The 70558-nt window shown below is 50.2% G+C and overlaps 2 protein-coding genes across 2 annotated transcripts; one reads left to right on the forward strand and one right to left on the reverse strand.

Annotated features, from left to right (window-relative positions):
* Positions 1 to 6286: 6286 nt before the first annotated feature.
* On the reverse strand, positions 6287 to 40586 carry SCARA3 (scavenger receptor class A member 3). Its single transcript, XM_061132273.1, has 6 exons — positions 40398 to 40586; positions 24677 to 24775; positions 23036 to 23155; positions 18359 to 18457; positions 16280 to 17323; positions 6287 to 8030 (listed from the first exon to the last, which is right to left on the reverse strand). The coding sequence occupies exons 1-6, from the start codon at positions 40402 to 40404 to the stop codon at positions 7579 to 7581; spliced, it is 1821 nt and encodes a 606-aa protein (XP_060988256.1). The 5' UTR covers positions 40405 to 40586; the 3' UTR covers positions 6287 to 7578.
* A 9636-nt stretch (positions 40587 to 50222) lies between these two features.
* Positions 50223 to 66861, forward strand: LOC133048548 (clusterin). The gene is made up of 9 exons (XM_061132255.1): positions 50223 to 50381; positions 54116 to 54232; positions 55484 to 55632; positions 57915 to 58085; positions 59931 to 60339; positions 61963 to 62064; positions 65234 to 65463; positions 66178 to 66347; positions 66607 to 66861. The coding sequence occupies exons 2-9, from the start codon at positions 54154 to 54156 to the stop codon at positions 66614 to 66616; spliced, it is 1320 nt and encodes a 439-aa protein (XP_060988238.1). The 5' UTR covers positions 50223 to 50381; positions 54116 to 54153; the 3' UTR covers positions 66617 to 66861.
* The last annotated feature ends 3697 nt before the right edge of the window (positions 66862 to 70558 follow it).

The following is a 70558-nucleotide window of genomic DNA, read 5'->3' on the forward strand; positions in this document are numbered from 1 at the left end:
TGCAGTCCTTGTATGTGGACAAACATCTTCTAAAGGAAAAGAGTATAAAGAAATTATAAGAGACTAAAAATTACTTCATGCATGTACCTTAGAGCAAATTCTGGACAGAAAGATACAGAAAGATGAAAGCAATCCAACTTGTTTTCCCAGTGGCTCAGCAGAATTTGCCTGCAATGCAAGAGTTGCAGGAGACGTTGGTCCAGTCCCTGGGTTGGGAAGATCCCCTGGAGAAGGAAATGGCCACCCACTCCAGTATTCTTTCCTGGAGAATTTCATGGACAGACGACCCTGGTGGGCTACAGTCTACGGGGTCGTAAAGAATCAGACATGACTGAAGCAACTTAGCATTCGTGCACGCCACTTCTGAAGAGCCAGGAGCAAAAACAGGGTTTTGGGAGCAAAAGCCAGTCATTGCAAATGTCCCCAGCACTCAACACCACCTGAGGGGTGGACAAACCACCTAAGCCACCCTCTGGCCTGACCCCTGGACACATCTCTATCCTTGCTCCATATGAGGAATCAGCTCACCCTCCACCTTGGGGAGTGAGCAAGAAACTGTTGTTTGTGCTTGCTCCGAGCTGCTGCGGCAGCAGGGGCCATAATAAAGTCTTGGCTGAATTTCTTGTCTGGCCTCTTGTCTATTTCTATTGCTTGGGGAAAGCCAAGAACCTTGGTTGATATCAGCTCAGCATAGCTGGCTTCCATTAATCCTGGGTTAGGATTCATATTACATCTCTGTGGCATTGAGCAACTTACATTTTTGAGGCTGGTTTTCTGACCTATTAAATGTAAATACATTTAGTTCCTGAGGATTAAATGAGGTACTGTGGTCAACTCATTGGAAAAGACTCTGATGCTGGGAAAGATTGGGGCAGGAGGAGAAGGAAGCAACAGAGGATGAGATGGTTGGAGAGCATCACCGACTCAATGGACATGAGTTTGAGAAAATTCTGGGAGATGGTAGAAAAAGAAGCAACTGTCAGGTTATAAATCTGGATACAATTATCATGTGCAGATTCTTTCTTCCTTTCATTTAAGGGAGCTCTGCCTTGTCACAAGGAACAACTTCAGAAACAATAGAGTTGACCTAGGACAAAGGACAGGGAAGCCTGGCATGCTGCAGTCCATGGGGTTGCAAAGAGTCGGAGAGTCGGACACGACTTGCTGGCTCAACAGCAACATATGCATAAATAAAAACATTTTTTCCCTTTCTTTATTTCTTACATTCCTGGTTCTCAAACTTTATATGGGGGCATCAGAATGCCCTAGAGACTTCTCCCCCTCATTCCTCCTATCCCACCCCATCTCTGTGGTCTTGAAGCAACGGGTCTGGGGTGCAGACCGCAGTCTGCATTTTCACTGGCTCCCAGGTGGTTGTCCCCACTGAGCGCACGGCATCAGCCTTTGTGTCTCTCCCATGCCATCAGACACAGAGCCTTGCCCTTTGAAGCATTCAAGAGAAAATAAAAGGACTGAACAGGTGCAGGCAAGGAAAATAAATGCCCAGGGAGTCTGCTCAGCACACCACCCACCTATGTGTCCAGGCAGCTCCTTGCTAGCTGGGCCCGCCCTGCTGGAAAACACGGTATGGTCAGATCGTGTTTGTCAGCTTTCCACTCTCCGCTCTCTCTCCTGTGGCTCTGTTTTGACAGGTGTGTCCAGGGCTGGCATGGGAGATGTTGCCAGCTCAGCCCTGGCCGGGGAGAAGGAGCAGGAGGAAGGCCCCAGGGTTCTGCCCAGACCCCTGTGCTTACCCAGCTGGAGGGGCACCTGCCAGGGAGAAAGGTGGGCCAGTCTGGGGTCTTTAGAGGTGCTCAAGGATGTGTCCCAGGCCTGTGGCCTCCAGAAAGGCTCTTGTTCTGCTTAGAAAAAGGCCCAGAGCTCCTCAAGGTTTTGTACATCTGGTGGCGATGAAAACAACTCAATGGTGAAGGCCATGACTCTAGCTCACTGACTGCACCCCACTGCCATCACCTCTAAGTCTGGATTCAGATTTTCCTGCTTTGGCCTTGGACTTGGCTCATCCCAGGAGAGCAACCATGCAGGGCAGGAGGAGGAGCCCTTGGTCAGAGTTGTAGGACAGGAGTTGGGCTACATCTGGTGACTCCCAGATGGAGTCAAGCCCAGGATGCCCTCTTGGTTTCCGGATCAAGAAACTGGAGGTCAGAGAAGGCAGTGCTGGGGAGACAGTCCCCTGATACATGGAGGACCCAGCAGAGAACAACCACAACCCACTTCCATTCCACGTTCACTGAGGGACTCTATCGTGAAACACCACCCCCTCATCACCCCACTGCATGTGGGTAGATCCATTTTCCAAAGTTTACACACAGAGCAACATATTGTTCACAGTGGTTGTAGCAAACCTTTATGATTCTGACTGCTGGCCCCACCAGCCCCTGTGGTCAGCTCTTAGGATTTTTAGCAATATTTACAATGGTCCAGATGCCCTGAGGAGAGTGAAAACATTGGCTTACAACTCAGCATTCAGAAGACTAAGATCATGACATCCGGTCCAATCACTTCATGGCAAATAGATGGGGAAACAATGGAAACAGTGACAGACTTTATTTTGGGGGGCTCCAAAATCACTGCAGATGGTGACTGCAGCCATGAAATTAAAAGACATTTGCTCCTTGAAAGAAACGCTATGATCAACCTAGACAGCACATTAAAAAGCAGAGACATTTCTTTGCCAACAAAGGTCCATTTAATCAAAGCTATGGTTTTTCCAGTAGTCATGTATGGATATGAGAGTTGTACTATAAAGAAAGCTGAGCACCAAAGAATTGATACTTTTGAACTGTGGTGTTGGAGAAGACCCTTGAGAGTCTCTTGGACTGCAAGGAGATCCAACCAGTCCATCCTAAAGGAAATCAGCCGTGCATATTCATTGGAAGGACTGATGTTGAAGCTTAAACTCCACTACTTTGGTCACCTGATGTGAAGAACTGACTCATAGGAAAAGACCCTGATGCTGGGAAAAATTGAAGGCAGCAGAAGGGATGAGATGTTTGGATGGCATCACTGACTTGATGGACATGAGTCTAAGCAAGCTCCAGGAGTTGGTGATGGACAGGGAAGCCTGGCATGCTGCAGTCCATGGAGCAGCAAAGAGTCGGACACAACTGAGTGACTGAACTGACCTGAATGGAGCTGAAATGAGATGCCCTGAAGGGCCGTGTTAGTGGGGCTGGGAGGCGGGCTGCTGTTTGATGAAATGAGACAGAGAGAGGGAGTGTTTGTGTGTGTGTGTATGTGGGGGGGGGGGGGGGCACTTTCTGGGGGATGTACATCATTTGCTGCCTGATGGTTCTAACCAATAGCCAAGTTGCTAAAAAAACCCGAGACATGAGAAATTGCATTGCCCAGGAACCCAGACGCCAGAGTTCTGATCCCTGTTGGGCAACAAGCCCCTCAGGCCCTTCTCAGCCGTTGGTTTCTCACTTGAATAGCAAAGTGTTTGGAGCCAAGTGAGTCACCAGCTCGTTCCTGGCTCTAATCATGCAGGGAAGGTGGGTGGGTGGGTGTGTGCGGGAGCTCATGTTCTGGCCGCTCATCTGCAGAGGGAAGTGGTGAGTAATGCTGTCCTTCAGAAAGCCTGAGTCTGTAGGATAAACACCAGCATGAGTTTGCCTGATGTTTATGGGATGGTAACCATCGCTGAGCACCCGGCACTGAATTGTGTCCCTGCAAAATCCATATATTGAGACCCTGACCCTCGTTGTGACTGTACTTAGGGTGAGGGTCTTAGGATGTAATGAAGGTTCACACGTGCGCATGTGTGCTCAGTCATGTCCGACTCCTTGCAACCCCATCAACTGTAGCCCTCCAGGCTCCTCTGTCCATGGGATTCTCCAGGCAAGAAGACTGGAGTGGGTTCTGGTGTCCTTCTTCAGGACATCTTCCCGACCCAGGGATCGATCCGGGGTCTCCTGCATTGCAGCAGATTCTTTACCGTCTGAGCCACCAGGGAAGCCCCCTGGGAAGCCCAGTGAAGGTTAAATGAGGGAGGCCCTAGTCCGATAGGCCTGCAGCCTTCCAAGACGAGAAAGAGAGCCCTCCCTCTGCCTTTCTATCTCTGAGTGTGTGTCTCTCTCTCCCATCCCCCCAGGCATCTCTCTCCCCGACCCCACATGATGGCACAGCCAGAAGCCAGGAAAAGTGGGCACCTTGATTCTAGACTTCCAGCCTCTAGAGCTCTGAGAAAATAAATTTCTGTTGTTTGAGCCACCCAAACTGTGATATTTTGTTACGGCGGCCTGGGCTGACTAATTTGCTGGGAAACTGGCCAAGAGCATCATTTTATTTAATCCCCTCAGCGGCCTCTTGGGGTAGGTACAATTATAACCCCCACTGTACAGGGGAGGAAACAGAAGTTAAATTACCCAAGACTGAATTTCAATAGAGATACATCTAAAAACTCATTAGCTCTGTGAGTTTGGGAAGCTAATTAATCTCTCCAAGCCTCAGTTTCCCCATCTGTAAAATGGGAATAATAATAATATAGATACAGTAAACATAGAGGGGCTTCCCAGGTGGCACAGTGGTAAAGGGTCTGCCTGCCAGTGCAGGAGATACAAGAGACGCAGGTTTGATCCCTGGGTTGGGAAGATCCCCTGGAGGAGGAAATGGCAACCCACTCCAGTATTCTTGCCTGGAAAGTCCCACCGACAGAAGAGCCTGGTGGGCTGCAGTCCATAAGGTTGCAAAGAACTAGACATGAGTGAGTGACTGAACGCATGCAAATACTCCATCAAAATGCCGGATTTTCTAACATTGCTCATGATGATTTCACACACAGTATACATAGAGACCACAGATATATAGCTACATTACACATTGTAGTGAGGGTTAAATGAGTTAATATGTAAAGTGCTTAAAATGGTATTCTGCTGCACAGTAACTCTTCCATCGGCATTTGCTATTATTGTTACTGTTCAGGTTATTCTATTCCTCTGTTACCAAACACAGATTTTGTGGCCAGTTTTGTTCACGGTAACTCTTGTTCTTGTACCTCTAATTTTTTTTTTTACAGAGTGAGCCCTCTCCCTCTGTAGCCAGACCCCTGAACCCACAGGGTAAGTGATGAGATTTTGCCCTCCTAAGGCTGGGAACTAGAAATTGTCGGGCTGGGCCCTTTGGTGGTGAGCAGTGACCCTGATACACTGGGCCTCATGCAAACAGAAAATGTGGATCAGCAGCAAAGGGAGAAGAGAGGAGAGGAGACTGGTGTGTTCTCCGGAAGTGAAGATGGGGGCTTGAGACGCTGGCAGTTCTCCACATCTAGCCACTGCAGGACCGAGCTCTGCATCAAGTTTCACAGGCTCGATTTTACCTGCTGCATCCTCCTGGTCATAAATTGCTGTTGTTTAGTCTCTAAGTCGTGTCTGACTTGGCAGCCCCGTGGACTACCGCACGCCAGGCTCCTCTGTCTTCCACTGCCTCCCGCAGTTTGCTCAAATTCATGTGCATTGTCATGCATGCCCCCTGCCTGTTTCCTTGCTAGAGCTCGAGGGGACTCCTGTGATGGGGTGGCGGCGTGAACTGGCTCCGTGGGGGTGGCCTCAGGGATGGGCTCCAGGTGCCCGCTTCCACCCTGTGCTGCTGAACCAAGCTGATCCCCCCAAACCGCACAGCCAGGGACGTGTTGGTGGCAATCGTCCAGGACCCAGGAGTTTTCCTTCTGTATTTCTGTTTCTGTTCTGAGAGCACCTCAGTGTTTGATCCCTGCGGGCTAGAATCTCATTCCAGCCCCTGGCTCATCCCTTGGAACTGATCCCAGATCGCACTTCCTGGATCAGGCCCGCTGACTCACAAGGACCCAGGTGTCCTTTGTTTCCTGTGGACGCCAGGCCCTCTGCGGCAGGTCTGGTCTGCTTTCCTCCTCCTTCTCTGCTTCATCTCCTCATCTTAGGAACAAGAGGAGGAGGAAGCAGGTAACTCTCGGGTGTCAGGTCTTCTTTTCCAATCTTGTTTTAGCACAAGCGCTGCAGGACTCTGCTGCGAGATTAGTAAATTCATGTGGCTTCCACTAGGTTCCTGCTCGCTATGGGTAATCCCTCAGCCATCCCGGCCCCCTGGCCCCTTCAGGACCACTGGGAAGTCCCAGCGGGGCTCAGTGTTTCTGGAGTGAGGGGCTGAGGGTTCAGACCCGGACTCCACAGTGGGACTGAATATTTAAGGGACTTTTCACCCCCTGGTTCCCCTTCAAAGGCCAAGTAAGGTGAAGACTCTGAAGGCATCATGGCCCCCATCAGGCAGAAAGGACCAGAAGACACCTCCCTCCTGGAAACAGGTCTTTACTGAGCCGGTGATACTAGGTGGCATGATATCATATGTAGACAGGAGAACTACACGCAGTTGGGGTGGCAGGAGTGCAAGCCAGTTGCACACCTGTTACAAGAAGGTTGGGGGGTGGTCATTGATAAGGCTTCTGGATGCGGGAGAGGCCGGTCTCTGGGTGAGGTCGGGAGGGGGGACAGCTGCAAGCACCCAGCCTGGAGGAGGGGTCATTATCTGTTAGGACACAAAGGAAGGGCAGCTTCACTGGGAGCTCACCATGCTGGGGACGGCCCGGTGCTCCTCGCTGCCGGCTATGCAGGAGGACGGAGGTGGGTGAGGGGTGACGTCAGAGGGATGTGACCCCTCCCCCTTGTCTGGGGTTGCTGTCCCTGCAGAGAGGCCTTGGGCCAGTCTGGGTCACACTGGGGTGAGGTCAGGGGGGCAGAAGGAGAGCCAGTCAGGGGGCAGCCCTCCCCCAGTCACCACAAAGAGGTCACCCCAGGATTGCAGTGGGGCCTCCTCCTTTGACAGAAAATTCCAGAGCTAGGAGAGAGCCCTGGTGCAGATGGGATTCCCGCTTGGTTTCTTCCTGGGATGCTCCTGGAGGCAGACACAAGGATGAAGCCAGGAAATTTTCTGGAGGTGCAGAAAAAAAAGCTGAGCTCCTGGGGATGTAGTCCTTAGGGCCCAGGTGGACCAGGTCCTGTGCAGGGCAGGGGTGGGCCAGGGACCCTGTTCCCATGGTTACGGGGGAGGGTCTTGTGGTTGCCAAGCCCACCCTGTCCCTAGAGTTTGAACCATAATTCCCCCCGCCCTCCCCCACCCTTCACCCCACCACAAATGTTCTCCTGGGTCTTTTCAACCCCTGGGAGCCTCAGGGAACTGCCAGCCAGCTAGGATGGGGTGAAGATGCTAGAAAGACTGGCGTTGGCCATCCATTCAGAGCCGGAGTGCAGACTGTCCCCCCGAGGTAGCCACCTCCCTGGCAGGCTCGTCACGGGAGAGGGCGCTTCTCTTAACCTCTCCTCCCGCCCAGCCAGGGAAACCCAGTCAGCTGCCCTGGCCAGCAGGGAGATGCACGTGTGTGTGTGTGTGTGTGTGTGTGTGTGTGTAAGGGGCTGCTTTCTATGGTAAGTCACTACTGGGGAGCCCCGAGGTGCAGGGACAGGCCTGGGGGAACCCCCTTTGGGGTCAAAGGACCACATGTCTGTAGGTGTGGCTTTATAGGGGCCTCTCTCTGCCAAAGCCCACTCCCTGCCTTTTGTGTGGCGGTTTCTGGGATTGGACTTCTCCTCAGTAGCTGCTCTGGCTTCCTGGTGGGCCTGGGGGCCCGGGGAAGCCAGGGGGACCCGGGATCCCTGGTTCACCCTTCGGCCCCATGGGCCCCCGCTGGCCTGGTGACCCTGTCTTCCCAGCGATCCCTGGTTTTCCCTGAGGCCCCTCTGGCCCTGGAGATCCTGGGGGGCCCTCTGGCCCTGGGGGCCCCACATCCCCTTTGGGGCCCGGTTGTCCTCTTGGGCCCCCAGTTCCGAAGCTGCCCTTTGACCCTTTGATGCCTGGGAAACCCCTTGGGCCAACTGGCCCCCTTTCCCCCGCAGGCCCAGGCTCCCCAGGCTGCCCCTGAGGACCCTGGGGTCCTGGGGGCCCCCAGCTGCCGGGGTCTCCTTTAGGTCCTTTGCCACCAGCAGGTCCTTTCACGCCCACATCTCCCTTGAGTCCTCTGGGTCCTGGAGGGCCGGGGGCACCTAGGGTCAGAGAGAAGAGGGCAGAAGTCAGTGTACGAGGACAGGTCTCCTGAGGCTGTCCCATGAAGTGGGCGCCAGGCACTCTGACACCCAAGGGTCTGAAGTCCCAGGTCTGCCAACTACTGGCTGTGGGGGTTCAGGCCACTGACATGACCCCTGTAAGTCGGCTTGGCCAGCTGTGAAGGGGGGCTGAGAATCTTGAGTGAGGCTGGGAGCCCATCCCGAGCTCACATGCAGAGGTGTTTGGCACAATGCCTGCACCAGGCGGGCACTCATATTTCTAACTTCAGGACTGGGCTCAAGTTCCATGTGGGCACTCAGGTAGGAGGCTGAGCCAGCTGGGTGGCTCCGGGCAAAGGCCATGGCCATCCAGGATCATCTGTTTTGCTCTGGAGACCAGCTTGGATGCTAATACTCATTATGGACTTCGACTGCTGTGGTCCTGACCTCCTGCCCCAACCCCATCCCAACCCCAGGCTTCACCTTTGAGCACCTGGGACCAGAAGTGGAGTCAGGTGACATGGAGGAGAAAGCCAAGCAAGTGATGTGTGAAGTGAGGTGTGAGAAGTAGATGCCTCCCAGTGTGCGTGAGTGGGAATAACAACAAACCAGAGAAAGGGCAGCTCCTCCAGGAAGTCCTCCCTGACCATTCCAGCCTCTTCTCTGAACTCTTGGGGCTGCTACTTTCTGAATTTTTTATTTGACATGTAGGAAGAGAAGTCACAGTATAGTGAAAGCAAATCCTTGGCTTCTCTCTGGTAGACCCCGCTGAACTGTGGGGCCCCAAGAAGATAGTGAGGACCACGCGTCCCATCACCCACCCCTGGGCATGGCGCTTAGGCACACAGCAGGGAAAGCTCAGTATATGCTTGAAAAGGGGGAGGCACCAAACAGTTCTGGACCCCTAGCTCCCACCCAGCTCTGGCGTAGGGCCTGGGGGAGATGCCAGGATGAATCCCTTCTCTTTTAATTGATTTTTATTTGGAGTATAGTTGTTTTACAAAGTTGTGTTAGTTTCTGTTGTACAGCAAAGTGAATCAGCTATAGGGCTAGTGCTAAGTCGCTTCAGTCATGTCTGACTCTTTGCGACCCTATGGATTGTAACTCACCAGGCTCCTCTGTCCAAGGGATTCTCCAGGCAAGAATACTGGAGTCGGTTGCCATTTCTGCCTGGGATCTCCCTGACCCAGGGATCAAACCCAGGTCTCCTGAATTGCAGGCAGATTCTTTACCGTCTGAGCTACCAGGGAACATACACACATCTCCCTTCTTTTTTGGACTTCCTTCCTATTCAGGTCACCTGCCACAGTGTATTGAGTAGAGTTCCCTGAGCTGTGCACTGGATTCTCATTAGTTATATATTTTATGCATAGTATCAATACTGTGTATGTGTCAATCCCGGTCTCCCAATTCCTCCCACCTCCCCCTATATGCCCTTCCTTAAACAGCCCAGCCTAGCGCGCAAAGCAGGGGTCAGATGACCTTAACTGCCTATCTGCCTGCTGGGTAGATCAGAGTCACCACCTCTCAGAACTATACCCACCCACCCTCAGAACACAGGTTAGAGTGTGGCCGTCAATCTGGCCTAAGCAGGTAGGATGCCCCAGGACTAGAGGAGACAGCACCCTCTGGCCTGGTGAGGACATGAATTGCAGAGAATGGCTTTAGCCCCCTTGGGGTTAAGGCGCAGCAAAGCCCTGGCTTTCAGTGATCTGGGTACCAGCTCGTGGGGTGGGGGGTAGGGACAATGACCCTGGGGCTGGGAGGTGAATTCTCATGCCCACGCTCCGCTCTCCCTGAGAACTCAACTGTTACATCATCGCCTTTGCAAGAGAATCCTGGAGTTTTTGAGCTTGGTGGGGGCTAGTCCAACTCCTACATTTCACAGAGGAGGCAACCAGAGAAGTGACGTGGTAGCCCAGGGGTCCCCAAGCAGAAACCAGAAGCCCTTGAAGAGAAAGGATCTTCTCTGCAGGAGCTGGGAGCCCTTCCAGCGGGCTCGACCCAGTTCTGCAGCCCTGGGCCCCTCTCCCCGCTAATGCAGACACTGCCTCTGTCTGTCCTGGCCTCCCCCCACACTTCCACTCCTGCTCATCTCTCTCGGAGGGTTTGTAAGTGGAGCAGAGAGTCACTGAACACCATCCTCCAATTACGATCTAAACTGGAAACCAGAGCCCAGACATACTCAGCCCCACTGAGGCCAATAAAAACCTGTTCCGGGCCACCTCCTGCCCATGCCCACCTCCCACACACACAGCGGGGCTGTGGTCAGTGCGGGCTCGGCTCACATGGCCTGCCAGCAGTACCGGCTGGCATGCCGTCATCGGCTGGCTGGAGTGGGCGTGGGGCAGGCTGGCGGTGGTGGCAGCGACCAGGGAACAGCTTGACCTGCCCTTCTGTCTGCAACGATCGTCCGCAGCACAGCGGCCAGAGCAACAGGCACAACAAGGGCACGGGGAGACGGCCGGCAGGGACCTCCGCCCCCAGTCTGGCAGCGATGGCTGGGAACCAGCCTGTCCTCACTCCCAGCTCTGCCCTGGGCACCTGGGGCAGCCAGGGCGGGGGTGGGGGCTGGAACAGCACAGCCGTTCGGAGGTGGAGAGGCCCCTGCAGGCTGTTCATGTGGAAGGGAGTCTGAGGGCACGAAGCGACTCTGGGCAAGGCGCTCACATCACTTATCTCTCTGAGATCACACTTGACAGTCCCCCAGGGCACGGCGGCTCCACCAGCAGCCCTCCTTCCACCTCTGTCCCTCCTGCTCTAGGAACACGCTGCCCAGGGCTTGCCCCAGCTCCCTGGTCCCTCTCTCTCATCCTAGGATCTCTCCTGTGACTTCCACTCTTGTTCCCTGGGTGGATGGTTCCCAACCCTTGCCTGGACTCAGGAAACACCTGTGAAGTCTTATCTGGACAAGGATGCTCACAGACCCACCAGGAGCCCCCTGCCCCTCCCTGGGACACCCCTGCCCTCCTGCACCACCATTTCCAGCACACACCCTCTGCTCCCTGGCCCCTGAGGGCGCAGCAGCCCGCAGAAGGATTTCTCAGGGTTTCTGTGCCAACAGCGGGGGAGAAAGAGCGGAGAACAAAGGCTTCTGTTTGCTCCTCCCCTCCAGCCTCCTCAGGCGCCTCTTTCTGGGGAAGCTCTTGGGTGTCTTTCCCCTGGTGGGAAAGCCTGTGGGCCTGTGCCGAGGGTGAAGGTTTGAGCAGAAGCCTGAGTCTCATTGTCCCCTCACCAGCGCCTCAGGACTGCAGTCCCCAGCGCCTGTGGAAGGAGGCCTGCCAGGAATGGGTCACCTCCCTCTCCACAGTCTCTCCACGCCTGCTGCTGCTGACCCGTCTCTGAGAACCCATGGAGGGCTCCTAGGTGGTGGCCTGATGAGGACATCCGTCGGGGAGGCTCCACTGGGAGCAGGGCCTGTGTTACAGGCATTGGTCTCTCCCCACCACGTCTGGTGTCAGCGTGCCCACATTGGCCCCCACTCATCCTAACTTCTCTGAGATCTATTTTCTTGGGGAAGGGAAGAGCAAGGGAAACTGAGTCTCTCCTATGTCCGTGGCAACATACATTGAGATCATCACCCCATTTTACAGATGAGAAACTGAGGTGCAGAGAGTGACAACTTGCAAGCCATCACTAACCAGGGAGGATGGAGACAGGATGCAAACCCAGGTCCGAGAGGCTTGGGGCCTGTTCCCCAGACCTGTTCCCACAGCCAGGACCTCCCACTCTGCCGCTGCCAGAGGAGGGGGCCCAGTGAGCCAGGAAGGGGTCACCTTAAGGACTGTCTCCCTCGGGTGAGCCAAGCCTCCGCCTGTCCCTCCAGGGCCAGCCATGAGTCATGCGGTCAGAGAGGGAGAGCTGGCGGGGAGGAAATCAACAAGCAGAGTTCAGCAGTGAGCATGGCGGGGACGGATGCAGAAATGGGCTGACCAGGGGCTCTCTGCAACAGGGGCCCCTCACCCAGCCTGTAATAAGATCTGGGTGTCTCAGGGATGAAGGGCGGGGAGCAGCTAAGAGCTGCTCTGAGCAGCGGGGGCACATTTAGGACAAAAGAGAAAATGAGGGCAGCAGTGGCCGAGATGCAGAGATGGGAGAGGAACCGGGCATCCTGGAGACCGGAGGAGAGGCCCATAATTACTCAGGAAGCCCTGGGCTGTAATTAGGCCATCCCGGCACATTAGGGCAGAGCCACACTGACTGCATGTCTGAGACAAGTAGGTGGTCTGCTCGGGGTCTGCACTGGAAGTGGGGAGGGCTGGGCGGCTGAGCAGATGCACCAAGGCGTCAGCGTACCAGCACTGCCCACCCACGGGTAGGGGGGTGCATTGGCGGGGGGGGCACAGCCCATCCCCCAGTCCAAAACAGGTGGATGGAGACAGAAACAGAAGCGGGGGGCCTCTCGGGAGATTGGCCTGGTGCCATGGAAAGCACAGTTCTCATACTAACAAATTGGGTGACTGGGTACATCATTTGGTCCTCATTGGACTGAATTCTGTCTGCAGGCTCCCTTTTGTTCAATGAGAATATTAGCCTGGGTCGGGGACACTCAATCCTGGTTCTTGTTACCTGAGGAGCATTGAAAAAATGCCAGTGGATTTCCACGTCAGCTTATGATGGATTAATTTGTACCAACTAGACCTCCCACTGAGAACAATTAGAACCATTAGGCACCATGCCAAGACATCCTTCTGAAAGTTTTGGAGAGAGATCAAATGCCAGACTCCCCAGGAAAGGGGAACTTGTTGAAGGAAGCCTGACTTTCTTTGCCCCTTTTCCTCTCAAGCCATTTGTTGACTAGTAAGTGGTTTGGGCAGAGAGGCTGAGAAGGGTTTCTAGCAGTTTCACTGGGGCTGGGGCTCAGGGCTGCCAAGGCCCAGGGCTGGGATTCAGGAGGAAAGGAAACTGTGGTAAGGACCAAGGGATGGAAACACTGAGCGGCGAATTAGGCTTCAACTCTTCAGTCCTCTGGGGCAGGGGAGACGAAAACTAGAGGCCAAGGCCCATAGGTGGGAAGCCTCAAGGATGGTGCCCGGGAAGTAAGAATGTGCCAGAAATAGGCCAGGCGTTAAGGTAAGCTCCCGTGCAGGCACCAGCAGAAGATGGCATCGTTCTCCTTTTCACTGACTGCCCTTGTTGCTCCATAACAACGAAACCTGCTAATCCTCCAAGCAAGCATTTCCCTCCCTACCCAGGGGGCCCAGTGGTAAAGAATCTGCCTGCCAATGAAGAGACAAGGGTTTGATCCCCAGTTTGGGAAGATCCTCTGGAGGAGGAAATGGAGGAAATGTAGAATGAGAGGAAACATTCTATGAGAGGTACCAAAGGCTTTCTGGTTGGCAAATGGAGACTCAGACTTCATCACAGAGCTGGAAGAGATCTCAGAGAACAACTGGTCTTATCCACTGATTTACATACGAAACAAAACAAAACAAAAGACCCCCAAAAACCAGAGGCCCGGAAAGATTAAGTGATTCTGCCTAAAGACCGAGAGCAAATTAGAATCCAGGCTCCTTTCCTGCATAGTTTATGAGCCCCAGCCCTTCAGTCAGCACTTGGCCATGAATGCCCCTCCTCCTTCATTCTAGATAGCAGCTTGGCTCCAGACAGAGGGAGACCTCACTGCCAGCCCAGCGTGAGAGCCTGTCAGCCCCTGTCTATAGGTGAACGAGTGAATAAATGGTACTTCCTATAGGAAGTGATGCACGTTTTGTCCCTGAAATCTTCTTTCAGATGTGAGAGGCTTTATATGTGGTGATTTAACAACCAAGAAGAATGTTGGTCAAAAGATAGCATTTAAACAACTATACAGAGGTTGAACTGAGAGTCAAACGCGGCTCAAAGTGATGTCCCACCTTGGTCTCCAGTTAAGATGAAGTCCTTTGGTGAGAACCCTGCCATCATTAGGACAGGCGCAAATATAAATTTTCATGACTATTGTTGGGTTATACTTGGAATGAGGGTCTCAAATTGTTCACTTCTGACACTTTCGGTACCATTTCCTTCTTTTCCAGTCTGTCCCACACATGACGCGTAAGCAGGACCTCAGTGGAAGTGCATTTTTTGGTATCTGTGAGCTCACACTCTCAGTGTCTCCTGGCTGATCACCAGACATTTGCACCTCAGAGCCATGGCAAGGGGTCAGGCTCTTAATCACAGTGTGACCTTGAACTATCCCTTCACTTTTCCTAGTCTCAGGTCACCTTTCTGTAAAATAAAGACACTCACATCTGACACCTGCAACACATGTCCACAAAGTTTGTGAGGCTAGTGGGGAAGAGTGGAGGGGAGGGCTAGTTAGGGAGTTTGGGATGGACATGTACACATTGCTATATTTAAAATGAATAACCGACAAAGACCTATTGTATAACAGGGAACACTGCTCAACATCCTGTAATAACCTTAACTGGAAAATAATTTAAAAAGGAATATATACAAGTATGTGTACGACTGAATCACTGTGCTATAAACCTGAAACTAACACAACATTGTCAACTCTACTCCAATTTAAAATAAAAGTTCAAAAGAAAAGAGATTGTGAGGCCAAACGAGTAGGCTTTGTCATGAGGAAAGCTTTACATTTCAGTTGTTCTTAGATTGAAGGAAACCTAAGAAAACACGATTACTAGAGGATGAATCATGAGAACTATCTGCTAACGCCTTCACTGGAACACTGCATTCTAGAGGTCACACAGATACATATTTTACATGAAACACTGGGAGACTGTCTCAGTTACTAAGGAAATACTCTGGAAGTACCTGGCTTCCTTGCAAAAATATGACACTGGGCAAACAAGATCTTACCTCGCCCCCAGCCCCTGCAACACCACTAATCTAGAGTAAAGAAAATATTAGCAAAAATGCTCACTGATATAAAATTGAAGGCAACACAGATTTGAAACTAAATGGTTCAAGAGAACCAGAGATCAGAGAGCTTGACTCCAGTCCGAGCTCCATGGAGACAACAGTGCTGTCTGGGATAGTGGGTACTCCCCTCCTGTCTCCTAGAGCTCCCTGAATGATCCCTGCCTCCTTGCCAAATGTGACCAGGCTTCCCAGGTGGCTCAGTGGTGAAGAGTCCACCTGCCAATGGAGATGCAGGTTCTATCCCTGGTCCGGGAAGATCCCCTTGAGAAGGAAATGGCAACCCATTCCAGTATTCTTGCCTGGAGAGGAGCCTGACAGGCTACAATCCACGGAGTCGCAAAGAGTCAGACACGACTTATCGACTGAACAACAACAACAAAGGAGATAGGCATGGGTGCCAAGATGATGAGGGATGAACTTGTGATAGTTCCTCTTAGGTGGCAAGCTACCTGGGCCATGGGATACCCAGATATTTAGCCAAACATTATTCTGGGTGTGTGCACAGGGTGTTTGTGGATGAAATTAACATTTAAATCAGTACCAAGTAAGGTGAATTGTCCTCCCCAATGTGGGTGGGCCTCACTGAATCAGTTGAAGCCTGAACAGACCCAAAGGCCAACCCTCCCCTGAGTAACAGAGCATTTCCTGCCCGACAAACCTCCAGGGGACACACTCTCTCTCCCTGGTTCTACAGCAGCTTTCAGCCTTTGAACTTGAACTAGGACATCAGCTGTGCAGGTTTTGGGTTTGCCAGTCTCCACAATCTCATGAGCCAATTCCTTTTAGTCTCTCTCTCTCTTTCATATTTCTCTGCAGAACTCTGCCTAAATGCAAGGGTGAGATGGGAGGAGCAGAGGGCATCAGAGTGACGGGCCTCTGAGGGGGCAGATGGTGGAGAGCACCAGTGAGGGGGAGGGAAGGGGAAAACAAGAGAAGACAGAGTTTCCAAAGGATGAGCTCTGCCTATATCTCTCTGTGGACTCATACATAGATCCACATGTAAAAATCCAAATCTGTATATCAGGCACGTGAGGAGCCTTGTGTGTGTGCTCAATCGCTCAATTGTGTCCTACTCTTTGGGACCCCATGGACTGTAACCCGCCAGGCTCCTCTGTCCAAGGAATTTTCCAGGCAAGAATACTGGAGCAGGTTGCCATTTCCTTCTCCAGGGGATCTTCCCAGACCAGGGATGTAACCCACGTCTCCTGCATTGGCAGGAGGATTCTTCATCACTGCCATACACTCTTCCAAAAGGATGTGAAAGCTGCCCGTCTCCCCAGGCATTTACTGCAGGGCTGTATCAGCCCACCAGGATACCGGGCCCCAAACTTCTGTGTTCCCCTCTGGAAGCTCCCTGGCAGCCCCGCCCACCTGCCTCTCACCTCGTAGGATGGTGACGTTCCGCAGGATCTCCCCGTGCCGTGTGTCCACGGCCCTCATCTCCTCCACGATCATGGACAGGTTGCGGACGTTGAGGTCCAGGCGGGCGCTGAGCAGGCCGAAGCGCTCCCGGAGCAGGTCGGTGGCGGCCAGCATGAGGGAGACGGTCTTATTCAGGTAGTAGAGCTCCTCGGCCTGGGTGTGGAAGCCCAGGGTGCAGGAGAGCCGGACGTCGTCCAGGTACTTGAGCATGCTATACACGTGGCTGTCCGTGGCGTTGATGTTGGTGAAGATGGTGCCGATCTCGATCTCGTGCGAGGCCATGCGTCCCTCCAGCGTCTCGAACCTCTCCACCGTGCGGTTCTGGGCGTAGCGCGTGTGGTACTGCAGGTCGTGCATGTTCTCCTCGTGGTCATCCAGGAAGGACGAGATGTTATCCAGCTGCAGCTGCAAGCCCATGACCTGCAGCACCAGATCATGCAGGCTCTCGGAATTCTGGCTGATGCGCTGGGACGAGGCCCCCAGGGTGGCCTGGAGGCTCCTCACCGCGTCTCCGGTCTTGGCAGAGGTGGTGCGCAGGCTGCCGAAGAGCCGCGTGTAGTTCTGCCAGTCGGTGACCATCTTCTGGAGGGTCAGGGTCTCCTCTTCCGTCTTCCGCCGGATCCCATGGATCCACTCGGAGGTCTGCCCCACGGTGAAGTTGATCTGGTGTACCGCCGCCTTGACGTCGTAGCACTCCTGGGTGAGATCCTTCAGAGACAGGTCCAGGCCAGCAGTGGTGGCCTGCCAGCCTCTCACCTGGGCCAAGAAGAGCCCCAGAGACTGGTTGATCTGGTGGACGGAGAAGGAACAACTGCCCATCTCCTGGGAGATTTGACCGCTGGTGGTGGAGAGCAGGTCGTGGGTCTGGGAGGTCTGGTGTAGCTGGACCTCCTGAGCTAGAAGCATCTTCTGAATTCCCTCCAGCTCCGCCTGCAGTTTTCTGATCTCTTGCCCCAGCAGCCCAGCCTCGTGGCAGAAAGAGCAGTTGTTCGGGGCTTTCAGATCTTCAGGAGAAAGGGGCAATATTTTGAGTTGCTGAAGGCTCACAGGGCAAAGGTTGCTTCTTTCAATTTAATATTTCAGAGCATCATGTGGCTGTCCTGTCCCTCTTTCTTCCCTAAGACCTGCTATGACATCTTTTTGGAAAAACCTTGCTAGCCTCTGTGCCATCTTATTTCTACCCCAAGTCTTTGTTCTGACGGGACATCTAGGCTTTAGGACACTTTCTCCATCTCCTCACCAAAGTCTCAAAAAAATATATGTTTGTAACTTTTCTGAGGTTGCCAAGAATCTCCCGTTTTATTTTTAAAACTTCTCCCCATATTTTAATATTTGGTTAAAAAAAATTCTTTTTTAGTATTTGTTTTTATTTGAACCTCTCATAAGCTAGTGGAGAAAAGGGTGCAGGAATGTTTTTCCCCTGAGACTTCTGAGAAATGAAGCTCAGAGAAGTGACTTGCCAAATATGACTCAGCTAATTAGTTGTAAAATAAAACTTTCTCTTTTCACCTAGCAGCCTCCCTCTAAACCCTTCCATTATGGCTCTTTCTGTCTCATTCTCAGAACAAGATTGTCTTGCGAAAGCCAGAGATAAACAGACTGTAAACCGTGCAAACTTTAAGGCAGTGATGAAGAAAGGGCCGACTTGTCAAAAGTGTTTCAAGTCGTAAAAATATTGGGCTGGCCAAAAAGTTCGCTCGTGTCAATGAACTTTTTGGCCACCCCAATAACTTCGGATACATGAGGGCAAGTGGTCTGTCTTCAGCTTTCTTCTCTACCTGGAGGCTCTGGGCAGATCTGTGCCACATACAGAACTCTCAGCCCCACTCCTGGGCATATTCCAGGGTAGCAGCCCTCGTTGGGTGGGTTCTCCATTTGGACAGGGAGGCAGGGACCATGACTGTCCTTCCCTTGTGCCTAGAAGCTTGGTGAAGGCTGCCCTTTCCAGGGCACCATGGCCTGGGGGATCCCTGGTCCCACTCTAAGTAATACTGGCCTTCATTCCTGCTCATTAGCACATCTAAACCCTGGACACTTACCCAGCCCTTGGAGATTTTTCTGCATAGACATGAGTTTCTTGTCATACATGGCCTGGGCCAGGGAGAGGTCTTCTGAGAGAGAGTCCACTTTCCTGAAGACTTCAGGGGAAACAGGGATGAGAAAAGGGGCTTAGCTCAGAGAAACACCAGTCGTTTGTTGAGAAGGCGTTTTTATCCACCCCTCATCAGCCAAAACCATCTACTCTTCTTCTAAGGGGCTTCCCAATGGCTGTAAGGGAAGATGTTTCAATGGCCAGAGTCTATCACACTTCTCTCAAAAACGTATCTGTGTATCTATATATCTATATCCAGGAGTCCCCTCCATAAGAACCTTCAGGTTTCAAACTGTCAAAGATGCGAACGTGCGTTTGCGTGTCCAATCACGTAAGCTAGTTCACGTGTCTGGCGCACACTGTCACACTCGTGCATCTTCTACCAGTCGGTGTGCTTTTGTGTAACTTACTGAAGAGTGCTGTATAGAGTACGGTAGTATAATAGCTTTATTTCAAACCCAGGATGTCTGGAAGCAAGAGGGTAGATAGAATTGAATCCAGCAAGGAGCAAGAGAGCCTGTGCCGTCAGCACCAGGCGTGAGTGAAATCACAGCTTGCCTTCTGTCTCCTCTTGTTGATGACCCTCCATCTCTACCATCTCCCACCTCCTCTCCCTCCTCCAGTCACTAACTCTTCTTGCCCGTTCACTCGATGCCAGCCCTTGTATGCCAGCTTTTGTGCGGGATGACTGTACTTTTCAAGTTACCGTAGTGTAAGGTTAAAAATGTTGTATTTATTTTTTGTGTTTGCTTGTTTTTTATGTATTATTTTTGTGAAAAGTATGATAAACCTATGACAATACTATACTATATAGCCAATTGTGTTAGTTGGGTACTTAGGCCAACTTTGTTGGACTTATGAACAAACCAGACTTATGAACGTGCTCTTGAAATGGAACTCATTTGTATGTAGGGGACTTGGTGTGTATCTATAGACACAGATATATATAGTCTCTTTACATATCTCCCTTAAATGTATATGTACATATGGGGGTATATATGTATGCATTAGAATATATAATACATAAATCATGCATATACATATATAATTTCCATCCACTCAGATTTTAGAACTATAACCTGACCATAGGCTAGAATAGGGACAAATAAGAAAGAAATATAAAAAGAAAATAAAAATTATTCCTAATCCTACCACCGAGATACAGCTCCCATCAACATTGTTGTGTATCTCTTAAACCTTATTTATCTCAGTCATTTTATAGCTACATTGCTATTGTTGTTTATTTGCTAAGTTGTTTCTGACTCTTTGTAACCCCATGGACTACAGCATGCCAGGCTCCTCTGTCCATGGGATTTCCCAGGCAAGAATGGGAGTGGGTTGCTGTTTCCTTCCCTAGGGAATCTTCCTGACCTAGGGATCGAGCATGTGTCTCCTGTGTTGGCAGGCTGGTCTTCTACCACTGAGACACCAGGCAAGCCCCTATAGCTACACAGATACACGGTTTTTTAGAAGACAACAGTACAAAATTGGGATGTTCTGCACATCTCTATTTTTTTTGCTTTATTGGTATCGTGTCATGGACATTTTCTTATTGAGCCTTAAGTCACTTTAAAATCATTACTTTAATGTCTGTTTCATACTCTATATAAACAATTCAGCAATTATATAAAAATTCCCTACTGTTGGGAACACTGCAATGGCAGAGTTTGGTTTCGACCAAGTCAATACATGGTCTGAATTTACTTCCTAGCCCTTGACAAAGAAAGGTTGCCAACTGTACTCTAGATTACAAACCCAATGAACAAGGCCAGCACCATCCTAAGGAGTGGGGACAACCAGGCTGGAGGTGAAAATAAAAAGGAAAGTCTAAAGTTCTCCTTTGATCTCCCAGACACACTGCTTCCCAGACACACCCCAGTTCTTATAATCCTCAGCCCATTCACCCTGGATCTTGGAGGAAATCATTTCACCTCCCACTCTGCCCTCTCATATGTGGAGTGGAGCCAGCCTCCCATTTCGGGGCCGTGTTCAGAGGACTCATGACCATCATGTATGGGAGAGTGCCTGGCATCCAGGGGGCATCCGTGGGCACTCAGTGACCGTCCGTCCCTTCTGAAGGGCTCTGGTGCCTATAAAGGCTCTTCTCTATGTGCTATTGGAGTTGTCTTAGTGGTCCCACGGGTGCTGGGAGCCGAGGCTCTCTGAGGGCTGACCAGGAACTGCTAAGGGTCCAGTGGCCAGGTTGCTGCTTCTAAATGGCAGGGCTATAGCTCCTCACCCTTCTCTGACCAGGGATCTCAGCCACTTTCTGGGTGTCCAGACTCTGTGAAGTGATTTAGCAGGGAGAGAGGTAGAGCTGAGTGGGGGTGAGGGGCTTGGGAAGTTCTTTTCTTTAGAAGAAATTTATTTTTTAAATATTTATTTATTTATTTGGCTGTGCTGAGTCTTTGTTGCAGCGTGCAAGATCTTTAGTTGTGGCTCTCTAACTCTTAGCTAAAACGATGTGGGATCTATTTCCCTGACCAGGGATTGAATCCAGGCCCCCTGCATTGGGACTGCAAAGTCTTAGCTAGTGGACCACTAGGTAAATCCCATAAGCATATTAATATATTATTTATTATTTATCAATAACATCTTATTATACAATTAGTAAGTTACTATTAATAAGTTATAATTAATACTATAACAAGCTAATAATTAAAATAATAGTAAATATATATTAACAATTATGTTATAATTAATAAAAAATAAGATTAATATCTTATTAGGCAGTTATAATAATTTAATATAAACTAACAGGGAGAGTGAACTTTTAAATTGTTAACTATTATAATTATTTTAATAATTATTATTACTATATAACCATTATAATAGTTATTATAATATTTTAAGGATTAATTAGTGGTTCCCAACATTCCCACTTCATTGGGATCGCTTGGAAGCTTTCCTCTATGATTAAAGCCTGGGTCTTACCCAGAGACTATGATTTCATTCACATGGCGAGGAGGGCTCCAGCACATGCATTTTTAAATGCTCTCAAAAGAATTCTAACCTGCAGACAAGACTGAGAACCACTCCTTCTGAGGGTGAAATGCAATGGACTCATCTCAGTGTTCTCAGTACCTGACACGTAGGAGGTGCTGGCTTGTGCTGAATTTCATTAACACCCTCAGGAGTATTGGAAGATGATTCCAACAAGGATTTGTTTGTTCAAATCATTAACGTGCTGGACTCTCGCCTTCAAGCTGGGAAAGCCAGTTACTGCATATCTCTAAGAGGGGTCAGGACGAAGCACCCCACCCCAGGGGTCAACAAGCACAGGGTCGGCACCCACAGGGACCATCCTCCATGTCTCCCTTGCCTCACCCGAGGCCCAGCCCTGCTGTCTCGTGTCTAGTCCACTGGAGCAAGCAAACCTCCTGGCTTCCCTTTGTACAGAAGAGTTTTAAAGAAGGAGGCTAGGAATGGAATGGGATTGCAGTAAGAAGCTTTCAAATTTGTTTTTACTTTTAAACATAAATGGTTAGCATCCAGAAGGCAGTTGTTGTTGTTTACTTGCTAAGTCGTGTCTGACTCTTTGCGACCTGACGGACTGCAGCCTGCCAGGCTTCTCTGTCTATGGGATTTCCCAGGCAAGAATACTGAAGTAGGTTGCCATTTCCTCCTCCTCCAGGGGATCTTCCTGACCCAGGGATCGAACTGTCAACTCCTGCATTGGCAGGTGGGTTCTTTACCGCTGAGCTACCAGGGAAGCCCACAGAAGGCAGAGGTTACTTGAATCTGGCAGCATGCAGACTGTCACGCAAGCTGTTGAGTGTATGAGAACCACCAAGCTTCAGATCCCCAGGCCCCACTGGCAGGACTCTGATTCACTAGGTCTGGGTGAGACCTAGGAATTTGTGTCTTAACAGATCCTGGGGGTGACCTTGATGCAGATAGGCATCCAACCTCACTTTGAGAAACATAAGGACCACGGAAAGGGCTTAGAAGTCATCTGATCCGGTGACCTTAAGTCTGGAAGTAAACCAGAATCATCTGAAGAGCTTAGATACTGAATCAATTCCATTATCCAGGGTGGGGCCCGGGTATCATATTTTTTACAGCTCCCAGACGATTCTAACACGGAGCTGAAACTGAGAACTGCTGTCTAGTCCTATCCTGTCATTTGTGCGTGTGCGTGCTCAGTCGCTTAGCTGTATCTGACTCTGTGACCTCATGGACTATAGTTCATCAGGCTCCTCTGTCCCTGGGATTTCCCAGGCAAGAATACTGGAGTGGGTTGCCATTCCCTTCTCCAGGGGATCTTCCTGACCCAGGGATCGAAACTACATCTCCTGCATCTCCTGCATTAGCAGGAGAATGCTTAAACAAATGAGCCACTTGGGAAGCCCATCTGGTCATCTACCAGGAGGAAAACAGAGGTCCTGAGAGGGACCAAAGCCACACAGCTCATTATTGGCCAGAAATTAGGAGCCAGTCTTCCCAGCTTGGAGCAGGCATTCAGAGCCCCTAGCCAGGAAGATGCTGTTGTGGGTCCTGAGCTGCAGAGATCTGTGCTTGTCTTTGGGGTTCTGGTGCCCGACAGACCCCTGATGAGAAATTCCCCAACAGCCCAGGGTAGAGAGCCCTGAACTAGCCAATCCTGCTGGCAGCCTGCACTCACCCAGAGAGGCCAGCACGGCCACGGCCACCAGGAGCAGGGCCAGGAAGAGGTAAAGAATCCTCACGGACGTGTGCAAAGACAGGTTCTTCTGGCAGCGGCTGCAGCGGGGTCCCGGCCGGCCTGTGGGGTGTGGGGAGGGATGGCGACAAAAAAAGCCCAGTGGTGGAGGCTGCGGCTAAAAGGGTCAGTTCTCCTGTTCTGGCCTGTCTTGGCACATTCTGAACCATCCTCAGAAAGGGGGCTGTCGCTGGTCTCCATCTCCACCCACATCACTGCCTTTTCTGGAGGTCCTGGAGCTTTCAGGAATGGGCATGCATGCTAAGTCGCTTCAGTTGTGTCTGACTCTGAGCGACCCCAAGGACTGTAGCCCACCAGGCTCCTCTGTCCATCGGAGTCTCCAGGCAAGAATACTGGAGTGGGTTGCTGTGCCCTCCCACGGGATCTTCCTGACCTAGGGATTAAACCTGCGTTTCTTATGTCTCCTGCATTGGTAGGTGGGTTCTTTACCACTGGCACCACCCGGGAAGCCCACAGCTTTTAGGAATAGGTGAGACCAGAGTCAGGGCCTTGGAAGAACACTGGTATCACGTTATCCTTTGTCTCCGTGGCGTCGTCATTCAGCCCACATGGTAGGGAGTCGCCCCTGTCCAAGGCATCAGCCTTAGTCGTGATCCGTACTACGGGGCAGCCAGCCTTGCCTCACCAGTGGGTGACCACCTCCTCCCAGTTTGCCTAGGATGTTCCTGGATTTTAGCACTGAAAGTCTCTTGTTAAGGGAACTCCTCGGAGTCAGGCAAACCAGGATGACTCGCCAAGACTGTCTCAGTTTTAAAAACTCTAAGTCACACCTCCTGAGAAACCCCTCAGTCCTAGGTCAACCAGAAGGTCGGTCACTAGTCCCCAAACTGTGGAGGTCACTTGAAGTTCTCCTGGAATCCAAACGGATGGTTCCCGTGTGTCAGCTGGTCCCTCGTACAGAAGCAGGAGGGAAGCCAGTGTTCCTGGAGACCCTGGGAGGTGGTCACTGCCCAGTGAGAAAGCTGTGATGATCCCGGTGGTGCAATTTCTAAGACAGATCCAACTTCAGCTGCGCATTATGAGTAACAAGAATGTTTAAAAACCCTGATGCCCATCCACGCTCCAGACCACTAGATCAGAATTTCTGAGGGTCGGTCTCAGACATCCTGGGTGATGACAATGCACAGCCAAGGCTGATAATCTAGACTGAAACCCGCCAAGAAGCCCTACGCCAAATAACAGTTCACAAGGCCTTGGTTTCTCATGCCACGCTGGGTCCTGTGGACTTGAGAAGGACTGGCCACTTGAGTGGCATGATGAAGGGGACAGTTCTGGGCCAACTGGAAGGTGGGCCCTGGGGGAGATGGCAGAGGTCCCCAGTAGGTCTCAGGAGTAGCCCTGGAGACAGGTGTCACATGTGACAAACTTTGACTTCGTCTGTACTGCATAACCCAGGCCTGTGCAACTCCGCCCTTTAAGCCTCCAGGGAGCAGTGGGGAATGAACAGCCTGGACAGTGAAGCCATGTGGATAGGCAAGTCTCTCCTCAGCCTGGGGCTGCGGGCAGGGGCGGGGTGGTTCTCAGCCCAGAGAGGGGATCAGAGGGGTGCTCCAGAGCCCTTACCCTCCTGTGTGCACGGGAAGGACGGCATGTCCTCGTCGTCAGCAGCCAGCTCCTCTTCTGTGACACACAGCGCATCTCCGTCACCAGCGGCTGACCTCACTGTGACGAAGCCAGCACCGTCAGACCCCAGGCAGGGGTGTGCCGCACCCACCCCTCTCCAGATGCCCCGCTCATTTATAGTCTCCCTCCCCTGTGCTCACCCTCACCTCTGGGTCCAAGTCAGCCCACCTGAGCTCCAGGTGACCTGATGGTAATCAGAGCAAAGGGGGATGGAGGGCAGGATCGAATGGCTAAGGGACCAGGACATCCCAACATCTGGGAGAGGAGAGTTCATGATCTCTGGCAGACTTATAAAAATACACAGGCCAGCCTAGCTGCCCACTCTATCTACACCTTGCTCAGATCCCTGGCATGAAATAAGAAGAAATGTTGGTGTTTAGTCGCTAAGTCGTGTCTGAATCTTTGCGACCCCATGGACTGCAGCCCCCCAGGCTCCTCTGTCCATGGGATTTCCCAGGCAAGAATACTGGAGTGGTTTGCCATTTCCTTCTCCAGGGGATCTTCCCAACGCAGGGATGGAACCCACGTCTCCTGCATTGGCAGGTGGATTCTTTACCACTGAGCCACCAGGGAAGCCCAAGAAGAAATATAGCTTGCTTGATGTGGCTCAGCACATATCCATCCCTGGCACGTGGTACCCAAAGCAGGATTCTGCTTCTGCAGGGACAAGGATGAATCTGGCTCCAGTACAGCCCCCATCGAGACTCTGCGTCCAGCCCAGGTGGGGTGGGGGGAGGGGAGGCACTGCAGAGAGGAGGAGGGGGGGTGTGAGGATACAGGATGGGCACAGCCTCTGCCTCACACGCTGCCTCATGCAGGACCTGCCAGGGTGGACGGGACTGAGGCAGGAACAGGTCTCATGTCGGAAGGCTGATCTAGTGCTTGTTCCCTGGGAACTTGTACTCCCTAAATAAAACCCAAGTGATGCATTCCTCCATTCAGAAGATTATTCCCCTTCCCCTAGACACTACATACCCCTTCCTCCTTCTAAGATCTGGTCTTTTTATGAATGACCAGAAGAAAGATGCCCAAAATAGGGAGAATAAACACAAACATCCCAGTGAATGTTTGAGAAATGAGGTGGTCTGCACGGAGCTGACCAGGGCTTTTGTGCTGGGATGTGGGGGTGCAAGCTGATGACGACAACTAAACTGCTTGGGAGATATCTGGTGGGGGGTTTTATAAACCATGCCTGAACATCCAGAGGCAATAGAAGAAAAGATGAATACTTGTGACTACATTAAAGTAAAACAGTAAAACAACACTTCTGCATGGCCAAAAAAGCAAATGACAAACAAGGAGAAAATATTCGCAACATACATCACAGATGAAGAATTAATATACCAAATTTATAATGAGCTTTTAAAAATAAAGGAAATAAAGGAGACAAAATCCTATAGAAAAAGGAACAAAAGACCAGAACAATTAAGAAAAGAGACATAAAAGTGGTACCCAAGTGAATAAAAAGGTGTTTAACTTTACTTATAAGATAAAAGCAGTTTAAAACTATACTGTGATAACATTTCTCACCCATCAGATTGACAAAAATGCAGAGGCTTGGCAATACACTCTATTGGCCTAGGTGGTGGAGATTTGGGGTCTGAAAGCAAAAATGGCCCAAGGCTTGTAGAGGTGGGTTTAATATATGCATTTACCCTTTGACCCAGCAATCACACTTTTATGAATTTGTCTAGGATAAACACCTTCAACAATCTGAAAATATATGTGGCAAGGTTATTCATTACAGGATTATTTGTAATGTCAACAACTGGGAACTATCTAAGCATGCAACTACAGGAGACTGACTAACATCCAATGATATACATACCCCCAGTGGGGCTCAGCGCAGCTAAACAAATGAATAAGGGCATCTCTATTAACTGATATGGAGTCACTTCCAGGAGGTATTACAAGAAAACAACAAAGTGCAAAGTAGCACATATGGTGTGCCACCTTTCTTATAAGAAAGAAGGGAAAATAAGGCATCCATATATATGCTTATCACTAAAAGAAGAAACACAGGAAGAGTCAATGAAAAAACAACAAAGCTGTTTTCTACAAGGGATGGAGTGGGGGGAAAGACTACAGAAAAGATTCACTGTCCTCTCACTCTAATTTTGTGTATAGTTTGGATTTCTAAAAGTATGCTAAGTTTTTACATATTGAAAAATTAAATTTTATTAATAAAAATACTTGAAACCTGATAAGCCTTGCTTGCTGGAATGAATACAATAAATATACTAAATGCAGAAACAAGGAAAAAACTAACCTACTATGACATAGTTTGGACTGTGTAACCTCAGTCTAGGGTGTGATAGGGTAGGATTGGGGAAGAAGTGCAAACAAATCTTGAACCTTCAAAGAAACTTATTCTGTTGTTGTAGCATGGGTAAAGCAATTTGGAAGTTATTTTAGATTAATTCAAGGCTGAGCAGATAGAGTTAATGCATTGATTGGTTTGGACCCAGGGATCTCACTATGGAAAAGGGGATCAGAAATATAGAATGGAAGAGACAAGAAAGAACCCTCTGGGGATGGACTGAAGTTGAAGGCATCAGTGGGAATTCATAATTTCAAAAATGTGTTTATGTATGCAGATATTTGTTTACACCCACATATATGTATAGAGGTATCTATATGTGTAGCTGTGTGTAGACATATAACTTTGTTGAAATTTCCAGGAAGCAAAGACATCAAAATAGCATTGAGCATGCCTAGCAACCCAGATCTTGGGCTCTCATACCATTTCGCACTAAAAAGAGCCAGGGCACCTTGAAGAAATGATTAATTCTACAGTTGGGGCAAAAGGTAGGCAGAAGATGAATCTGGAACATTTTGCTATTTCAGAAATTAAGGAACTGCTCAAAAAAAATGATAGGGGCATGTCACAAGTATATGGAAACCAGCCTAAACAACTTGAGTACTGAAATATTTAAGTAGAATAATGCAATTATGAGTCATTGAAAAAATAGGAATCCATACCACAGACAAACTGACAGGAGAAGGGAGGGGTCTTATTACTTCCGGAGCCGGGGGATCAGCGATCATCATGGTCAGGACCAGATCAGGCAAGAACCATCAATGGGTGCCAGCTCTTGGGAAAATTTTGATGAAGAACAGCATGTATGTTTGTTTATGTATAAGCCTTTACACACCACGTTAAAGTGTCTCCTTACAGACTGCTTATTACTGCAGAGTAGGAAAAAAGCCTCAGTAGTTATACATTGAGGAAATCAGGCAACACTGACCAGGAGGGGGACAGATGGACATGGTATATCTTTAGATGTGACAGCTGAGCAGGACACACCATCATCTACGAAATTTATTGGCCGAGAATGCAGAACCCCGATTGAATCATGAGGAAATATGAGAAAAACACAGCATGAAAATTGTATTTAAAAAGTTGGTGGGGGACTGTACTTTAAAAAATATTAGAGTCTAAAAAGACATCACAATGTGAACGCGACATGACAACCAAATACAGTCCTTTACGTCAGAATGGATCCTGTGCGGGAGGGAAAAGGAAATCTATCAATGAACATCAGAATACATATGGTAAATTAGATACAGAATTGAAGCAAATTCAATAGTTCATGACTACCCTGATCATCTTCCTGTTCCTAGCAAATCCACTCTGAAGTGCTCAGAAGTAAAGAACCACGATGTATGTAAATTACCCTCAAGAGCTTCAGAAAAAGTAAACAGGAAGGAAATCCAAAAAAGAGGAGATACAGCTATACATGTAGCTGATTCACTTTGCTATACAGCAGAAAGTAAAACAACATTGTAAAAGCAACTGCACTCCAATACAAGGACCCTGATCAGTAACAGTATCATAACATCCTGAATTTCCTGTTTGAGTTTCCTCTCCATAGTAACAGACTCCGGGAACCCTCTATATGATGGAGTTAGTGTTTTCAGCTGTGTGCATGAATGTGTGTGTGTGTGTGTGTGTGTGTGTGTGTGTGTGCATGCTTTGGAGGAGGGTGGGCACAGCAGCAGAAGGAAGGCTGACAAGGATGGGAACCCTTTCTACGTATCCTGAGAAATCAACCCCTTCAGCCCTGTTTTGTGTCTTGGGCTGCTACCCCATCATCAATCTGCCAAGAGCTTAGGAGGATAACTCTGTCTGGGAGGTTACCAGCACTGCCATCAGTTTTCCATAAGCAGCACCCCAGGCGAGGTGGTGCCTTCTGTGCTGTGACCACCGAAACCTCACCCTAACTAGTGGGGCCCTCTCACCCCCAACATCTCAGCCAGAGTGACGCTGTTGGATATACCGCAGCCTTCAGGGTCCCTTGGGGAGGTATTCCTTCCATTCTTAGAGCGGGGACGCCTTCCAGGCCTTCCTGCCCGTTTCTCATTTCTCTCCTCCCCTGGTGGGGCTTCTCTGCCCACCCCCGTGATGAGGTCTCCTCCCTATTCTGTTTCCAGGGTCAATTTCATTACTTTGCTATTTATAGCCTTTGGAGGGAATCTGGGAAGGCTTAAATCAAGCAAGATTAACACTAACCTTCAGGGAACACTCCCTAGGAAAGCACACAGCTCTGTCATAACTCTGCTCTCCTGTCGAGAGCCCCAAGATGGGCATTCGTGAGCAAGTGGGAATCCACAGAGACCCATCTGATGCCTCGTGGGGTAGCCCATGTGAAGGGAACTGCTGGTGGGCACGATCTCAGCTCTCTTTAGACGAGAGACTTCACAAGTGTTTGGTCGCATTCCCTTTGCTGACATCTCGGCTCCATAACTCACTGCACTGCTCCCCAGCGTCCCCAAAGAGATCTTCCCTTTCTAATCCTTCAAACTTCCTGTTTACTAGTGCTGAACCATGGACCCCAGGGACCCCTCATTTACCTATGTCTGGAAGGCTGTAGCAACTGTCCCAGCCCTGTTCCTCTGAATGAGAACATAATCCAAAGCATTTGTGAGGGTTTTAGAAGCCAAACTGTTCGCAAGCATGGACCCATTATACTCGCATTACACCACGACTGAGCCAGTGAGAGGATGGGAGAGGAGACAGACATGAAGAATGGAGAAGAGCTTGGCTGGAGGACACAAAGGCGATGATGGGCGAGATGACGGTGGATGAGGCAGGATCTGTACCCGGTCCTTGCACCAGACCAAGTGGAGTCGGTGGAGGCAGGAAAAGAATCTCCTCCCCAGTCCATCTTCCGTGCTGCCCGTTCCCACGCCTTCTGGGGCACGTCATTTAGTGTCGGATGCCCTGGCTTTCCTGTGTTTTCAGAGAGAAGGGGACTGGGAAGGGAACTTGTAAGTCACAGAGCCCACTTGTCATGTTACAAAGGCTCAGAGAGGTTAAGTGATCTGTTAGCTAGTCAGTGGTTCCTAACTGCCCAGCAATCTGAAAAGTCAAAGTGTTAGTCGCTCAGTCGTGTCCAGTTCTTCGCGACTCCATGAACTGTAGCCTGCCAGCCTTCTCTGTCTATGGGATTCTCTCGGTAGTGGGTTGCTGTTCCCTTCTCCAAGGGATCTTCCCAACCCAGGGATCGCACCCGGGTTTCCTGTTTTGCAGGGAGACTCTTTACCATCTAAGCCACCAGGGAAGTGATCTGAAGCAAGATGCAAATACACTTATGGAGTTCTTGCACAGCTACACACACACACATACACACACACACACACAAAGCCACAGAGCTCAGAAAGCCCTCTGAGCCCGGCATCTGTTTGCACGTCTGGCCTGCCAGCAGTTTGTCACCTCCTTGAGGTCAGGAAGTCTTTCCTGGGCCTCTTTCAACACAGGGCTGACCTCATGCAGATATTCAAAAAAGATGGGTTTACTGACCCTTTGAGAAGGCCTGCATCCTTAGATTATTGCTAACTTCTGCCCTTTTTGATTAAGAGCTCAGTTTTACACACACAAAAAAGTTTAATGACTTAAAATATGGTTTAAACATGATCTATTTTTAGAGTTCTCCATGGCGAGGGAGTGCTGGGGAGTTCTGATGAATTCAGGATGCAAAGGCTTAAAGGAGCAGAAACTTTGAAAGAATATACAGGGAGGGGCCTAATGTTTGGACTGAAAAGGAATGAAAGAGGGGTTTGGGGGTGGTGCAGCAAAATCTGGGATCTGCTTCTCCTCCCTTTCCCCAGAGCTACAGCAAGGGTTATGATTTTTCGCTCCTAAAGGCTAAAAATACTCCCTTTTTGTGGGAGAGGGGTTTAATTTTCTCCATCTGTGTCCAGTGACCACTTTAGACCCACCAGCATTTTTATGGCCCTCTCAACTCAGGCTGCAGTTCTGCTACTGATAAGTCACTTCAGTCGTGTCTGACTCTATGCGACCCCATCCCTGGGATTCTCCAGGCAAGAACACCGGAGTGGGTTGCCATTTCCTTCTCCAATGCATAAAGGTGAAAAATGAAAGTGAAGTTGCTCAGTCATGTCTGACTCTTCCCGACCCCACGGACTGCAGCCTACCAGGCTCCTCTGTCCATGGGATTTTCCAGGCAAGAGTACTGGAGTGGGGTGCCATTGCCTTCTCCAGCTGCAGTTCTCTCCTGCATCAAATGTAAACCATCCATGAAATCAAGGGCTTCTTGACATGATGAAAACTAAGGAGCCCCATCATGTCAAATATTATGGGCTGCCGGGTCCTGGGATGGTTGGAGAGGTCTCCATAGGTGTCTAAGTGAGGTCACCTTTCCAGGAAGGCAGAAATAGGCTCTAGTTGTATTTTGTCTCTCTTTTTCATCCTTCTTTCATTTTGCTGACTCCAGGATAGAGGCTACTGGGATGGCAGCAAGTGGGGCTTTGGAAAGGAGTATACCCTTGGGATAGGGTAATGCCTGAACTCACGAGTATTTGGGTAAACCTCTCTTTTGGGACAAACTGGGGACAGCTTGCTGTCCGGGGTACCAAACCTCAAAGACTTTGTATGTCCGTTTCAGCCTCGCCTGTTCTAGAGGGGGCTGTCACGAGGGAGCATCCCACATGACCTACCCAAGGCATAACCGGCCCCACACTTCAGCTAGCGATCTCTACCCAGATTCCAAGTAGTGAACTTTACAAACAAATTAGCCTTCGAAGACAGCACGGCAAGCTCAGTCTCATGCAGCAGTGGCAACCACTGGAGAGTTGAAAGCGCCTTTGTTTCTTCCATACCTACGGTCATGTCATCCAACTCAAATATCAGAGGGACAGCCACAAGGGAACGCCCTTGTTTTTTCAAGCCTTGACTCCCACAGAGCCACGTCTAGAGAGTTCGATTTGAAGGTTCCCGAATGGGCACGTGGCTGGGCGTGACTCCTGGCTCCGTTGAGGTTAAACCAGGTTCACCTCTCCCCTGTGGAGGCGGAAAATAGCCCCAACCTGCTAACACAACTGTGGTCGTCGACTCAGGTTCGCTTTTGGCTGACCAAAAATGTGGAGTTAATTCACTCTTTGGCCTTTCTGGGACTGCAGTCTTCCATCAGAGTCAGCGAGGGGGAGAGATTCGAGGAACTGAATAAAAGGGCTTTCTTCAGGAACTTCAAGGAACATATTTTGATGATTATTTTCTATGGAGTTCACAGAGTGGGTTTTCAAAACAGCCAATTGGGTCAGTAAAAATAAAGATTTCAAACTCTTCTCAGGAACCAAGGCTATATTTAAAGTCACAGAGAAATTGTAGTTTACGGTCGGAGAATGCTGTAATTAAGGTTGAAAAATTGTTTTCCTTGGAAGCCTTCTGCCATGACCCCCTCCCCACAGTCTTCCGCTGCAGATGCGTCTATATTCGGGTGGGAATCCGTCTGTCCCTCTCTGCTCTGATGAACTGGTCCTTCCCTTTCAGATTCTCCTGCTCAGGGGGTATCATGCTCTGCTTCCCTGTGACAGTTGCCGCCTCTCGGCATCTTGATCCCTAAAATCCATATTTGATGCTCTGGGACAGGCATTACCTCTCCCCCTCTTCCCTCCCCGCCACTTCTGCCTGAATCCTCAGAGCCAGCCCACAGCTCCCAGCATCGGCTGCCTTTCACGGTTCCCGTAACCACAGAGGTTGTGGGCAGACTCCCTCTCTATCCTAAATGACCTTCCTCCCCTTTCTTGTCCTCCGTGTTCTCACTGGGGCACTCTTGGCATTCGGGTGGCACAGATCTCTACTACACAAGGTTCACCCACACTGGGCAGACATCTGGCATGGTGACCCACACAGTGTCAGGAGCAATCCCTGGTTATTTTGATAAACTCAAAATGCCAACTGGGGGACTTCCCTAAGTGGTCCAGTGGCTAAGACTCTGCACTTACAATGATGCAGAGGGCCAGGGTTCCATCCCTGGTCCGGGAACTAGATCTCACATGCCACAACTAAGAAAAGACCAGATGTGCTGCAATTAAGAGTTCACATGCCACAATGAACAAAGATGGAAGATTCTAAGTGCCTCAACTAAGACCCGGCACTGTCAAATAAATAGAATTTATTATACATACACATAGGGCTTCCCTCATAGCTCAGTCGGCAAAGAATCTGCCTGCAGTGCAGGAGACACGGGTTCGGTCCCTGGATCAGGAAGATCCCCTGGAGAAGGAAATGGCAACCCACTCCAGTATTCTTGCCTGGAAAATCCCATGGACGGAGGAGCCTGGTAGGCTGCAGTCTACAGGGCTGCAGAGTCAGGCACGACTGACTCACTCACACTGTCACTGTCGTACATGTGTGTGTGTGTCTGTGTGTGTAAAACGAACGCCAGTCCATATTCATGGGTTCCACATCTACAGGCTCAACCAACCTCAGAAGAAAATATTAAAACTTTCCAGAAAGTTTCAAAAAAGCACAACGTGAACTTGCTGAGTGACCAGTGACTACTTAGAAAGCATTTACACTGTATTTACAACTATTTACATTTAAACTAGCATTTATAGTGTATTAGATATCATAAGTAATCTAGAGATAATTTAAAGTATATGGGAAGGGAAATCCAAAGAAGAGGAAATATATGTACGTGTGTGGCTGATTCACTCTGTACTGCGGAAACTAACATCGCATTGCGAAGCAACCATGAGTCCTGAGTCGCTCAGTCGTGTCCGACTCTTTGACACCCCATGGATTATAGCCAGGCTTCTCTGTTCATGGTATTCTCCATGAAGGAATATTGGAATGGGTTGCCATGCTCTCCTCCAGGGGATCTTCCCAATCCAGAGATAGAACCCAGGTCTTCTGCATTGCAGGCGGATTCTTTACCATCTGAGCCACCAGGGAAGCCCCCCAAAGAAATTATACTCCAATAAAAATTAATAAAAAACAAAACTAAACTGGAGGCTGTGGGTAGGTTAAAGGCTAATACTATGCCATTTTATATAAAGGATTTGACCATCCTTGGATTTTGGTATTCCGTGGGGATTTTGGAATAAAACCCCACCGATATGGGGGGAGGTATCTGAGAAGAGCATCTGGGCTATTCACTCAGCACAGCAGACCTCAACCCTCTCCCATCACATACACACTGGTCTCCTCTGGGGAGATAGCATCTCCTCCACTGCCCTTGAACTCCACAAATCCAGTGGATGGGAGGGGTGGGAATCACTAGTTTCTTGATCTTGACCATCACGTCTGGGCCTTCAAACCCCTCACTCTGCCTGTCACCACTTCCGGTCATGCTTTCTCTCACATGGGGATTCCCCTTCTGTCTCTGGGCTCTGCGTGCAAAATAGTGAGAAAACCATCAACTTCATGAGCTGCTGTAAAAATGAGACAACATGTGAAAAGTACCAGATACTTGATAAACGGGAGCATCGGCCATTTTTTATTACAATTATTTTTCTGTCCTGCCTGAAATCTGCTGTCATTTATTCCCCTTCCCTAAGGTCTGTCACACTCAGGACTGGTTTTCAACCTTCAAAAAATCCAATGTTTCCTTTTCACTCAGCAATCCGCTTCCTAGGAATTACTTTCTAAAGGGATAAATATACCACTAGGCAAAGATGGACTTGTAAAGATTATCACTGCATGCTGTGATAAATGTAAGGAAAAGTGTATGTACCTAAAGTGCCCATTGATAAAGGATTGGGCTTTCCTGATGGCTCAGACAGTAAAGAATCCATCTGCAATGTGGGAGACCTGGGTTCAATCCCTGGGTTGGAAGATCCCTTGGAGGAGGGCATGGCAACCCACTTCAGTAATCTTGCCTGGAGAATTCCCATGGACAGGCTACAGTCCATGGGGTTGCAAAGAGTCAGACATGACTGAGCAAATAAGCACAGCAGTAAGGATTGATTAAATAAACTTTTATAAAGCCAGACTGTGGAATATTATGCAGCTCTTAAAAAAGAATGCAGCTCTATACTTATTGCCCAAGGAATATGTCTAGGTTCTATTGTTGAAATTTGAAAATACATATAAAAATACATATATAGTATAATCTTACCTATGTGAAAAAAAAAATCTGTGCAAATAAACACAGAAGAATTTCTGGAAGAATTCTCACCCAAATCTTATCAATTTTCTCTGAGGGGTAGGAGTTCATGTGAGGGCTATTTTTTTCCCTTTTCTGCATTTTTCAAAATTTTTATACTGGGGGTGTATGGTAAAAAGATTCAGTGCAACTAGTGATGCAAAAAGCCTATGTCTACATCCTGGGGTACCATGAAGGCACCCTTTCTTCTTTCTACAAGCTAAGCTCAGCCGCTCATGCCTCCATCATCCCCAGGCCCCCCTCTCCTCTTTTCTTCTCTCCCCTGACCTTCCAATGAGCCGGCCAGTCCCACCTTGAAAATCTCTTCACGCCTGGCCTGCTTCTTGCTTTAACCTCTTAGCTCTCTTTTTCTCAAACTTCTCTAACACAAGGCCTCTCTGGGTTTTTGTTTCAAACCCACCCACTCTTCTCTCAGTCTATGCCACCTGTTTTTTTCAGGATCGAATAACCCTGAGCAAAGCCTGTCCATCAGCAGTCAATGCTGTTGACCATTTCCTCCTTCTTGGAACTTTCTCCTCTCAGTTTCCATGATATTACATCCTCCTTCGTCCCCTGTGTCCCTGACCGCTCCTCTGGGTTCCTTCACAGGCTCATTTTCTTCTTCCCTCATGGCTTTCTCTAAAGGTAGAGATTTCCCAACGTGGGTGAATGTCATTAGAGAACTGGCAAGCAGGCCATCTTCTGACAAACCTGCCCAGGGCCTCTCCAAAGTCAACAGGACACAGTTGGAGTCCTTGGCATGGTGCTCAAGGCCTCCTGGTCCTGTGGCTCCCTGCGTTTCTCTGCCAAACCCTCAACCTCCAAGCCAACCTCTCTGCCCATCACCCTTGAATACACTTGCCCAACGACAGCACCCAGCTTTGACCAACACGCTTCCCACCCCTCCTGCCTGTCTCCTGCACGACCCCATCCAGACCTTGCTCACCTTCTACTACATCCTAAAGCCTTCCCCACCTGCCCCAACGTGAAAGGTTCTTTCTCTCCTCAGATTTCTATGGAATCTACTGTCTGTACCATTCACTGGTGTCTTCATGACATCCCCCTGGATTACTTGGTTCTCTTCTGTTTTTCCTAATTTTTATTGGAATATAGTTGCTTTAGTGTTCACTGTAAGACAAAGTGAATCAGCTAAATGTATACATATGTCCCCTCCACGTTTGGATTTCCTTCCCACTTAGGTCACCATTGAGTAGAATTCCCTGTGCTATATAGGAGGTTTTCATTAGTTATCTATTTTATACATAGTAGTGTATTTCTGTTATGCAGCTGGGGCCCTGGGATGTCAAGGGAGATTGTGGAAGGTTTCCCGAAACTGGGGGAAAGATACACAGGAACTGCCTCCACAGGCCTTTACAAAACCTGCCAAGCCGTTCACCAACATCTACTGAGAAGCAGAATTCTTTATCTTCTCTTCCAAATAAGCTCGAGAGGGGAGTCTTCAGTTATTAAAATCACCCCAGCTGGAAGGCAAGGTGGCCAGCATGCACCACTCCCACCCCCCATCCCTGCAAAAGGCCATTTTTATTGACTCTGTGCACCTTTGCCATGTCAGACCCCCCTCCAGTGCCCTGCAGTCTGGGGATGAAGGTCAGGCTTCCAAAAGGGACCCAGTCTGCATGTCCATGAATGGATACATCCCCCCTGCCAAGCAGCGGGAGGTAGATTTTCCGGGATCTCACTGCTGTTTTCTGAGTCCCCCTGCCCTCGTGCCTGACCTTTGCCTTCAGCGTGTGGGCATGGCTCCCTGATTCCATGTGGAAGGGCTTTCCCCCCAGGCTTGGGGGACAGCAGGATGTGGGTCTGCACAACTATGGAAGCTGAGGCCAAGTCTCTCTGGGCACAGTGACCCATGCGGCAGGCCTGCCTCTAACCATCTCTTTACCAAGTCACTTCTGCTTGGCCCTCGGCCCAAAGCTCCTGGGCTGAGTCCCAGGGCACCAGGGCAAGATGGGCCTCAGGACCACCAGCAGGAGGAAGGCAGGCTGGAGAAGGGAGCACTGACCAGAGCCTCACCTGTGGCCAGGATCAGAGCCTGTGTCCTTGACTCTCAAATCAGTCACCTCTGCAGTGAACCCAACTGCTCTGCAGGGACCTCATGTGGCTGGAAGGGGCTCTTGCCACGGGACCCTCTCACTGGAGATGTGGGAGCAATTCCACAGGTGGCTGTTAAAGGCTCAGACAAGCCAGTGGGCAGTTCCCAGCTGGGCCCATCACCAGGGGCGGTGGCAGCTGTGTGCCCTCAGGTGTGAGAGGGGCTGGACTGGGGGCCTGGGGCTGGCTTGCATCAAAAGATGCGGCTGCCTGGGAGGCCCGGCTGCCGGCCAGTGGGCATGCTGGTGGGAGGTGCCTCAGGGTGGAAAGAGTTTGGCTGGCAGAGCGGGCCTGGCGCCTGGCCGCTGGCGGGGGCACTCCTTCGCAGACCTGTTTTCTTGTCTAAGTACCATCCCCACCAACCCCCACAAAGCATAACATCACCGTGTTTAGCTTTGAGCGGGGCTGGTGAACCTTTGCCAGCACATGTAATCCTCAGATCCGTGGCAGATTGGTGGGAGAGTTCGAAGCTAGCTTCCCCCAGGGAAGGGCCATCCTGGAAGGGGCTGGGCCCGTTTTTCTGGCACTTTCCTTTTTCCATGTGGGGAAAATAAAAAGTTCAGATTCTTCACAGTCCACAGATTCCCCAGGGCCAAATATTGACTGCTTGGCCTGGCTTTTCCATCTCAGGTAGAGGTGGCAGCTCTTCCTGGCTCCCGGGGAAGACGAGGGAGACAAAGAGGGAGACTCTACAGGGAGGCGTAATGGGAACACACCCGGCCTTCTCCGCAGCTCTGAGGCCTGGGCCCAGGGATGTCATGGGAGATCGTGGAAGGTTTCCCAAAACTGGGGGAAAAATATACAAGAGCTGCCCTGAAGCCTCAGCAAACAGGAATTCAGTCCCCTATGGTGGTGAGGCTGCTCCTTGAGAGAAAAGGGCAGGCCTCAGGCTTCTTACTTGGAGCCCACAGCCTCCCAGCCAACAAGCCAGTCCTCCTCAGAGACCTCCTCTAAACACCCATTCATACCAGGCCTTTCCTTTCCCTCCTCCACTCAGAGGAGTGTTGTTGCCTCACTGACTTTCAGAAAGGAGGGTCCTGTGTTCCCAACTCCCTCCCTGGGAGTTGGGTGTGTGTGTGTTAGTCTTTCAGTCTGACTTTTGCGACCCCATGGACTGTAGCCTGCCAGGCTCCTCTGTCCATGGGGATTCTCCAGGCAAGAATACTGGAGTGGGTTGTCATGCCCTCCTCCAGGGGATCTTCCTGACCCAGGGGTCAAGCCCAGGTTTCCCAACATTGCAGGCAGATTCTCTACCATTTGAGCCACCAGGGAAGCCTCCCACCCCCACAAGAACTGGGCGTCTCTTCCATGTCAGAGGCGTTCAGCCCTGCCTGTCTTTCCCTCACCATCTTTCCTCCCCAAGTGTTCTTCTGCAATGTTGGTGGAGCCAGACCTCTCTGAGAACGTGCGGCGTCTTACCATCATTACCCAGGTTCAGAGCAGCGTGGGCCCCGAGCCTGTGGTGAGAGGTGGTCTCAGACCTTTCTGGAAGCTTCTGGTAATGACCTCCCCGGGGTCACTGACCAGGCACAGGACTGCATCACAGATGTGGGAGCCGATAACAGGAGCTCAGTGAGGGAGGCCCCTCTCTACTGCTAAGGGAACTCCCTGGAGTTGGTGATAACCTGCTCGCCTCATCCCAGGAAGCTCAAGACACGGTGAGGCCACCAGGGAGCACAGACAGAGGGACCAGAGACCAGAGGGAAGGGAGAGGGATGCATGTATGAGCGAGAACATGGGCCTGGAGGTCAGGAGCCCTGGGCTGGCCCCCCGACTGGTTGTGACTCTTACAAAAGTCCCTTCTCTCATCCACATGCCCAGCAGTGTAATTTGCAGGTTCCAGTGCAAAATAAAACTGCTGAGCTCCGTTGCTTAAAAAATTATTAATAATTTCAAGACAGGTGACTTCCCTGGTGCTCCAGTGGTTAAGACTCCATGCTGCCAATGCAGGGGGCATGGGTTCGATCCCTGGTCAGGGAAGTAAGATCCCACATGCCAAAAAAATATTAAAATAATAATAATTTTAAGACAGCAACAGCAGACCATTGAACCTCATGAACGGCCCTGGGACCTTGGGGGACTGCACAGGTGATCCAACCATGAGGCCAGTCCTACCTGCTTGGGCCTCAGTTTCCCCAACCACATAGCATGGAGGCTGTCATCAATCACAGGTTTACCCATGAAGCCTTTTCCTCACAGGAACCCTAAACCCTTCTATGGCAGACAAGGCTGCTTTGCCAACACCCCATGAGAACACAGTGGAAAGCCCTGTGGATGACCCACAAGCCCTTGGTCATTCTAACATTCAGTTAGTGGAAGAGGTGCTAGGAGCAAAAGCATCTGCCCTGCTCCTATGGAAGGATTAGCATGAAGTAGGTGAGACAGGCTCAAACCTCAAAGTTTCCAGACTCACAGTATGATTCCAGAGCAGGCTTCTCCCTTAGCCTGAGAATGAGCATGAAGCCCAGATGTCCACTCTCCCTGGCCTCCAGAAAGCCAGGGTCCAGGGATGAACATCTGGGACAAGGTTTGCTGCTTGTTTCCATCCCAGGAACTGGCTGCAAGGACCACTGTGGTGATGCTCACTGGCCCAGGGAGAGCTCAGGCCTGGACCACTGATCTCCGGCCACTGCTCTGTCCCCAGGAGGTCAGAGGTAGGTCAGGCAGGGTTCAGAGGTTGGGGAGGGCAGGGCCTGGGCTAAGAAACAGTCACAGCAGGTCTCTGCTGGGATTGAAATTCCCAGAGGAGGATCCCATGGGGTAACTGGCTAGACGGGGCTGCAGCAGACTGTGAGATGGGTGTGCTACATGAAGGCGACTCTGCTAGAAGGTTTGGGCTGTAGCATCATCCCGTGCTGACTGGTTAAAGGGATCAAAAACTTCTCTGGAAATTACAATGGCTTTTCAGGCAAGAGCAATGACAGATGAGAACATTCTCCATTCTCCCTTTCCTCTCCCCCTCCTCTGGGCTTCAGGGCTCCATCCTGTCCTCCTAAGACTTCTCTCTAGACGATACGAAAGGCGTAGGGAAGCTCTTGCCATCCTCCCCAGAGGAGTCCTCCGGTCCTCAGCCCGCCCGCCGAGAGATGCCCGCCGCGCCCGGTCAGGGTGGAGGGCCCCAAGGGGGCTCGCCTCGGAGCTCCCGCGCGCGGGCTTACCTTTCATGGTCCCCGCTCCGAGGCCTCAGGCGGGCCCGGCCGGAGGCGGCTCGGCGGCCGTGCGACCCCGAGCTGAAGCCTGCGGGTTCCCGGAGGGCAGCGATCGATCGCCTCCCTACGCGCCGCCCGCGGGAGTGGGACTCGGTGCCGGAGTCGCGCCGGAGCCCCGGCTGCGGAGGCGGCGTGCCGAGGGGAGGGTCTGCGGGGTCGCCGGCTGGGGGCGCAGCGCCCCACCGCCCATCCCGCCGCGCGCTTCCCGTGGAGGCCGGCGAGACGAGGACTGCGGCCGCCCCCGGCCCCGCGCGCCCGCCCTCCCGCCGCCCGCCCGCCCTCGCGCCCTCCCTCCTCGTCACCGCTTGGGCCCCGGCCCAGATCAACTTCCTTGCTCTTTTCAAAACTGCCGCGGCCCGGCCTCTTTGTGCGGCCCAGGGTCCCCGCTCTCCGCCCGGCCCCCCGGAGACCCCGCGCGGTGCGCAAGCCCCCGAGCCCGGCCCGGCCGCCGCTGCACCGGGGAGGGGGAGAGGGGAGACCCAGGGAAGGCCGCCTGGTGGGTGGGGGCTCTGGATTTCCCCCCTGGACCTTTTTTTCCTCACCCATCTGAGGGGTAGACGGACTTAGGATCCCCGGGTGCCAGCCCTAACACCCCACATTGTCTGGGACTGTCCCCCTTTAGGCACTGAAAGTCCCGCATCCCGGAGAGCCCCTCAGCCCCAGCGGGGGCAGACCAGGACGGCTGGTCACCCCAGCTCTGCCACTCTGGGCGAGTGGCTTTGGGTGGCCAGTCCATGCGGTTTTCTGCCAGAGAATACTGGGCCCCGAGCCCTCCCAACTTGTGTGATTTTGTCCCTAGAGGGGCCTCGGGTGTAAACAGTGACGATGTCTGAGGGAAATGGGCCTCAGGCAAGGAGTGGTGATCTCCCCAGAGTCCCTCCACCGGGAGCCTCACAAGTCATCCTCTCTGATGGGACACTTACTGAGTACCAGCCATGGGCCAGGTCCTGCCCCAAACTCTGGGAGTGTGGGGAACATTCCACACTGTCCAGGTCTCCCTGTGGTTGTATGGTGTGAGGAAAGACAGCAATTCAACAAGTAAACGTGCTGAGATGTGAGAATGCGGTGGTGGGACAAGCGTGGGTCAAGGGTGCGACCACTTGACCTGCCCTCTTTCCATTGTCTCCATCTTCACACCTCCACGCCCACCCCCATTTGGCCCTTGGAGTAAAGTGCCAGTGTGTGCTCAGTCGTGTTGACTCTTTGCGACCCCGTGGACTGTAGCTTCCCAGGCTCCTCTGTCCATGGGATTCTCCAGGCAAGAATACTGGAGTGGGTTGCCATTTCCTCCTCCAGAGGTTGGAGTAAAGTAGGTCAGGCCAAAGGGTCAGGGAAGCTTTCTCCTAAGCCTAGGAACTGAGAAGGGGCCAAGAACAGTCCATTCCCCCACACCCCCACTCCCAACCCTGCCCCCCCCATTCACAAATCTGAGCCAATCAGAAAGGGGGATGCTCAGCTCTAATTTCGTCTACTTCCCAATGGCAAGTTTCAGATCAGACAGTGCATCCTTTCCATGATTTCAGGTGAACCTCACCATGACCTTGAGAAAGGGAGCCAAGAACCTGCTGCCCATTTTACAGGTGAAGAGACCGAGGTTCAGATAGGGTTTTGCCTACCTAGTAGTAGTCATGATGTACTCCTGGAGCTTTGAATCTGGATTCCAAGTCTGCCACACGAACCGCAGTCTCCTACACTATGGCATGGATCAGGACAGCGCTTTGTAAACACTAGGGAGATAGCCACCCCAAAGGGTCCTTTAGGTGGTTTACCTGTGTATTAATGGGTTTAATCCTCATAGCAGTCCTAGGAGATAAGTACTATGATGGTCTTCATTTCTCAGAGGATAGATATTGCATTTAGCATCATGTTGCTCTAAGTGGAGATGTCGGGATCTGAACCCAGGGAGGCTGCTGAATCCAGCATCTTTGTCCTTCACCCCAGGGTACACCATCCTGCCCCTCACAGAAGCTACCCAAATATTTGTTAAAAGAAAGAACAGACAAATGACCCTTGGCTTTCTCCATGCTTTCTTTAGTTGGCTAGATCCAAGATATTTGGTGAGAAAAGGTCCTAACTCTGTACGCAAGAGTGCCCTCTCCCACACTTTCTTGCCCCCTTGGGATCAGAGGGTGTATGTATCCTGTGGCGTTGCTATGGTAATTCAGATGCAGCCTCAGAGAAATGAAACATGCCGGTGTGTGACTACAGATGGGGCCTGGCTGAGCAGAGCTGGACCCAGGCCTGAAGAGGTTCAGAGGATGAACTCCTGCTCCAAAAGGACACTGGAAAGAGGAGCCCAGCACTGCGGAGTGGTAGGAAAGAGCTGGGGACCCACTGGCCAAAGTACCAGAGTAGCTCAGAGAGGGAAGGAGGGAGAAAGAGGGGGTAAAGGATGATCATAGATCACGATCATAGATCACAGATGAAGAAGGGAGATCGACTCCTTAGAAATTACACCAGCCTTTGGGTGAGAGCTTTCAGCTGCAGCTTCAGGCAATTTCTATCAACAACCAGAGTGCTGAACCCAGGGCCAACTGGGATGACTTCCCCTGAGGGACCAGATTTTGGAACTGTTAGGATGTGGCTCAGCTGGGACTTGAATGCAGAGGCACCAGACAGGGTGGGCGGGGTGGGATGGGCTAGGGAGACTGCTTAAAGCTGTTTTTAACTTGAGTTGGGTTGGGGAAAGTGTGGGGACAGTTGCTTGTGGCACATATACTGTACTTATGTTGAAAGTCAAAGGCAATCACTAAAGAGCAGAGGTCATTTGGAGGAAAAAAACGTAATCACTACTGGTGGAAACTTCCATGTATTAATGAAGGTAGGAAGTCCCACCCCAGTCCTTTTTTTATACTGAAGTATAGTTGGTTTATAATACTGTGTTAGTTTCAGGCGTACAGCAAAGCGATTCAGTTATATATGCAGGAGACCTGGGTTTGCTCCCTGGGAAGATCCCCTGGAGGAGGGCATAGCAACCTACTCTAGTATTCTTGCCTGGAGAATCCCCATGGATAGATGAGCCTCGGGAGTCAGACATGCCTGAGCAGCAGCAGCATACATGATATCATATGTTTGTCTTTCTCTGTCTGACTTACTTAAGTAGGGATAATACTCTCTATGTCCTATGTCCATTCACTGGTGGTGTTCTTTCTTTCTTTTTTTTTTTTTGTTCTTTCATTTTTTATGTCTAAGTTATAAGATCAGCTTAACATCTCCTTCAATCATAGAGGCGATCAGTCCTGAATGTTCATTGGAAGGACTGAAGCTGAAACTGAAGCTCCAATACTTTGGCCACCTGATTTGAAAAACTGACTCATTAGAAAAGACCCTGATGCTGGGAAAGATTGAAGGCAGGAGGAGAAGGGGATGACAGTGACTGAGATGGTTGGATAGCATCACCGACTTGATGGACATGAGTTTGAGCAAGCTCCAGGGGTTGGTGATGGACAGGAAGCCTGGCATGCTGCAGTCCAAGGGCTGACAGAGTCAGACACAATTGAGTGACTGAACTGAACATCTCCTTAAGTCAGTCATCTGTTGATGGGAACTTGGGTTCTTTCACATCAGTTCTTGAGCAATGTTGTGATTTGCTTGGAATAAAACCTTCCAGGGAGCTCCCCAAACACTTTTCTATTTACTGCTTCAGGAAAAAAAAAAAAAAAACAACAACAATTCTTTCTCCTAAAACTCAATTCCTCCACTAATGCCTTTGACTCCCTCCTCCCCCACCCATGCTCCTCTCAGCATTAGGATTTTGTTTCCATTTCTCCTTCTTAAAATAGAGCTTCAGCCCTCAGTGCTTACTGAAATTGCTCTCCTCCTCCTGGTTGCCAAATAGAAGAGCATTTTCAAAATCTTTTTCTTCTTAGCCATTTTGTGGAATAACACTGTAGTAGTCAGGGTGCTTCAGGGACATAGGACCAACAGCTGGAATGCCGGAGATCCAGGGAAGAGTCGATGTTGCAGCTCAAGTCCAAAGGCAGTCTGCTGGCAGAATTCCCTCTTTTCCTCTTGAGGCCTTCAACTGATTAGACAAGGCCCACCATGCAATGGATGGTATTCTGCTTGACTAATTGAAATGTTAATCCCATTTGAAATACGTTTTCACATCTAGAAGCATCTAGAATAATGACTGACCAAATATCTTGTATCATAGCCTGGCCAAGTTGACACAGAAAACTAACCATCACAAACCATTACAAAGCAGCTCTTTCTTGAAATGCTCTTCTTTTCTACCTAGAAAACTATACCTTACTTCCAGTTCTCCTTCTAAACGTCTTTGACTCCTTTTTCCATATACCAAATAGGAAAGCCTGTTTTCTGAATGTAGACATTCCCTCCCCTTATAGTAGTTGGTGTGACAACCTACTGTCTTAACAGGACAAAAATTTTATTTCTCACATCACAATCTAGTGTGGGCTGAACACTTCCCTAGTGGTCCAGTGGCTGAGATTCCATGCTCCTGTTTGTTTGCCAAGAAAGTCCCTTACCACGGTACCACCTGCACTGCACATAGCAAAATATTCTTGAAAAGAAGAGAGGGTTAGTCCAGTGTATTTCAGAACAGGGTTCAAGCCACATTGGTCATAAAGGAAAATCTAAAACCCATTTCCCTATTGGCCTCCATTTAAAGTAATAAACAATTCCTGGAGGGGGGTGGGTGGGAATCTGTCAACATTCTTGAGTGAAGACTTGTCCAGAGAAGCATTACGTTACTCTATCACATTACCATTCCATTGAGGATAAGGCCTTATCTATCTATTTCTGTTTATCATCTATCTATCATCTGAAAGTTGCTCAGTCCTGTCTGACTCTTTTCGACCCCATGACTATACAGTCCACGGAGTTCTCCAGGCCAGAATACTGGAGTGGGTAGATTTTCCCTTCTCCAGGGAATCTTCCCAGCCCAGGGATCGAACCCAGCTCTCCTGCATTACAGGAGGATTCTTTACCAGCTGAGCTACCAGGGAAGTCCTACTGTCTATTATATCTATCATCTATTATCTCTCTATGCTACATGTGCTGTGCTAATTCACTAAGTCTTGTCTGACTCTTTTGTGATACCATGGACTGTAGCCCACCAGGATCCTTTGTCCGTGGGATTCTCCAGGCAAGAATACTGGAGTGAGTTGCCATTTCCTTCTCCAGGGGATTTCTCAACCTAAGGATCGAACCCCTGTCTCTTATGTCTCCTGCATTGGCAGGCAGGTGCTTTACCTCTAGCGCCACCTAGAAGTCCATCATCTCTCTATGTCTATTTATCTATCTTCTGTTTATCACCAATTGTATCTATCATCTATATTACTTGTCTTCAATTCTATATCTATTTATTAATATCTATCTGATATTCATCTATCTATATCTAAGTATACCCAATCTACACCATGCAATATTTGGGCATGTAATACATAATAGACATCTACCTAATGATTTTTATTTTTTATTGAAGTATAGTTGACTTTATATTTAAGTCAATAATATTAGCTTCAGGTGTATAACATAGTGATACAGTATTTTTAACTGTCTATATTTTAGTAAGAGGAAGACATTCTTAAGCGAGACAGGAGACCTAGAAACTATAAAGGAAAAGATAAGGAAATTTCACTACAAAAAAATTTTTAAGAACCTCCATAATGAAAGGTAAAAGACATGAGAGCTTGGTAAAAACATCTGCAATACACAGAGGATTATGTCATTTATTTAAAGAGCTCCTATACATTGTTAGAAAAAGGGGTGCACTGCAAGTCAATATACTTCAACGTTAAAAAGGATGACTAACCCAACAGAACAAACAAATAATATGAATAAGCAAGTCGTAGAAAACGAAACTTTATTTTAAAATAGCTAGCTGAAAACAATAAACACACAAAGACAGTAAGAGAGCAAAATGTCAGTTTCACCCACCAGTGGCAAACATTCAAAAGGACGACTGCATCCAGAATGATGGTCACATGGAAAGTGGGTTTTCTCAGAGACAGTGAGAGTTGCTGCTACCATCAGCCTGTATATATTAACATTAAGATGACACATTCTCTTTTACCCTACAATCCCAATTTCAGAATCTCTTATACCAATAAAGGATTAACAGTGAAGATAGTTTAAGTAATATTTGTCTACTTGTAGGTCCATGATAAGCAACTCAAGAGAGACTAGCATCAGATCTTTTCCCAAAGAGATCCTATTTGGGAAAACAAGGGAAACACAGTGGATGGAGCCGATGTTCCTGGACTTAGGGAAGGACTGAAAAGGCAGTAGGATGCCTCTGCATCAGCTCTAAGCTGATTTTATCACTTATGATTTTATTATCCATTATTTTTTTATGACCGAATACACCCAAATTATAATTAGAGCCTGGAGGGTGAATCTTAATTATAGGCCATGGAGTATTTACTGCTTTCATCCATTTCTAGCTTGTTCCACTTCCATCAGTGGTAGTTAAGCTGCTGGCACAGAGCTGGACCATGATGGTGGTGGTGATGTGGGTGCATAACAAAGATACCACCGAACAGGGGAGAAATGGTGGGTAAAGCAGAAAGGGATGCACAGCTAAATGTAAAGTTCCTTACTTTCTCCCTGCCCCCTCCCCAATGGTTCCCCCACTCCAAGAAAAAAAATCAAGCCCCAAACCCCAAAACCCGACCGCCTAATTCTGTAATGGGAGAAAAATGACTCAACAGCAGCATCTGCCAAAAAAAGATCAATTCTATGTGAATCAGCCAAGTGACTCAGCAGCTGAATAAAAGCTTATCTTGAGTGTTTGTGCAAGGGAGCAGGTGGTCCTGCTCTGGCGTGTGGTCTGCCCTCACCTGTATTGGCAAGCCCAGGGCTCAAGAGAGGTGAGGTGCAGAAGGCCAAAGGGTTGGGGAAGAATTTGCAAACAGTGACAGAGCAGGCAGTGACAAGCCTGGGAAATGCTGGAGAAATGACTAGCAGGCTTCAATTAGCTGGAGGGCTGCTGGCAGTGGGGAGATGGATTGGGTTTTCTCTGTGTGGCTCCAGATGACAGAGCTGGGTCTGAGATTGTCCCTTGCAGGAGCCAGACTCTAACTTCAACAAGCTCCACAGACAACTAACTCTGTAGACAGTTTTCTAGATGATTTCGTGCCTGGAGGTAGTGAGCGCTCAGTTATTGGGGGCATCCAAACAGAAGCCAGGGTGACCACCTGATGGGAATGTGGCAGTGGTGGTGGTATCAGGGGCAATTGAGAATCAAGTAGTGGAATCTTTAAAAAAAAAAAAAAGGTATAAGGGGACTTCCCTGGAGGTCTGGTGGTTAAGACTTTGCCTTCCAAGGCAGGGGCTAGAGGTTCAATCCCTGGTTGGGGATCTAAGATCCCATATGACTTGTGGCCAAAACTCAAAACATGAAACAAAAGCAATATGGTAACACATTCAATTAAAAAAAAAAACTTTAAAATAAATATATAAAGAGTATCAACGAATGTATCTACAAAACAGAAACTGAAATACAGATGTAGAAAAAAAACTTATTGTTGCCAAGAGATAAGGGGAGGGGAGGGATCAAAACTGGGAGATTGGGATTGACCTATACACAGTACTATATACAAACTAGGTAACTAATAAGGACCTACTGCATAGCACAAGGAACTCTCTTCACTAGTCTGTAATGACCCATATGGGTAAATAATGTAAAAGAGTGGGTACATGAATATGTATAGCTGATTCACTTTGCCGTACACCTGAAAATGACACGACATTGTAAATCAGCTATGTGCCAGTAAAAGTTAGAAATAATCAACTATGGGGTGAGGGCTGTACCAATTGGTCTCCATGATGTATTTAGAGTACTTAAAATCTAGTTTATGCATTTATGGTGCACTTTTCCCCTTTAAGTTTCATCTTCTGAGCCTTGCGGGCTTAGTGGCCAGCTGGAGTCATCAAGTAATTACTCCCAGAGGACCACAGTTGAGGCTCTGAATCATGTTATTTTCTCCCAGTCCCTTCTTCTCCTCCCGTCCCCTGCTTCAGCTGACTAAGGTAGATCCCCTTGTCTTGTCCTCCAAAGTCTGATTTTTTTAAGAAATATAATTATTACAGATTTGTGTCTACTGTACCCCATGCTGGGGAGTCACAGAACGGAAAAGTTACAAGGAGCTAGCTCAAAGAGAATCCATCTGGCCTGGCATTGATAGGATGCTAAAGAGGTGGCAGTTTCCATAGAAAATGTAGCTGTTACTGATAATTAGACTTTTTCAGGAAGATAAAGTGAAGCCTCAGGGGAGAAATACTGTTGCAAATTCTGGTTGGATTTTTTTTTCCCCCTTCCTCCTGGGCTGATGATCTTTTCACACTTGGCATTGCTTCTGGTGAGGTTGAAGGGGACCTCAGAGATGATACATTCCAGATTCCTCATTGTCCAGAAGGAAGAAACTGAGAACTGAGGAGCTGGGAAGGGGCATGGGGGTTAAAATCTTCCGGCTGGCCAAGGTCACCCAGATCCTCAGGATGGAGCTGAGAGCTCAGTCAGAATTCTATGCAACAACCACTCCCACCCTCCGCCCCCACACACACTTTCTCCCTGTTTTTCACTTGCCTAGAAGCTCCCTCTGTGCTCCTTCCTGAAGAGGGTGGGGTCCTAGTTGTCCCGACCTTGGGCAACCAGGGACTGGGTCTGAAGCTGCATGTTGAAAGCTGTGGGCAGGAAAACTCAGACCTTTGCCATACGACTCTCCTCCGACTCCGTCATCTTGCTGGTTTTCAGTTGGCAAGTGAAGCAAACTGTCCACACCTGCCCTGCACACCCATCTTCCCCCAGCCAGGGCGAGAACCACCCTGAAGTCCCTAGACCTTTCTCGTAGGGCTCAAACACCGTGGATCAGAGTGCCTGATTGTTTCTTCCCCAGGAAGTATTCGTCGCTATGCCTGTGGGGCTTCTGGGTTGGTCCCCTCCCTGCCAGCGGATGGCATAAGGGCCCACCCTTCAGCCCCTTCAAAGCCCCCTGCCACAGGGAGTTTGTCGGCAAGCTTCCTCCTGCCAGCAGAGGGAACTTGGGGCTGGTGGAGATCAGTGAGGGCCTTTGCAAATAGGATCAGCAGCATAATATGTGAGGCCCGGTGCACAAGGAAAACGCAGGGCCCCTTGTTCAAAAACGATTGAGAATTTCAAGACTTGGACGGTAGCTCATCAAATAATTCACGGGGCAGCAGGGTCCCATGTTCATGAAGCCCACCCAATTTGGCTGGGTCTCAAGTGGGGACAACATTTAGTTAAGGTCCTGGAATCAAAGAGTCAGGGAGTCCTTAAGATTTCCCAAGCGGATGCTCTGTTCATTCCTAACAGCCTGTTTCTGTTCCCTGCAGCCTAGCAGGTCTGCCACTGTAGTGGTTTCGGAAGCGGTCATTTCATACTTTCTGAGTTCCTTCTCTATCACAACATCCCTCTCCGTTACACCCCCGTTATTTCTGATGCTGTTAAATGCAGCCGGAGGAGTGGCGCCCGTGAAAAACTAACGCTCAATCGGGCAGCGGAATTGTGAGTTTTGGTTTGGGAGTAGACACCAGCCGGAAGCGCGGAGCATCCCTCCACTGGGCGCTCGCCGTGCGGGTTAATTCAGCCTCTTCCCTCCTGGGGGCGCCGTACCCCAGCTCTGAGCCCCAAGGGTGCGATCCCGCACCCCGGCGTCTGTCTACGCCGGAGCCTTTCGCGGTGCCGAAGCGCCCCCCTGCGCCCCCCGCCGAGTGCTGCACCCGACACCCGCCCCCAACTGCCCGCCCCCCGCATCTCCGCACCCCCTCCCGCGCCGGCTTCCAGAAAGCTCCCGGTGCTTTCTACGGCATTCTTTGGGCGTGAGTCATGCAGGTTTGCAGCCAGCCCCAAAGTGGGTGTAGACGCAGCGGAGGGCTATAAATACGGGCGCCTCGCGGTGCCGTGCGCGCGGCGTGGCCAGGAGGAGCGCGGGGCAGCGGTGACCGGTGAGACGTCCCCACTCTTCCAGTTCCCTGCGCAGAGCCCCGCCGCCGGCACGATGAGCGCGGGGCGGGGGTGGCGGTGGCCGCCAGGCTAGGAGAGGATGATCGCTGATAGTTACAGCGCTGTCAGAGGGGCGCTTTGGGTGGAGCCGGGAGATCAGGGAAGGCAGGTGACCCGAGCCCCATCGCCTGCGAGCCTGGCGGGGTCCGAAAATTGCTGGGGTCGGTGCACAGGCAAGGACTCGGGAGCCCTTTTGTTCATGAGCTCCAATCACAGTTCTGTGGGGTAAACAGGATAGGTGTTGGGAACATCCTTTTGTAAAGATGGGGAAATTGACATTTGGAGGACTGCCGCAGACGCTGGAGGCCAGGCTAGTGAGTGGCAGCGCTGACCCGCGCTGAGAGCCTTCCTGCAGTATTTTCCTTGGAAAGGCGCTGATATCTCCAGGGGGTGGCAGTCAGCTCGAGCGCGTGACTCATCTTGTTTGCTCCCGAATTCTCTAGTTCCCTGGCTAGTATGTTTATAAGTTTGATGTTTTGATTTAAGTATATGTTGTGTGCGTGCTTAGTCGCTCCCAAGTGTCCGACTCTCTGCTACCCCATGGACTATAGCTGCCAGGCTCCTCTGTCCATGGAATTCTCCAGGCAAGAATACTGGAGTGGGTTGCCATTTCCTCTTTCAGGGGGTCTTCCCAACTCAGGGATGGAACCCACATCTCTGGAGTCTCCTGCATTGGCAGGCAGATTCTTCACCACTGAGACGCCTGGAAAACTCTTTCTGCTTCCTAATGCACCAGAGTACATCAGAGTAATGTCACACAACCTCCATCAGATTGCAGACATCTGATTCAAAACTGTCACATTTTATAGATGAAAATCTGGAAGGATAAACAGAAAGAAAAACCTCCAAAGATAAACAGAAAATAGGTATCAGAATTGGGATTAGAACCCAAGTCTTGACCTTCTGACTTACTGAAAAAAAGAAGCTGGTTATGACTATTTAAGAGTGAGTATAAGAATTTAAAAGTATAAATTCTATAAAAGGGTGCTCTTGAGAGTATTCGTTGTAACAGTCAGAAATTAAAGACAATTTAAGTGCTCAACCATGTGGGATGGCAAAATAAGGTATACCAGAAAAAGGATTATTACACAGCCATGAAAGTATACTTTTAGAGTGTATTTGAAGATAGTGGATGTAAAGGACCCAATTGTATGCAAATGCATAGAAAAGAGGAAAGATACCACAGTGCTAATGTGTGAATTGCAGGTGAATTGTTTTGTTTTTCGTTTCGGTTGAGTTTACTTCTTTGGGGAGGGAGTGGGAGAGGAACTTGGGCTTTGAACCGTGCAGCTTACTCTGCCTGACCGTGTCCTCCCCATGGCTTCTTCTGGGGAAAGGAGGGCCTTTGAGTGGCTTGTTTAATCAGAGCAGTTGGCAACCAGGTGCCCCGGTCTGAAGCTGGGAGGGGAGGGGAGTTAGTGCAAAGGGAGGGTAATTTGGCTGCACAGCCGCTGTTCTCATACTGTCCTTGGGCTAGTATCCGTATCACCTGCAAGCTTTTTAGCACGGCAGTCTCGGAATCAGAATCTGGTGTGATAACAAGACTCCTGGCTAATTCCCACGTACTTTTAAGGAGCCGATTGCTTCATTAAGGCAAAGTCCACAGCAGGGAAGGACTGCAGGTGGCCTCTGTGTGCCTGCTTCAGGTCCTGTGTCCTGTCTCTACATGCCACCTCTTCCCACTTCCTTGAAAGATATCATGCTAGTGCCCACAATTGGTCCTACGTCTATTTGTGAAGGAGTCAGAATTTTCTGTGATGACATAAGACCCTTGTGTTTACAGAACAAATTCAAATCTCTGAGGTCTGTATTAGGTCCATTTTACAGATGGAAAAACTGAGGCTTAGATTTCAGTGACTTGGTGTCAAGGAAAGAACACTGGACTGGGGGATTGGGAGGGCTGGGTTCTCATCCTGGGGTTGCCACCTGCTTGTAGGCCTTGGGGAGCCCCATCATGTTTCTGGGTTCCGCCTCCCCTCTGAGGTGGAGGATTGAATGGGAGACAGGTCTCTGTCCCAGCTCAAAGCTCCATGGCTCCCATGGTCTCCAGGCTCTTGATGGGAGATACTGTACTGACCTGTGGGTTTCTGGACTCCTCATCCAGTACTCTTGCCTTTGACTTCCCTGCGTCTCTTCCTTAGGACCCAATGCCCTGTCTTCTGGTTCCAGCCTATTTCAAAGGCTGGTGTGTGGATTTCTCAAAAGCCTTCACTTATGGGGGTGCTCTGCTGGAGGGGTGTTTCTCTCTGGTTTTGTCTCTCTGGCGTGACAAAGCCTCTGTCCCTGCTTGAGGCGTTTCAGGCCTCAGTGAGCAGCTGGGGCAGCCTGGCAGACCTGAAATAGCACCCTGGCTCAGCCGCCCACCCACCATCTCTGGGGAGGTCAGTGACCCGCTCTCCTCTCCCACGCTGCTCAAGGACCACAGCCCGGCTGTCTTACTAATTGCATCTCAGGAGAGACTTGCCTTATTCATGTTCTCCCAGGGTCTCAGCCTGCGGAGCTGAGAGCAGCTTTGGGCTGTGCATCGTTCCAGGAAGGGGAGAGCCCCTTCTCATTCTAGTTAGGGGAAGCGGGTGAGTTCAGATGAGCAGTGGGGGGGAGGGGTCCAGGGGGAGGGGTTTCTGTTTTGCAACAACTTCAGCTTTGGGGAGAGGATCCATTGTGTAAGACCAGCCGGTCCAGGGTTCAGGCAGCCAGCCGAGTGTGGTGGGAGGACCTTGGCAGACAGGCTGTGGTGGGTTTAGAGAGACCAGCTGAGTGAAAGGGACCTGGCAGAGCAGAGAGGCGCGCCTCCCAGCAGGACTTCTTCTCGGGAGGCTCCGTCCCCCGACCCGGGGGGGCCCCCCTCCCCCATCAGTCCTTTGGCTTTGCCCCGCCCTCTCTACACTCCCTGGAGACCACTGTCTTCGTCTTGCTCTACTCCCATCCACGCCTCCTGCCTCAAGTCTCACGCTAGGGATGACAAATGGATTTATTTTCCTGTGCCAACCCAGAGGGTCTGAGGCTGTCAGTGCCTCAGGCCCTCAAAACAGCCTCAGACCCTCCAAAAGCACTTTCAGGAGGTGTCGTGGCGTGGTTGGGGACAGTGCTGTGATCGATTGGTGATGCCTGCTGTAGCAGGCTTGGTGATGTCCACGGCAGGGGGCTGGCTGCGCTCTGGGTTGCAGTCCCCACTTTATCGGGATGGGATAGGCCAGATGAGTGACCCAAGAGAAGTGTATTCAGAGTTGAGTATGATGTGAGCAGGTATCATCAGATAGATGTCCTCTGGATGCAGACAGTTCCTGTGCCTTTTTCGGGCACAGGCAGCTATGATGAGAAGAGAAGGAGGAGGGGGAGGAACAGGGGAGGAAGGGGAGGATGGAGGAGCAGGAGGAGGGTAGCTTGGACCAGAGTCCAGTGGTTCCGACTCCAGATCCTCATTTCTTCTGTATGAGGCTGCTTTCCTGGGGTTCTTCCCAGTACCCGCTGCCTCCCACTTTCTTTTGAAGGTATCCATTGGCAAGACTGATCCTTTCTTGTCCAGTCCCTGGGATAAAAAGGCGGTGATGCGAGCTGAGGGCATAGCGGAGGGCCAGGCCTCAGCAGGGCTCCGGGAGAGCAGGCGGCAGGCTGGGCCGGAGACCAGCGGGCTGTCTAGCTGTTGCCATGACAGTCCCCTGTTCTCTACAAACAGAGGCGTGCTGGGATTCCAGAAGTGGAGGAGGAGGCAAGATGAAGACTCTCCTGCTGTTGGTGGGGCTGCTGCTCAGCTGGGAGAGTGGCCGGGCAATCTCGGACAAAGAGCTCCAGGGTAAGTGACCACCCCAGGGGTCAGAGACCATTTCCACCCTGTGCATCGGATCTGGTTTGCTCTGCTCGAGCCCCTCTCTGAGCCCTCTGTCACCAGCCCAGGCTCTTTCAGGTGGACCCCAAGCCCCTTCTGACTGCTGCATCTCCTTCAGCTGTCCCCTTCCCAATCTGCTTGGCCCAGCGCCCACACCTCCCCCATGATGCTCCTTGCAGCCTGGACCACTGGGCCCTCTGTGGACTTCCCCTTTGAGTTTCCATAAAGCTTACTACCTGTATCTGCCACCTTGCCACCCAGAAAACCAATGTTCTGGATTCAGGAAAGAGGAAATATCATTTATTAGGAGGGCCTGTCATCCTTCAAAGCCCATCTCTTGCTTCCCCTCTTCTGCTAGGTCCTTCCTGATACCTGTCTTCCCTCTGCTTCACTCTCGTCCTGAGAGCTGACCAACTCTCCACCGTAGTAGTTAGAAACCCTAATGTTGAGATCAGAGGTGGGTGGGAGTCTGTCTCTGCCCTCCCCAGCTGTTATAACCCTGGGTGAGTATCTTGACCTCACTGTGATTCTTCATCCTCATTTGTGCAGTGGGGTGAAGGCAGTGTTGAGAGTCTTAAATAAAATGCACGTGAAGTGTCCAGCGTGGTGCTTGGCCCAGGATAAGCACCAGAGAAGCATGGGCTGTTACTTTCAGTACTTCGGTGACATCATCTCATTGTATTTGTCACACGATGTGGTGTCTGATCACAGTCTCACCTCCATGTCCCTGTCACCTGATACCATTTGTCAGAACAAAGGTGAAATTCAGATGTTTGCTTAAACTGCATTCCAGAAGAGATTGTATCCAAAAGGATACTATTTTAAATTTTGATGCTTAAACAATTATGCTTCCAGGATTTTTTGTTTTTCCTTGAAAATTTTCTTCTGCAGCTGGTGAGGCTGCTCCTCCAGCGCCCCGGGAGCACACTGGGTTGTTCCTCCTCTGGGGTGTGTCTGCCCCAGTGTTTGCATTTCTGAGCAGCTGGGTGTAATTGATTCTCGGGCCCTGGGTCTTCATTGTGCCCTGGAGATGGAACCTGGAATGGAACCTGGGTCAGGGTGAAGCTGGGACCCTGCAGGCTGCCTGCCAAGGGGACCCCAGCCTTGGCAGCCCCTAGACCCCCTGGCCTTTCTGACCCTTTAAACTGGTTCCAGGGTTGTATTCCCAGCACCATCCCTTCCTCTCACATCATCCACCTGCCTGCCCTTTTCCTGCAGAAATGTCCACCGAGGGGAGTAAGTATGTGAATAAAGAAATTAAAAATGCCCTCAAGGAGGTGAAACAGATAAAGACCCAAATAGAACAAACCAATGAAGAGCGCAAATTACTGCTCAGCTCCCTAGAGGAAGCCAAGAAGAAGAAAGAGGTAAGGAAGAGCCTAGCTGCCCCCACCTTGATCCTCAGTGCTGGAGGGAGGGCATGGGGAAGCCCTGCCAGGTTGCCATGGTGACCCTCAGTCTTTCCTTGCCGGCTGTGTCAGCTGATACCCAGGGCTGTGGTTAACAAATAGGGAAGGTTTATTTGCTTTTGAAAGCTTCAAGGGGTGAGATTTTGGATCTGGTTTCCTTTCAAGCCTGGCCTAGGGCCTGCTGCCCAGATTCATTTCAATAGATTTTTCTAAACCCTGATTGTGTGCAAGCTTCAAGGTCGGCTTTGGGTAGGGTCTGTCATTGTCACAGGTTAGGAGGTGGATGTCACCCTACCTTCAGGAAGCTTAACTAGTGTGAGTAATACCTTTGGGGTACAGCAGGCAATAGCCCACATCTGAGTTCTGGACTACTTTGTAAAGAGACATCTAAGTCCAGTGATGAACACACAGAACTAAACTACTGTCGTCCAGTAAACAGCTTATTTATGCTGTGCTAAGTCGCTTCATTTGGGTCCAACTCTTTGAGACCCCGTGGACTGTAGCCCGCCAGGTTCCTCTGTCCATGGGATTCTCCAGGCAAGAATACTGGAGTGGGTTGCCATTTCCTCCTCCAGGGGAATCTTTCTGGTCCAGGGATCGAACCCGCTTCTCTTAAATGTCTTCTGCATTGACAGGCGGGTTCTTTACAACCAGTGTCACCTGGGAAGCCCAGCTTATTTAAAAAATAAATAGTCTCCTTGAAGGTATCCTCAAATTCTACTCCTATTGCCACCCTAACCCTAATGACGGAGATGCTAACGTGGGGCCTGTGGTCCCTAATGCATGGAGTGAAATCATTATAAAGACTCAGGGGTGTTCTGCCGTAAAGAAACATATGTGACTTCATTCAACCCAAGTGCTTTGCAAATCCAATTGGCCAGGGAATCCATTTACTTTTTTCCTGATAACTTGTAGCACCATTTCTTGGAAGCCACTTACAGAAATGTTGGCCTGGGTGCAGCTCTTTCTTTGGAACTTAATGCCCTTTCTTGACGTGAGTAGAAATTCCCGCCATGCTATCAGAAGGGTCCTAGAGCCCACTGAGAGGTGGCAAGTCTTTCTCTTGAATGTTTGTGCGACTCACTGGAATTTGATAGTTGACCACCGATGATAAAGCACATCATCTTTGGAAAAAGACTCCATGACTTCCCAGTTGAGGAATATGGGAACGGGAAAGAAAGGAACTGCCTGCGATCTGGCCTGGGAGGAGGCATGATGGCCTTCCCCATTTAGGAGCAAGAGGCAGTGGAGGTGGACTGGGGCACAGGGAACACGAAGTAGGGAAGATCTCACATCATTCCTCCTGGACAAACACTCCTAGTGTAGCTTCATTTGGGGGTATGGATGGTCTACTTAATTCTTTGAAGAGTAATACACTCATTTATCAAGATTTTAATATAGAAAGGCCAAAGAGAAAAAGTTTTTCCATAATCCTTTTACCTTAGGACAATTCCTTAGGTATCTAAGGATACCTGCGTTTGATCTATTTCTTACTACTTTTTCTCCTCTATGCTTTTTGGACAGTGGCTGTACTCAAACTCATGAATTTTTTAATGTGAGAAATGCTTATTATAATATTTAACACTTATTATAAACATCCTTGGTAATGCTATCCTGTTTACCATTTGTAGGCACCACAACTTCCTTAACTGGTCCCCTAGTTTTGAGCATCTGAGTTGATGCCAGTTTTTTTTTTTTTTTTTTTGCCATTCATGAATATTGTAACAAATATCTTCAGGCATATGAACTTCTCCTTTATTGCAGGAAATCCTTGGGATAGATTCTTGCAGATTTACTGGGTCAAATGTCATGGTCATGTTAGAGAGTTTTGGTAGTAGATGTGACTTTGATTTTGGAAGCTTACCTATTACCGTGATATGTCAGGGGCCGTGGTTGCCATAGAAAAATAAGATTCAGGGAAGCTTTGGAAGATGACATTGAAATTCCTGAAGTTGAGAGTAGAAAGTGGGGTATTTAGTGAGAGGGGGGGATGTCTTGGGGTAAAGACTGTAGGTGCAGCATCAGAGAAAGAAGTCCAGATGAGCTCTAGGGGCCAGAAAGGACTAAGGAGCAGGATGAAGAAGGGAGGATGTTTAAAACCAGATGAGAAGGGACATCCAGGTGGTACTTGCGAGCCAGAGCAGGGATGGAAGCAAGCACCCCAGGTGCCCACCCATGTCTACCTCGGGCAGGGGAAGCCAGTGGTTTCTGTGGCTAAGCTGGCCTGTGTCATCCCCTAGGATGCCCTGAATGACACCAGAGATTCTGAAAACAAGCTGAAGGCGTCCCAGGGGGTGTGCAATGAGACCATGATGGCCCTCTGGGAGGAATGTAAGCCCTGCCTGAAACAGACCTGCATGAAGTTCTACGCACGTGTGTGCAGAAGCGGCTCGGGACTGGTTGGCCATCAGGTGATGAGGGCCCCGCTCCTTCAGCACAGCATGGCTTGGGGCGGGGAGTGCGGAGAACTGAATATGCTTCTTTGACTCTGCACCGAGTTCCAAGTGTGGGGGGGTTTCCCCACCAAGGGTTTCTCCCACACCAGCCGGGTGCCCTGCAGTTCAACTCAAGTTGGACCCCATCTACCCAGAGACAGCGTCAGACCCCACAAGTTCAGGGCTCAGTCCCACAAGACTGCCCCATCACGCCCACCCCCCCGACTTCAACAGCCAGTCAGAAGTCCAGGTGGTTACCTCTGCTTCTGACTGACTGGCTGTAGATTAGAGGGTTCCATGACTACTTCCTTTTGTTGCTGTTGATTCGCTAAGTCGTGTCTAACTCTTTGCAACCCCATGGACTGTAGCCTGACAGGCTCCTCTGTCCATGGGATTTCCCAGGCAAAAATACTGGAGTGAGTTGCCATTTCCTTCTCCCAGGGATCTCTTTGACCCAGGCATCAAACCCAGTCTCCTACATTACAGGTGGATTGCCCCCTTAAGTTCAATTAATTTGCTCCAGAAGCTCACAGAATCTGGAAAAACATTTTACATACTAGGTAATCAATTTGTTATAGAAGGATATAACTCGGGGGATTTCCCCAGGGGTCCAGTGGTTAAGTATCTGCCTTGCAGTGCAGGGAACATGAGTTCGAACCCTGGTTGGGGAACTAGGATCCCACTTTCCACGGGGTAAATTTCACGTAGGTGAAATATAAAAAAAATTTTAAAGCCACCAATGGGTGACCAGCCCATTGGTCACCCATTAAAAAAATAATAAAAATAAAAGGATATGAGTCAGGAATAGCAAGATTGAAGAGATGCCCAGAGCTAGGGGTGGGAAGTGGTGGGGGGCCTTCATGTCCACTCCAAGTGCAACAGTCTCTTGCATCTCCTTGGTGCACGTGTCTATCAACCCAGAAGCTTTACAAGTCCATCCTTTTGGATTTAATAGAGGCTGCATTACACCATCATGATTGATTAAATCATTGGCCATTGGTCATTGATTCAATCTCCAGCCCCTCTCCCCTCTGTAGAAATCAGGGGCTGGGCCCGAAATCACTAGCCCTTTAATCATATAGTTCACTCCCTGACAGTCAGCCCCCATCCTTAGTTGCTTTCCAAAAGTCACCTCCCTAACATAACAAAAGACACTTTAATTGCTCTTACCACAGGAAATTCCAAGACCTTTAGGACTTTCTTGTCAGGAACCAGATCATATATATATTTCTTATGATAAATCACCTTATCACAGCTTCATTTCACATGCCAGTTGCAATTGATTAGTTCTGGCTGCACTGGGGCCCAGAGTGTGTGATTGATTGGTAATGTCTGCTATGAGTACAGTAATGTGGGAATGTGAAAAACACCTGTGCCTGGTATTTGCCATCTTAAAAGACTCTCATCCAGCTATTCTTAGCTGCATAAGTTAACAAATGGCTCCATGGTAGGGCAGAGCCCTGTGTCCTCTTTAGCAAAAGGCCTTGCTCAGTTAGGACTCATGAATTTTGCCCTTCCCCAGAGTCCTGTTGGTTGGCGCTTGGCTGATTGGGGAGGGGGGCGTCAAAGAGGACAGAAGACGGGTCTCACCTGATGGGTCAGGTGACTTTCTTAGCCCCACAGGTCTTCTTACTCCTCCCTGCTGGGGTCAGTAGAATGGAAGGGGGGCTGTCCTGGACATTTCAGAGACAGGGAGCCATTCCCAGCCGGGCCTTCCGCCCCCTGCTGTGACTCTGAGATGTCCCAGGTGCAGCCGGGATGGGCCTGGCCCGTCTTGACATGGGGGAGGCACCGCTGACTATCCCCCATCTCCTGTCACAGCTCGAGGAGTTCCTAAACCAGAGCTCCCCCTTCTACTTCTGGATCAACGGTGACCGCATTGACTCCCTGATGGAGAACGACCGGCAGCAGAGCCACGTGATGGACGTCATGGAGGACAGCTTCACCCGGGCGTCCAGCATCATGGACGAGCTCTTCCAGGACCGGTTCTTCCCCCGGAGGCCCCAGGACACTCAGTACTACTCCCCCTTCAGCTCGTTCCCCAGGGGGTCGCTCTTCTTCAATCCCAAGTCTCGCTTTGCTCGGAACGTGATGCCTTTCCCCTTATTGGAACCCATCAACTTCCACGATGTGTTTCAGCCCTTCTACGACATGATCTACCAGGCCCAGCAGGCCATGGACGCCCACCTGCGCAGGTCTCCCTACCAATTCCCCATGGAGGAGTTCACAGGTGAGAAGGAGGGGGATGAAAGCTCAGTTCTTTGAGATGCTTAACCCAGTCAAACAGGCTGTGATGCTGAAGAGATGTACGAATAGCTGAGGAGCCAAGGACGTGTGGAGGCAGGGAGCCTCAGATGCTCAGATCTGTGCCCAGGACTTGGCCTGTATCATCTCAATCCCCGAAAGAGCAACCTGGGGAGGGGGCCGCCATCCCTGTTTGACAGGGGGTGTAGGAACATGCCTAAAGGTTCACGGATATCCCTGTGGGCTCAGTGGTAAAGAATCTGCCTGCAATGCAGGAGACGTGGGTTTGATCCCCAGTTTGGGAAGATCCCCTGGGCTAGTCAAATCTAGCCCTACAGGACTTGTAACTCTGGTCTTCTTTTGAGTTTTCCAGGCTCCTTCCAACAGCTGGTGGATATGAACTATTTCCTCTAGGGTAGGGATCCCCAATCTCTGGGATTTAATGCCTGTTGATTTGAGGTGGAGCTGGTGTAATAATAATAGACATAAAGTGCACAGTAAATGTAATGCTCTTGAATCATCCTGAAACCATTCCCTACCCACCCCCTCCCTGGAAAAATTGTCTTCCACAAAACTGATCCCTCGAACCAAAAAGGTTGCGGACCACTGCTCTTGAGGGCTAGACCCCTTTGTCTTGGGAACTCAGGTGCTTTATGTGGCTGCCATGCATATATTGGCAATGAATTATATAATCAGCTCACTGTACAGTTAAGAAAGTTATTTTTGGCTATAACCTTAGGGTCTGGTAGAGAATGAGCACAGAGAGTATCTTTTGAATGAATGAAACTAACATGGACACGAAAAGCCGAAACTTTTAGAAGTGATTTTTTTCATTGAGCCAATAGACAGTGGTCGGCCAACCCCATCGCCTAAATGCTACAGTTGGACCAGCACTGGGTTTTGGCTTGTAATGGATTGGAAATACAGGAGGGTACTGACTTAAACAGGTTTCCCTGGTGGCTCAGTGTTGAAGAACTCACCTGCCAATGCAGGAGACGTGGGTTTGACCCCTGAGTTGGGAAGATTCCTTGGAAAAAGAAATGGCAACCCATTCCAGTATTCTTGCCTGGAGAAGCCCATGGACCAAGGACCCTGGCAGGCTACATGGGGTCGCAAAAGAGTCTGACACAACTTAGCAGCTAAACAACAAATTGACCTGAAGAAGCATTTTCTGCATATCCATAAGGTGGGGGGGGGTTTGCCCTGTGTTATAAGGAGGTTCCAAGGTAAATCTTATTCCTGCCTTCAAGGAGATTGCTGCCCCAGGGGGAGAGAAATGGGCCAAGACAGAATGTAGAGCAAAACGGGTTATGATCCCAAAGAGAAGTATGCACAGCAAAGGGGGCGTGGAGGTGGGAGAGGGGTCAGCGGTAGAGGTGGTGAGAGGGCGGCCATGCCCGGCTCAGGGGGCCCGGGAACCATCTCCTGGTCCCACTGCAGGGAGTCCCACTGCTGGTCCGAGCCTGTGTCTGTCTGCAGGCAGACAGCCAGATGCCAACCTGCTCTGCCCGCAGAGTCATCTCAGAGGGCTTGACAGTGGTGCGGAAGGGCTCAGAGAGACGGGGGCAGCCCCTGTTGCACTGTGTGATGTGTCCGTGTGTGTTCCCAGCAAACAACGACCGCACTGTGTGTAAGGAGATCCGCCACAACTCCACGGGATGCCTGCGGATGAAGGACCAGTGCGAGAAGTGCAAGGAGATCCTGGAAGTGGGTGAGTCAGGGACCTCCTCGTCTCATGTGTCTTCAGGTCCTCAGCACCTCACTGGGGTTGCCTTAGGGGGTCAGGTGGGTGGGAGTTTAATGCTGGCTCTGCCGCCTTCCAGCTGTGGCTCTTGGTGCGGGGGGGCGGGGAGGGGGGCTGTCCTTTGGCTCTGCTTGGATCCCCATCTGGGGTTGAGGGTTAAGATGCAGAGTTGTCCCTGAGGCCAGGAGACAGAATACTTATCACATCAGCTCACAGTTAACAGGCTGACTGTGGGAGGGGTGGCTGTGCTTTCTAAAAAGCTGTCATCCTGTGACGTCCTCCAGTTAGTCTGTTCCCAGAGGCCAAACCTAGTATACATCTTCATTTTTGGCTGCAGATGATGAAAATTTAGACAGGATGTTGTTGGTGTTCTGGTGTTTTGTCGCTAGGTCGTGCCTGACTCTTTGCAACCCATGGACTGTAGCCCGCCAGACTCCTCTGTCCATGGGATTTCCAAGGCAAGAATACTGGAGTGGGTTGCTATTTCCTACTCCAAGGGATCTTCCCAACCCAGGGATTGAACTCAAAGTCTCCTGTATGGACAGGCAGATTCTTTACCACTGAGCTGTCGAGGAAGCCCTTCGACAGTATGGACTCCATTAAAACTCTTGCCATGTGTTTGTTACTAAACACCCTTCTTCTAAACACTTTACCAAAGAGTTTAGTAAACTCTTCTCCCTAGAATAACTGGGGTGGCTGCTTTTCTTACAGAGGAGGAGACTGAGTCAGAGAAGGTTTGGTGACCTGCCCAAGGTTACTGGACGCCCCTCGTGGGGGATGTTTGGGAGGTGTTCCCCACCAGTGCTGCTGTGTTCTCTGCCCTGAACATACGGTCTCTCCTCGGGGTACACCTTCGCGATCTGGCCACCTTCCCTGTGGTTGGTTGGTCTCTGAGTTAAAGGAAATAGCTCCCTTCTGCTGTTGCACCCTGTTTTATCGAGGGGACTGAATTCTTTCTACTTGGAGGCAAACAGCTATAAAAGCAGTGACACGCTCCCTGGCTCACAAAAGCCTATTTTTGGAAGGAAGGAGTTAATTATTTCCCTCTACTGAGTGAATCGATCCTGGGGGGTGTTTGCATTGCTCTTACTTAATTCTTTTGGGTGCCTGGGGCGGCCCTTCAGAGTCTGGTTAAATATTCCTCATCTCAGTGCTGTGATTTTGGAAGCCACTGTGAAAGTACAGGTGCTATATGAGGCTGACCTGTGAAGGAGTGAGGTGAGTCCACGAACCCGCCTCTTGGGTTTAGCCCACAAAATATCATAGTTAGAAAACCATAAAACACATAGTATGTCACGGTGAGAAAGTCATCTTAGGGCCAGAAGAAGAGATCTCCAGGTGCCCAAGCTCAGTTTGGTGCCCCTGGTACTGATCTTAACCGTCACTGATCACAGCTTCCTGAAACACTGGTTTTCTTTTCTACATTGAGGAAGACTTATGACCTCTTATCTAAGGTGCTTGCAACCGTTGGAGCATGTGCGTGCTGCCTGGGACCTCCAGATTAGACTTTTGCAATCTCCATTCTCCTGGTATTTTGGACCAGATCATTCTTTTTTTTTTTTTTTTAAATGATAGGTTTCATCATTTTTTAAATATTTACTTAAAAACTATTTTTATCTGGCTGCACTGGGTCCTAATTGTGGCATGCAACGTGGGATCCTAGTTCCCCAACCAGGGATCAAGCCCATGACCCCTGCATTGCAAGGCGGATTCGCAAGCCCTGGACCACTGGGGAAGTCCCTGGACCAGATCACCGTTTGTGATGGGGGCTGCCCTGTGCATTGGAAGGTGTTTAGCAGCATCTCTGGCCTCCAGCCCCTGGATGCCAGTCACCTCCCACTGCACCGCCCCCGACCCTGCCAGTTGTGACAACCAGAAGTGTTTTCAGACCTTGTCACATATCCCTGGGGCTGCATCGCCCCCGGTGAGAGCCACTGCCCTCGGCTGTGTCCCGGCTCTCAGTGACTGTCCTTATTTTCAATGACTCCCTGGCACAGAGAGTTTAGTCACTGTGCGTATTTCTCAACCCAGCTAATTGTTCATAATCCTATGTCTTGCCCCACCTGACATTTTATTTTAATGTAACAGAAATGGTTACAACCAGCATGATGAAGCATGCAAAGAACTCCTCCTTTTCCCTGCCTTGCTTGAGTTTCATGTGCTCTTTTGGGGATATTTTTCAACAATTAAGGGAGAGAAAAACAGAGTGTTTAAATAGAGAGTGTTGTTTCTAGCTCTTGTCTACCTGACCATCTGCAGGGGGTGGGGGTGGGGACCAAAGCAATGAACTTCCCTACTCTGGTGAGGTTGGCAGCCAGCCACGGTGGGCAGGTGGGCAGACCTGGACCCGCAGCCCTCCGTTCCTGTGTGCTTGTGGTCCGAGGATCCTGGCTGGCTCTTCTGCTACCTAGGTTCTTGGGGCCAGAATTTCCAACTCTATAGATGCAGGCTAGCTTGGAGAACTTTCCAGAGCCACAGACTGAGGAGCAAGAGCCTGAGTTTAGGAGTTAAATTTCTGGGTTCACCATCCTGACCTCCCCAGTCATTCATCCTATGACTTTAGGCAAATGATTTAGCCCTCTGGTCCTCACTTTCATTGCTGGACATCAGAATGCATCAGACTATTAGCCATCACTGCTCTCCAGAGCGCTCGGTAATGCCTGGGCATAGGCATCACGGTACCGGACAAATAGCAGCCACAGATAACGTTCATCAAATTTCTAGAGATGATTCCTGAAGGGACAGGGCAGTGAGAGGATCTCCTGAGCTGAGGACATGGAGCCCCGAGGCTGTGCTTCTTGAGGTGTGGGGCAATGCCCCTCCTTGACCACCTCCAGGGAGACAGGGTCTTGCACCCCAAGAGAAATCAGTGATGTCACTAAGACAGTTTACTTCAGCTGACACCATCTCCGAGAGCAAGACTTTCTCGATGAAGATAGCCTGTGCTGCTTCACACTCGGGGCCAGCTCTCTGCTTTGTCTTGGGCTGCCCGCAAATGCTTGGTGGAAAGGTGGCATTCTGAGTAGCTCTGCCTCAAGTCCCGGCTGCCTGACCTGGTTGCCACTGGTCTTCATCCCTGTTGAGCTCTCCCTTCACATTTCTGTCATCTGTCTGTGTTCTTTGCATCTCTGGGCAGACTGTTCAACCAGCGACCCGAGTCAGACGCTGCTGCGCCAGCAGCTGAACGCGTCCCTGCAGCTGGCGGAGAAGTTCAGCAGGCTCTACGACCAGCTGCTCCAGTCCTACCAGCAGAAGATGCTCAACACGTCGGCCCTGCTCAAGCAGCTGAACGAGCAGTTCACCTGGGTGTCCCAGCTGGCCAACCTCACGCAGGGCGACGACCAGTACTATCTGCAGGTCTCCACGGTGAGTCCATGCTGGTCGCGCACGGCCGCTGCGCTCACGGTGCGGTCTGGAGGTCGTGTGGTCCTCCCCTGGGGGTGAAACGGGATCAAGATGTTCATGGGGGCATGTCTGCTTTTGATGGAGCACTGGTCCTACTGCAGGAAGCAAACCCTCAGGCACAGTGGTGCACGGAGGCCCCATCGCCCAGTGAGGCGGAGTGCCACAATCCCATTTTATGGGTGAGGAAAGGGCGAGGTTCAACAGCTTACCCACTGAGGGGTAATCTCCCACCTGAGGGGTGATCACCCATCCAGCTGCAGAGCGAGAGCTCTTTCTGGAGAGCTGTCCTGTCCCACGCAGGAGGCCTCATGAACTGGCCCATTGTCCTCCAGTGATAAGAAGCTTCTCTCTAGTACCAGGAATTGTTTCTTTTTCTCTCCCTGATGCCTTTTCTACCACCACCTGGCCAGTGGCTGCCCAAAGGAAGCAGGCGGCTCAAAACCATATTTTACTTGGTGGGGCTCCCTCGGACTTGCCCTTTGTGGAAGACGTTTACCCCCCACAGACTAGTGTGTCTGGGTTAGGGCATTTCTGTTCCCCGAGTTGTGTAGAACGTGGAGGTTAGTGAAAAGCAAAGGGGTCCGTGGATCCGAATGAAGCCTGACTTTAGCTGCCAGCCAAGTCCATGTTGACTGTCATCCCCGCCCCCTCGTGACCTTTCTTTTCTCCTTCCAGGTGAATTCCCACAACTCCGACCCCAGCATCCCATCTGGCCTCACCAAGGTGGTCGTGAAACTCTTCAACTCCTTCCCCATCACGGTGATGGTCCCTCAGGAAGTCTCCAGTCCTCACTTCATGGAGAACGTGGCGGAGAAAGCGCTGCAGCAGTACCGCCGGAAGAGCCTGTGAGTGTGCGCCCCCTGCCCCACCGCGGTCCGTCTGGGGCCAGCAGCATCCTGGGGGTCCAAAAGAGTGGGGGCAGAGGACCCAGCCTGGGCATCACTGGAGCTACGGCCAGAGCCCAGGCAGGAAGTCAGGAAGCTACTAGGAAGTGTTTTCTTTCTTTGGAGGGTGTTCTTTCTGGGTTGGTGAGAGTCAAAGTGTTGATTGCTTCTTCTCAGTGAGTATCAGCCCTCACCTTCCCCTCCCCTGCTTCTTTTTCAGGGAGGAGTGAGGCCTGAAAATTGCTTTTGCAAGTATGGGGGCGTCTGCACCCATTGCCCCTGAGATGAGCTTCAGGCCCCTTTAGAGAGCTCTGCACGTCGCCAGATGACCAGTCCCTGGCTTCAAGGTCCTCCTGACCCCACCAGCCTCTCCTTCCTCTGAACTCCTCTGAAACGCACTAATGCCTGCGTTTGCCGATCACGGGAAGAACTTGCTCGCATGCCACTAACTCAATAAACTGCCTTGTAATCTGAATGCTCTGCTGTGTCCTCTTTTTTTTTTTGACTGCGCCCTGAGACGTGTGGGATCTTAGTTTACTGTAATTTAGTCGCTCAGCCTCTATTGGTCTCTATTGCAGAACCTGGTAGCCCACCAGGTTCTTCTTTCCATGGACTTCTCCAGGCAAGAATCCTGGAGTGAGTTACCATTCTCTTCTCCAGGGGATCTGCCTGACCCAGGGGTCAAACCCACATTTCCTGCATTGGCAGGCAGATTCTTTACTGCGGGGCCACCAGAGAAGCCCCTTTTAGTTCACTAATGAGTGATCAAACCCACGCTCCCTGCAATGGAAGTGTGGAGTCTGGACCACTGGACCACCAGGGAAGTCCTGGTGTGTCCTCCTTATGTGGGTTGTTTTGTCTGTCTATTTTAACCCCCACATGTCTTCATTTGGATATGGAAGAAAAAAAAGAAAAGACCAACCAATGTCTAAGGTGGTATAGTCTCATATAATTGAGAATAAAAGGAGTGGGATGATGAAGTTGGCCCAGTTAAGGATTTCCTGCTTTTAGGAAGAGATGTGCCCAGCAGCCAACTAAAACATGTTTCTGAAAAATGAACCTTTTCCATTTTATTATAAAGCAGATCTGTACTCTGATTGAGGTTAGGGTGATCTCCCGAAGGAATACATTGAAAATTAGGGTGCACATGGGGTAAAAATAAGGCATACCAGTTATTTTAATACATAATTGATATTTTCCTTCTGGAAAATGTACTCCCCCCAAAAAGCAAAATGAGGTTATTTTCTTTTAGTTGTCTGAGCTTAGAATCCCTGTGAAACCTTGACTGTGGCATTGTTTGGTTACTGTCTGTTCTATACAACCTTTATATCCTTCCATGGACCTTAAGAATTTCTCTTCTGCCTGGGTTTTTCCTGATAACTTTCACCCCTCAGGGCTGAGAATCCACCAGCAACGTAGCAGACGCGGGTTCGATCGCTGGGTCAGGAAGATCCCCTGGAGAAGGAAATGGCAACCCACTCCAGTATTCTTGCCTGGAGAATCCCATGGACAGAGGAGCCTGGCGGGCAACAGCGCATGGGGTGGCAAAGAATCCGATCCGACTTAGCAACTAAACATTTCACCCCTCAGTCGGAAATATAGCTGGCCTGCAGTACCCTCAGATTGCCAGCAGGTGGCACTGACTAACACAGACTTCTCTCCATATTAAGAAGCCTTTCCATTTATGAATCTGAAGAATCCTGTTCATCAAATATACATCAAAGGGAAATAAAAACCATCTGGATGCACCCCAGGTCTGTAACAAAATCCACATGTAAATTAGAAGCTTAGAATATTCTTAGTTTACTTTTCCTTGTCTGTCTTAAGTTATAAGCACCCTTGCCACATGTAGACAGCAAGCTTTACTAGCTTATGTCCACAGAAGCTAGTACTTTAGTATTGCTAGCAGGGAAATTCAGAGGAAGGTGTGTGTGATTCACTTAAAGATACACATTAATTAGGGTTATGGTTTAGAAGGCATTTGCTAAAGTGACCATAACTGTAAATTATATATTAATGTCACTTATTACATCTCACAAATTATTTTGTTTTCCATGATGCTGCTGGATGTTGGAAGTCACTATACCCAATTGTTGCTTCTTTTTATGCAACCTCCTTTAAATTCTAGACTTGCCCCTTAAAAGACAGAGCCTAGGACTTCCTTGGTAGTCCAGTGGTTAAGAGTTCACCTGCCAACACGGGGAACGTGGGTCTGATCCCTGGCCCAGGAGATCCCACATGCCACAGGGCAGCTAAGCCTGGGCACCACAGATGCTGAGCCTGCATGCTTAGAGCCCATGCTCCGCAACAAGAGAAGCCACAGCAAGGAAAAACCCAGGCACCAAACTAGAGAGCAGACCCCGCTTGCTGCAACGAGAGAAAGCCCTGATGCAGCTACGAAGACCCAGCGCTGCCAAAAATACCAGCTGATGCAGAGAGCTAACTCATTGGAAGAGACCCTGATGCTGGGGAAGACTAAGGGCAGCAGGAGAAGGGGATGACAGAGGATGAGATGGTTGGATGGCATCACCGACTCGATGGACATGGCTTTGAGCAAGCTCTGGGAGTTGGTGATGGACAGGGAAGCTTGGCATGCTGCTGTCCATGGGGTCACAAGGAATCAGACATAACTGAGCAACGGAACAATAAAAGCCAAAAAAAAAAAAAAAAAAAAAACAACTGAATCTAACTCTGAGTTTCACTGGATGCCCCTTTCCCCCTCCTGTTTCCCTCTTTGCACAGTGGCCTGGTTTGAGGGTCCTTGGAGGTCCCTCCATCCCCAATAGAAATCTCAGCCTGAGGCCCTGGAAAGCCAGAGGCAGGAGATGAGGTCACCAAGGTGCTGGATGAGACCCTATGGGGATCTTCTGGCCGGCCGTCTGTGGATAATGGGCTCTTGGTTTCTGGCTTCTAGGATCTTTGTGGCAGACAGGGAGCAGGACTTGATGTTCTGAGAAGAGAGGGCTTGACTTCTGCCTGGCAAGGGGGTGGTGGTGGCACAAACCCCGCTGTCAACCTTTACGTCGCCACTTGACTGCCTTCTGCCAGAAACTTGTGATAAGATATCGTCTCTGATGACGGAGAGGTGAAGTGACACCAGACTTGTGCAGTGTGCAGCCTGGGCAACTGTAACCAGGAGCCCGGGACCAGCCACAGTTCTCTAACCCCTGGGCCCACTGTTCTGTGTAATCCCATCAGGCCTCCACAGTTACCCTGAGGGCAGTGGTTATTTCCCCCACAGCACGGAAGTTGCCAGGGGTAGCTTTCATCAGAGAACTGCCCTGTGACCAAGAAGGCCTAGAGGGGAGAAGACCGCGCCCTAGTTCCTTGTGGCCCACAGGGACTATGGCAGGGGACCCCAGCTTGCAGCACTGGCCTGAAAAGTAGCCGGGATAGGGGAGCGGTGGGAGCCAAGGAGCCCCGCGGAGTGTGCAGAGAGTGCGCCACCAAGTGGTAGGGCTGGGGATGACAGTCACTCGGCTCAGGCCTCCCCCGGCTCCGGGCATCATCGCTCTGGAGGTTACCGGGTCACGGAGTCACAGGACAGAATTGGAGGAAAGTGGTCACCACGTGACAGAACCTTTGTCCCCGAGGGGCCGGGAGACTTGAACTGCTGGCAGGGGCCCAAGGAGGACACAGGTGCCAAGTTCAAGGCACACCCAGGGACACCGTCCCCTTGTCGACGACGAGAAGCCAGTTGGGAGTAGCATCCCAGGTCAACAGACCAAGCAAGACCCCACCTTGCCTCAGAGGAGCTTGGTCAGGAGCGGGGAGGACGAGGGGGTCCAGGGTGGGACCACTCCCCCTCCCTACTCTGCCCCGGGTCCTCAGAACTCGAGCAAGACGGCCTGTGTGCCCCCCACCTCCTCCTCTGATGGGGGAGAGAAAGAGCTTAGCTTTGGACGGGAGAGTGACGTTCCAAAGTAATCGGATCCTTTTATCACCTGTGAGATTTTCAGGAAGTAAAACAATCTGCTCGAACTATTATCAAGGGACAGAACAGTGGTCAGAATGAATAAAATTGCTTTCTGTGTGTGCCTCCGAAGGAATGGGAACTTCACAATAAACAGATTCCCAGAGTCGCATCCACAGCTGAGCAAGAGGCTCAGACAGGAAGTGGACCGAGGAGAGGCAATTGCGAGTGTGGGTGTGGAGTAAAGTGTGTTCTTCGT

Source organism: Dama dama, chromosome 29, assembly GCF_033118175.1.
Source record: "Dama dama isolate Ldn47 chromosome 29, ASM3311817v1, whole genome shotgun sequence".
In the NCBI taxonomy this organism is placed as follows: Eukaryota; Metazoa; Chordata; class Mammalia; order Artiodactyla; family Cervidae; genus Dama; species Dama dama.

Coding starts and splice junctions, on each gene's coding strand:
- LOC133048548 (XM_061132255.1), top strand. CDS start 54,154: ATGAAGACTCTCCTGCTGTTGGTGGGGCTGCTGCTCAGCTGGGAGAGT. Junction 54,233..55,483: donor CTCGGACAAAGAGCTCCAGG/GTAAGTGACCAC, acceptor CTTTTCCTGCAG/AAATGTCCACCGAGGGGAGT. Junction 65,464..66,177: donor ACTATCTGCAGGTCTCCACG/GTGAGTCCATGC, acceptor TTCTCCTTCCAG/GTGAATTCCCACAACTCCGA.
- SCARA3 (XM_061132273.1), bottom strand. Junction 23,156..24,676: donor CTTCCCGTGCACACAGGAGG/GTAAGGGCTCTG, acceptor CACACCCCACAG/GCCGGCCGGGACCCCGCTGC. Junction 17,324..18,358: donor GAAAAATCTCCAAGGGCTGG/GTAAGTGTCCAG, acceptor TTTCTCCTGAAG/ATCTGAAAGCCCCGAACAAC.